The sequence below is a fragment of the Podarcis muralis genome, chromosome Z, assembly GCF_964188315.1.
Source record: "Podarcis muralis chromosome Z, rPodMur119.hap1.1, whole genome shotgun sequence".
Classification (NCBI taxonomy): domain Eukaryota; kingdom Metazoa; phylum Chordata; class Lepidosauria; order Squamata; family Lacertidae; genus Podarcis; species Podarcis muralis.
Window position 1 is genome coordinate 28,783,115 of NC_135673.1, and position 72,089 is coordinate 28,855,203.

The following is a 72,089-nucleotide window of genomic DNA, read 5'->3' on the forward strand; positions in this document are numbered from 1 at the left end:
GATGATGCTTGCTACCTTCATTGGTAACAGTTTTTGAAGCTGGAATGTTGAGGCTGGCATGTTCCCCACCTAGCCCCACCCCCCACCCCCAGCTAGTGGAGAACATGCCAGTGAAGCAAGGAAGCTTGCAACACTCACCTCACTTACTAAAGAGCACATCTATGTATGGGTCTGGAACATGAGCCTTCTTGTGTTTGTTCAGACCCCTTTGAGGACATGAGGGTGACAGTTAGGAATTGGGAAGAGAATGAACATAGTTGTTATTTCCACCTGAGGTCTCCCCTTGATATGCTATAGAGTGCTAGAGGGCTCAGGGTTGTGGTGGTTGAGGAGAGAGAGAGGGTTCCTGGAAAGTGGGAAAGGGAAACGAAATAGGTGGCTTTACCCCTTCCTTTCTCCTGAAACATCCCTGAACGGGGCACAAATTGCGAGGTCCTTTTTTCATCTTCTGCCTAACACAGAGGTCCCAACTTGAATAAAATATTGCGGGCAGCATGGACAGGTAAGCCCTGCTCTGGATAATCAACCACAAGATAAACACACCATTTGAATGGCAATATCCATCAACTTGGGGGGCGGGAACTGGGCCCCTCAAATGTTTTATTGAGCGGGCCAAAAGGACTCCTTTTATTGGGTGGGCCCAGTTGACACCTATAAGAGTCCCCAAATCCTAATTCTCCCATTCAAGATACTTGTCAAAAGCTTGGGCGCGGGTGAAGAGGGCAGCTACTTTCCTCTCCACCCTCCACCCCCTGTCTGCTTTCCCAATGCAGTTTGCAACTCAGTGTCCCATATACCACGGAAGCTCCTACCTCCTTGCCAGGCTAATTGTTTTTTTTAAAAAAAAAAAATTTTACTTATCAACTTCTACCTACCTGGCACGTCGCTCACATATGCAGTCCTTTTATTTTGGGGTGGCCCCATTTTGGTTCTAAATGGATATACACTCAACCACTCAAGTTTGATATTAGAAGGGAACACTGATTCATACTGCTGAGATGCTTCACCAGAAGTAGAGCACAGAAAATTAAAAAAGCCACAGGCTATTGAGAGAATGGGAACATATTTTTTTCCAAAAAACAACCACCAGCAACACAAAGTGCTTTCCACGTTCCAGAGAGTAAAGCAGTCACAAACCATTTGCATAGTAAAATAGATTCAGAGAGACAATGGTGTAGATTTGCCACAGCATGGGAGCAATGACTAAGTCACCTAACCTGGATAAAATTGGGGTTCTGCTGTGCATCATGAATCAGAGGTTGTGTGTGTGTGTTTAGGTTTGTTCAAAAGTCACACTCACCACATTTTTGTGAACTAATTTTGCAGATTCTGATATGTTGTGCCAGATTTCAAGTAAAGTAATCTTGACCCTCGATGCCAGGTGGAGATGGGAACCTTTTCCTGTCAAACAGTAGCATTCCCTTGTAGGCAAACCTTCCAAGCTTCTGGTGGGCAGTACAGTGGTACCTTGGGTTACATATGCTTCAGGTTACAGACTCCACTAACCCAGAAATAGTACCTCGGGTTAAGAACTTTGCTTCAGGATGAGAACAGAAATCAGGCTCCGGCGGCACGGCAGCAGCAGGAGGCCCCATTAGCTAAAGTGGTGCTTCAGGTTAAGAACAGTTTCAGGTTAAGAACGGACATCCGGAATGAATTAAATACTTAACCCGAGGTACCACTGTACCTGTAAGAAAAACACTAGGGCCTAATTTGAATAGTAGAGTGCTTGATATCTGGTGGGTGGGGCTTGTGTGTTCTGCTCTGGAATCAGCCTCTCCCTTCAGTGTGTTCCATTAAGAATGTCAGTTAAGAGGGACCAACGGTCTCTTCCTGTTTCTTGCCTCAGTCTTGACTTATGTTGTTGTATTTAGTTTCTCTCAGTCATTATGTTATTTTGTTACAGTTTTCTCTCAGTTTATTATTAAACATTGTTTACATTTACGTGAGCCACTTACCGTATTTTTCGCTCTATAACACGCACCTGACCATAACACGCACATCGTTTTTAGAGGAGGAAAACAAGGAAAAAAATTCTGAATGAAACAGTGGATGTATCATTTTTGTGCTTCATGCTGTGGCCACAGACATGTGATCTGATGGTGAATTTGGGGTAGCTCAATGCAAAGATCCTGAGGATCCATGTCGATCCATGCTTTTTAACCACATTTTTGCACCATTGCAGCCCCAGGCAACAGTGGGTGTGTGATTTTGGGGGGGCAGGCTGCTATGTGATCTGATGGTGAATTTGGGGTAGCTCAATGCAAAGATCCTGAGGATCCATGTCGATCCATGCTTTTTAACCACATTTTTGCACCATTGCAGCCCCAGGCAACAGTGGGTGTGTGATTTTTGGGGGGCAGGCTGCTATGTGATCTGATGGTGAATTTGGGGTGGCCCAATGCAAAGATCCTGAGGATCCATGTGGATCCATGCTTTTTAACCACATTTTTGCACCATTGCAGCCCCAGGCAACAGTGGGTGTGTGATTTTGGGGGGGCAGGCTGCTATGTGATCTGATGGTGAATTTGGGGTGGCCCAATGCAAAGATCCTGAGGATCCATGTGGATCCATGCTTTTTAACCACATTTTTGCACCATTGCAGCCCCAGGCAACAGTGGGTGTGTGATTTTTGGGGGCAGGCTGCTATGTGATCTGATGGTGAATTTGGGGTGGCCCAATGCAAAGATCCTGAGGATCCATGTGGATCCATGCTTTTTAACCACATTTTTGCACCATTGCAGCCCCAGGCAACAGTGGGTGTGTGATTTTTGGGGGCAGGCTGCTATGTGATCTGATGGTGAATTTGGGGTGGCCCAATGCAAAGATCCTGAGGATCCATGTGGATCCATGCTTTTTAACCACATTTTTGCACCATTGCAGCCCCAGGCAACAGTGGGTGTGTGATTTTGGGGGGGCAGGCTGCTATGTGATCTGATGGTGAATTTGGGGTGGCCCAATGCAAAGATCCTGAGGATCCATGTGGATCCATGCTTTTTAACCACGTTTTTGCACCATTGCAGCCCCAGGCAACAGTGGGTGTGTGATTTTTGGGGGGCAGGCTGCTATGTGATCTGATGGTGAATTTGGGGTGGCCCAATGCAAAGATCCTGAGGATCCATGTGGATCCATGCTTTGTAACTACATTTTAAGTGGGGAGTGAAGGAAAAACACAGAAGGGACAAGAGAGCGGTGTGCAGAGAAGCAGCTGGCTAAGAAAGCAAGAGAGGGATTTAACGGGAGGTAGGGAAAAAAGGCAAAAGTTTCCACAAACCGAAGCCAGCTTTCTCTCTCCTCCTGCATGTTTTCTGGCTGCCTGCGAGGAGCACGGAGAGGAATTAAAAGGAAAGACCTCTGCTTTCCCCTCTGCTTGCCTGGAGGGGAGGGGATTTGCCTGCTCTTTGTTCCGTTTGAGCAAACACAGCAACGAAACAGAGGAGGGTGGGCAGTAAGACCCTGAGGCAGAATGCAGGAAAGCAACCACTTCCTCTTTTCAGGTTTCCCTTCTCCGACACAACGCGCTTTGATTTTTGCTGATTTTTGTTCCTGCGCTCCCCTAATCGGCTCCAGGGACCCCCCCCCCACATTCGCTCCATAACACGCACAGACATTTCCCCTTCCTTTTTAGGAGAAAAAATCTGCGTGTAATAGAGAGAAAAATACGGTAATTTTCTCAAAGAAACTCTGCTCAAAGAATGGTGGAATATCCTAAAGATAAAGGTAAAGGTACCCCTGCCCGTACGGGCCAGTCTTGACAGACTCTGGGGGTTGTGCGCCCATCTCACTCAAGAGGCCAGGGGCCAGCGCTGTCCGGAGACACTTCCGGGTCACGTGGCCAGCGTGACATCGCTGCTCTGGCAAGCCAGAGCCGCACACGGAAACGCCGTTTACCTTCCCGCTAGTAAGCGGTCCCTATTTATCTACTTGCACCCGGGAGTGCGTTCGAACTGCTAGGTTGGCAGGCGCTGGGATCGAACAATGGGAGCGCACCCCGCCGTGGGGATTCGAACCGACGACCTTTCGATCGGCAAGCCCTAGGCACTGAGGCTTTTACCCACAGCGCCACCCGCGTCCCTGTGTAACATTGTTTACATTTACGTGAGCCACTTATTTTTCTCAAAGAAACTCTGCTCAAAGAATGGTGGAATATTCTAAACTTGGGTGCAAAAGCACTCAAAGGCATGGAGCAAGATTTGGGGAGGACATGGCCTCAGGCGAGTCATGGTCTGGGGAGAGCCCTGAAGGCCAGAATAAGAGATCTGGGGGCTGCAGTTGGCTCCAAGGCTCCAGTTTCCCTATCTCTGTCCTGTGGTATGGTCTGCAGGCACATGAGACTACCACCTTTCTGAAGCTAATCAGACCTTGGTCTGGTCAGTGGCTGGACGGGTGTAAGGATGGAAGAATCTCTCATTTCCAGTTGTCCCTATTTCTCATTTTCCCAATCTTAAATGAAGTTCTGTATGATTCTGCAGCAATTTTCAGATTAAAAAACCCAAAACCAAATGAAAATTCTTCAGCATTTCAGTTTGAATTTTTCTCCTGAGAACATTTTTATCTGCAGTTTCGACTAATGTGTACATTTTTGCAAGCAATGTCTCCTTATATAATGCATTTTTATGCTATTTCCATCCACTCATTCATTTTTTGTACACATTTCCCCTAATATGTGCATTTTTGTGTGTGTAAATACAGTTTGGTTGGAGAACTGTATTGTAAAATTTGGATGAGTTCAGATTTTGAAGGATGGATGTGTTTCAGTTTTCATATTGTTCCTTAAAATCTGGATTTGATAAACTCAGCTTTAAATCAATTGAATTTCTCCCACCAGGGAGATCATTTGGGTTCCTTGGTGAAAGAAAGGCAGGGTTATGAAGGACTATCTATTTGCAACCAAAAACAGTTCCTACCAATTTCAAGGTGTACCTGTGAATGAAATTATTTTCCTCTAGATATCATGTATTAATGAAACTTCAGCAGATTCCTCAGGGGATATTTAATGAGGTGGTAGATTGAGCTGTTAAAAATTCAGAATCTGAGACTTTGAAAAATATGGTTGTTGTTTTAAAAAAGTATTCAAATTGTTTACTCTGAAGCCCTCCCCCCTTTAATGTCTAATCAATTTTTGCCCTTTCTAGTTCACAGCTGTTTAGTGAGATACATGATAAAAGCACCAACAAAGGATTCTGCTGCTATTATTCTCCCTGTTACATTTGCCTGCTATTTCCAGAGCCTTGTTTCAGGAGCTCGTATTGATCTTCTCATTGCTCAGAAAGTAAATGATGGGTGTGTGTGTGTATAAACACACTCATTCACTCCTCTGTGCAATCGCTTCTTCACATTTTCCACACATTCTAAACAATGAAGAATCCATTCCTCCACGTTCGCTGCAAAGCAATACACCACCCACATTCTCTCCTGCTGATCTTTGGCTGATCAAACCGAACATTCATTTTACTCTTGGGTTTTCCCCAGGAACAGTGACATTTGTGGCAACATTCAAAAGGAACCACTATTCAGTGTGAAACCTGCTTGCAGTGACAGTGCTCCATTCTGGAGCATGTGACAATGGAGCACTTCTGAGCTCAAGCATAGGCGCCGACTCCATTGGGCCTGAGGGGGCCCGAGCCCCCTCAAAAATTTTATTGGGGGGGCTCTGCCCCCCCAATAACTTAAAAAATTATCGCGCGCCTTGGCTCCCTCGTCGCGCGCCTTGGCTCCCACGGCCGGCGAGGGGAGCCCGGGCCGCGCGCGGCTGCTGCTACGCCTCTCCTGGGGGCGCCGCCTCCCCGGGCGGGAATGCTGCGGGTGCGCGAGGGAGGAGGGCAGCCCCCGGGGGCTGGGAGAGCCGGGCTGCCGTGGCCGAGAGGGCTGCTCTGCCGGGCGCCGCTGACATAATTTAAGCAAATTATCGCGCGCCTTGGCTCCCGCTTGGCTCCTGCTGCTGCCGCCGTTTGTGGTCATGGCGGAGCTGCCGCCTAGGGAGGAGGGGAGAGGGGGCTGGCGGGGGGGCAGGCGGTGAAGGGGGCTTGGCTGCTCTCTCTCTCTCTCGCTCTCTCTCTCTCTCTCTCGGGCTCTCTCTCTCTCTCTCTCTCTCGGGCTCTTCCCGCCCAGGGCTTGTGGGCATCTGCTCTGAGACGAAGATGGAGGTGACTTCCCTTAAAGGTCATGGAATCATAGAGGTGGAAGGGACCCAAAGGTCATCCAGTCCAACCCCCAGCAATTCAGGACTCACAGCTAAAGCATCCCTGGCAGATCCCCCCCCCCCGACCTCTCCCTAAAAGCCCCTTCCCCTGTCTGACTGCTCCCACCACCAGAAAGGCCTTCCTAATGTTTTGTGGGAATCTCATTAAGCCTACAGAGCTATATATGCAAATGGATCTACTTATTATTTCCCTTGAAGATACATTGATTCGTTTGTTACTGTGGTTTCGATCAATACTTTCCAAAGATCTTTACATTTGTCCATGCATGATCTTTGTCTGAAAGCTCATGGGTTGCAGGAGTTGTCATAGGAGGTTATATTTTTGTCCTTCCAACTGTTATGGAAATTACAGGGGGGGGGACATCTTTAAAGTTGTTAAATGTTGCAAATATTATGCCTGAATGTACCCTTTCAACTTGACAGCTCAGGGAAGTTACCTAGATAAAATCCTGTAACACAATGTATCAGCCTTAATCATTTTGCAGATGTTAAGGGGGGGGGCAGAGCCTGCAGCCACCATCCCTTTCCGGTGGGGAGGGGGCAGAGGAAAGACAGGAAGCTTTTCCCTGCAGACTTAGACCCCTTGGCTGCGTGGCCCTCGGGTCCCTTCAAACTCCTGGGCGTTTTGCTGGTGGGGGGCTGTGGGGGGGCCTGGGCGATGTCAGAAGAGGAAGCTTGCAGGCCTGGTTGTCTGTTGGGGGCAGCAGGAAGAGGCGGAGGGCAGGATGTGCAGCCCCTGCCTGGCTTTCCTGTGGGACCAAGGAAGCGGCTGGGGGGGGGGGGGACTTGGCCACTGGCCTTTGTTGCGGAGGCGGCAGTGTGGGAACGCCAGTCCCAAGGGCAGCCTCTGGGGTCTGGGTGCTGCTGCCTGTCTCCTGCCATGGACTTGGCGGGGGGGGCTGTGCTATTGGGCTGGCAGAGACTTAACGGGGGCTGCCTCTCCCAGCCAAAGCTGACCCACAAAATTGCAACCCAGTGTGTGTGTTTGTGGGGGGGGGGACCAGCCTGCACAGGGTAAGCCCCGATGGGGCTCCTGGGCTCCTTCTGATGCATGAAAATTGGAGGTTGTCCTTTACAGCTCAGCTCCCCAAGGGGCTCAAAGCCTCCCAAGTCCATTATCAGTCGGCGACGAATGAGTGGAAGCTGGAAGAAAGGGGGAATCTTTATTTTTCTGTTGAAACAGAGCCCTCCTTCCCACTGACATTTGCAAGGAGGGGAGGACCCCAAACAAAGGTGTGCAGCAGCTTTGAAAGACTTTTCCGGCTCAACATCAGGAAGAGCTTTCTGACAATAAGAGCTGTTCAGACGGTCTCTGCTCCCTGGGAGAGGCTAGGTGGCCATCTGTCAGGGATGCTTGAGCTAAGATTCCTGCATTGCAGGGGGCTGGACTAGATGACCTTGGGGTCCCTTCTGTCTCTATGATTCTATGATTAGCATAATACAAGCATCTCAGGAAGAGGCATCTACCAACAGAAATCCAAGAGTGTGGCTTCTCTCCTGTCTGTCAAGGGACCTGCAGATGCTGATTGCCTTACTTGGCCAGTTCCTTAGGACTGGTACATACAGTCATACCTCGGGTTACAGATGCTTCAGCTTAAGCATTTTCAGGTTATGGATGCACTGAAACCCAGAAGTACCGGAATGGGTTACTTCCAGGTTTCGGCACTTGTGCATGAGCAGAAGCGCTAAATCACAACCTGTGTGTGCGCAGACGCAGCAATGTGAGTTGCGAACACTGCGGGTTGCGAACGTGCCTCCCACATGGATCACGTTCGCAACCCGAGCGTCCACTGTACCTTGGTTCTCGAACAGAATGCGTTCCGGGAGTCCATTCGACTCTCGGAACCATTTGAAAACCAGAGTGCGGCTTCTGCCAGAGGAGCCCCCTGCAGCCAATCGGAAGCCGCACCGGATGTTCGCCCTCCAAAAATCATTTGAAAACCAGAACACTCACTTCCGGGTTTCGATTGTTCAGAAGCCGATTTGTTTGGGAGCCAAGGTGCTCGGCTTCTCAGGTACAACCGAACCTGAGTCCTTGGGGGCGCCGCCTCCCCGGGCGGGAACGCTGCGGGTGCACGAGGGAGGAGGGCGGCCCCCGGGGGCTGGGAGAGCCAGGCTGCCGTGGCCGAGAGGGCTGCTCTGCCGGGCGCCGCTGACATTGGAACTTAGAAAACTTCCCGGGGCAGGACCCCGGTATGGGCCCCCCCAATATTTTTTATAAGTCGGCGCCCCTGAGCTCAAGGCAGAGCATGCCTTTGAGCATCCTTGACACTGTGCAAAACAGGAGCATGGGAAGCTACCTTATACTGAGTCAGACCATTGATCCATCTATCCCAGTGTCCACACTCACTGGCAGTGGCTCGCCAAGCTTTCTGACAGTGGTCTCTCCAGTGTCTCTTCCAGGCAGTGGAGCCTGGTCCTGATAGGGCAAATGGGGCACTGCATTACCAACTTCACCGTCTACTTTCAGCCAGCCCAAACCTATCTGCCATAATGGTCATATTCTACTGTCAGAGGCAACATGCCCAAATAAAAGCTGCTGGAAACTGCAGGGTGGAAGAGTACTGTTGTGCTCTTGTTCTGCTTGCAGGTTTTCCATAGGCATCTGGTTGGCCACTGTGAGAAAGGGATGCTGAGGCAGGTGGGTCATTGATCTGATCCAGCACGGCTCTTATTTTCTTATGCAGGAGCTGTTAAGTGGTCCTTTGTTTTGTTTAATTGCTTTAGTAGCTAGATTTTGCTTTTGTCATCAGAGTTGGCCACAGAACTGCTTGCCTATCAAGCTGAAAAGCCTGTGCTCCTGAAATTGTAGGGTCAGTGTGCCTGTTTCTGAGACCTTTGCTCCAATGCCGCTTCCTGAAAGAGCATGGATGAAAGAGTTCAAGCCCATGGCCCAAAGACACAAATTAGAGCATCACAGAACAACTCATTATCAGAAGAAGGCACAGGAGAGCATACACTCAATGTGATGGCTTCAACACATTTCCCCTTCCATCCGTTTAATTAGTTTACTTCTTTTGGAACAATTGAATTTATGTATTTATTCATGCATTTAACTCATGCCTCGCAGGGCTGGCTCAAGGATTTTGGTACATGATATCAAAAATCCAAATGCTATATTTTTAGGAACCCAACCCAAATTGTTTTAACTGTTTTTAATGTTGTGCTTTAATGTTGTAGCCCACTCTGGAACCTTAGGGTGGAGGGCAGGGAATAATAATAATAATAATAATAATAATAATAATAATAATAATACATATATAAACCCACTGCCAGGGCATGTACCTAGTCCTCCTCAAAAGGTATGGCACACATAAAACCATCCATTGCTCTAGGCACACTTTTCAGAAAATGTCTATGGAGAGATTAAGGTATCATCCCAACCAGCCCAACAACAACTGAAAAGTGAGCTTCAAATTATGTTGGTGCAATATATGGGGGGTGGCGGGAGATAGAATTCTTGGATGCCAACTCAAAGTTTGGGGCAACTACTCTTTGGTGAGAGAACCCCATCACAGATTTTAAAGTCACAAAATATGCAGCAAACGGAAGTGTGGAAATACAGGTTGTTAAACCTTTAAAATACACTCCATAAAGTGAGTTCCAAAATATCTCCTTAAAAAGTTTCTTTCCAAAGTTTCCCTCAGCATAGGAAAAGACCACGTTTGGTAAGTTTGCAAATTGTTTACTTACAAAGTCTCCAAAGTCAGGTTCATGTGCTTCAGAATAGGCTGGTTATCCCACAAAACCAGCATGTATTTACTGATATTTGCAAGGAACCAATTTGACTGCTTGGCTTCACTCAGTAAATGATTCAATTATGCTGATAATACCAATATTCCTTTATTTATTTCAAGTTCTCCTTATCCTCCTACACTCAGAAGTACTCAAAGGATGGCAAACGCAAATAAATTAATAAGTACTACATGGGAAGCACCTTTGATTGGCCATTAAAAACCCTCTGAGTTGAGGTGGGTGGGGATTGCCTAATATAATGCTTCATTATGAGGTGTTTTAGTTGTGACAGCTTTGTTTCGTACTGAAAAAAGTAAATTTAAAAATGGATCACACTCAAATGGGAATTGGACTGTCAAAACGGTGGCAGGGCAGATATTAGGGAAGTTTTTAATATTTAATGCTGTATTGTTTTTAATACTCGATTGGGAGCCGCCCAGAGTGGCTGGGGAAACTCGGCCAGATGGGCGGGGTATAAATAATAAATTATTATTATTATTATTATTATTATTATTATTATTATTATTATTTTCATGAAATCGGCAAAATGTCCAAGAAAACCTAGACCTATGGCATCTAGGGCGATTTTTAAATAAAAATGCTTTTAAAATCCCCCAAAGCCCAAAGACTGGATATGGATATCCTAAACAACCTCTTTGTCAAGACCTCTGGCACATCAAATATTGTACTGCTTCTGCAACCATTGGTTCACAATGTTTGTATATTATGTTTGTTATTTGCACTTCCGATCTTTTTTTAAAAAATAATTTTGTTTATAAGTCACAAGCCTTGGGAAAAAAATCTGTCCCTGATTGACTAAAGCATGGCTTGTGCTGGAAAGTTTCCTTTGTAGTCATGGTGATCTTATTTCTCTCTATGTTTTGTTACTTGTTTTTTCTGTCACCGGCAGATTGCATTAAAGCAAAGTTTAATTGAAAGGTTGAACTTGTAGGCTAAGCTTTATGCATTAAGCTAGTTGTTTAACAGTGTTCACAAATATAATCCCTGCTTGACATTTAAAAACCATTCAGGCAAAGATGTTCTTTCTTCCCCCCAGCCTTTCCCTCCCAAGAATCAGATGTTATGGCAAAAACCCATCCCAATCATATTGCAGCATAAATAATGTAGACACCTAGTTAGTCTCTCAAGCGCTAATTAAAGTAACACGTATTTAAAGAGAGCAGCAGAAGATCAATGGGAGTGAATTAAAAGGTTCCAAATGACGTCTTGAATGAGAGTGTGTTGAGTTGGCAACCTCTAACCCCAAAGAATCCATTGGTTCTTAATGCCAGTCATAGAGGATTACTGCCCTCACATCCTGCGTTGTACTTGTTGTGGCTAGAGGAAAAATCTGTTTCAAAAGGGATTGTACTTGAAATTTGGTGCTTCTGATCCAATTGAATGATTGCTTGCATCAGACCACCTACCTATTGTATCAAACAAAAGTCTCCTAGATCCTAATGTAAGCAGGACAATCCCTTACCACTCATTCATTGACTACTGAGAGCCCCGACCTCTTATGCAACCTTTCAGCTAGCACCAGCAAACATCAAGTGCACTTCTATTTAAAAAAAGTACCTTCCATTCACCTCCTTTCGTTCACCTGGGGGGAAAACAAAACCCTTTCAGTTACCACACATTTTGGGATTCTATAACTGACCAGTTCACTCTCAAAGGCAGTGTTCTTCATAGCTGCTCTCTCTGTGCTGCTGTTGTACTCTCCCCTCCTGTGGGGGAGCCATGCATAGTTGTCATGGTACTACCCACTGATAACCTTATTCTTCATGAGGGGTAATGCGGGGTGCCTCCGCCTAGTGCATATTGCTCCTGACACACTGTGATATGGTTGACAATGGAACTGATCTGTGTGATGCACAGAGGTTTTGGAGTATGGGAAGTGCAGTCTAGTGCATGCTCATCCTTTGAGGGTTGCAGTAGCAAGTGAGGATTGCCATGTAAATCAACATAGAGATTATCATTTATATCATGTCCTGTCATCTCAATGGATTGTCAGCCCACATGCACAGCAAACTGCCCCCAGAATATCTATTTTGGGGTGGGATTCAATAGCATACCAGCAAGTTAAAGTTGTGCAATTAAAATAGATTTGGAATTCTTGAGCAATGAACCTGCTTTCACTCCCCACCCCCAAACAAAAAAGCCAGAGCATTTGTCTGACGCAACATCATCTAACCTCCCTGCAAACAGATCAGTATGAATACTCAATGAACAGGTCATCTGGAAGCCATCGGTAAAGCCCCCTCATTGTAGATTCCAATGTCTTCTTAGTGTATTTTTTAACACCACAACTTCAGTTGCATCCGGATTGCACCGGTCCAAAGGATGCAAACGATCTTTTCCCTGGTGTTTTCTTTTCATAAGCTAGTGTGCTTTAAAAAAAATTTCAAATTACTTGAGGAGATAGGATGTGTAGCTTGATTTGTCTCCACTGATGGGGTGAGCTTCCTGCAGGTAACAGGTAACAACTGCAGTATGTCTTCTGACGTTTCACCGCAACCATTAAAAAAATAAAATGGGTGCCTATTGCTTTCCCTAAACTTCCACATTGCAAAACTGCTCATCCCATTAAAAAAAAAAAAAAAATTAGATCAAGCTGAGTCTTTTGTACCTGAATGGGTACAAAAATGATAGTAAGGATAGGACTCTGCATTTAGAGGATCTACTTTCTGTTATGACATTATGTTCTGTGTTACACCAACATAGGCTGCAAAGAACATTTCACTGAAAACAGTGTCCTCCTTCTGTTTTCCAACCCACATTAATAGTCATATGCATACACAAATAGCATCAGATAAGGGCTGCCAACAGGATTTTCTGTATAATAAATTCTCAAATGTCTTTTTAGCCATATGGCACTCTAAGCAACATACGGGTCTATTCCTGTCCATCACCAAAAACAAATCTAAAGCATGGGGACAAAATGCTCTCTAGCATCTGAAGTAATAGGTGGCAGTCCCCCCCCCCACCCACAATAACCCCAAGTTCCTTTTTTAAAAAGCAAGTTTCTAGTATTTGTAGAAACTGAGATATGAGGCCAAATGTGCAGGTTCTATTCTCATCACTTGTTTTGTAAGGAACTAGCCTGCTCCATATTTCCCATGTTTTTAACCAATGAATGAACTCATAACAACGCCTGACATTTAGGAAAGCAGATCTAGCCAATTAGACAAAGAGAAGACTAGAGGGTAACATCAGTCTAGACTCTTTGTTTGATTTAAAGCCTTTACGCTTGTCTTCCCTGTGGATGAGGGGTGGTGAGTGATTAGTTATTATATCAGAGATCAGAGATCCAGAGTGCATATTTTGATTTAATAATTTTTCAAATATTAACGGCATTTTACCTTCAGAAAGATAGAGTGCATCACTGAATAGTTTTTATGCTGTGCTTAAATTTTATAATATTTTATAACCCCTGTGTTCTCTAGGACATAAACAAGAAATTCTATCTAACCCTGAAAGTGGTACAATGGTCATTAAGGATGTTATTTTAGTTAACATCAGAGTGTAAATCCAAAAATCTCCTTGAAGCTTCCTGAGAAGGCTCAGGGATGGAGGGAAGTGACATAGGAACAGGAATATCAACAACCCTGTCAAAGGCCTGGTTGATAAGGAAACAATGAAACCCAAATGGCCTAGGCAGTTAGCGGAACCCCAAGGTAATTGTGAGGGTGAAGTTACCAGTATGGAGCCATGCGTGTTTTACTTCTCATGGCCTGTAACCTTTCTTGATGTATGTAGGAGGACATTCAGGCATGTTTTGATGTTTTATAACTCTTTGTGTTTGAGCTACTATGTAAGCTTTGTTCTTATTTTCCTCTGGGCAGACCTTCTTCTTAATTGGCAGTTCAGCTAGAACAACCATATTGAATTGAGCTCTGTCCTATTGCAATAGTATCTCATAAACTCTGGGTCCCTAACTGGGCAACAGGACTTGTTTTACTTCCTTGGTTCTGCATTTTATTTAAAAGGTGGTCCCTCACTTGGGTAGAACAAGATAGTATAGAAGTAAATTCTTACTACAGTTGCTCACTGAATGATCTCAACTGTGCACTTCCAACAAATAATAAAACCAGGGAAGAGAAGGCATGGATTATGCACAGTTCCAAGAGTCAAATAGAGAGGTCCACTTTCATCCCTGGGCCTGAGGTTCCCCATGCCAAGTAGGAAGAAATTCAGATGATTTTCTGACCCTTGGCTCTGCGCACACCTATCCCACTGAGCTCCAAACTAATCTTCAGAATGGTTGCCTCTGCCCCCTTTTGCTATGTAAGAAGGCAGAGATGTCTAACCTGCATTCATCACAATCAGCACTGTTTCCATTCTACTGCAGTCTGATTTCCACCAAATACCAATTCATTTGCATCACTGTCTGCTATGTAACATAATTTGCATGTGTTGTGCAACTTTTTACATAACTTTCATAACTTACATTCATTTCCATGTAAAGAAAACATTAAAGCAATGTAAAAAAAATACTTATGTTTCATTTGTGGACTTAAAAAAAGCAATTAAATGAACCAATGCTGATTGAATTCACATGAATTATTTCCATTCTTGACCACAGGTAAGTGTGCGGAGTGCAGTGATTTCCTCTTCCTTTTTCATTGCTGTTGCAGTTCTCCAACATCTCTGACACCTAGTCTGTAACCTTGGAATGGGTCAGAAACTCTCTCGGTGCTGTGTGTGTTTGGTTAAAAAGCCTCCATCTGGGAGCTATTAATTTCTCCCCAAGGCTCAATTCCCCCATGAAGGTAGCCTAGCAGCCTTCATATGCTCTTAAAATTAATTAGCCTTTAAAAATCCACCTAATCATAAACCAGGGCAGAAACTGATATTGCTGAGACATCATTTCCATGGCAAACGGCTTCCTTCTGCAAGGGATCCCAAAGCTTTTTGTTTTTTTCTACAACAGGGGTATTTAATTGCTAATCAATGCAAAAGTCATCTGCCTTGGTTTAAATCCATAGTTGTAAAACTATTACAAGTTAGATAATGGATTATAGAACAGCAGAGTCTAATTTAATAGACTTGAGTAAGGAAAGGGGCCAGTCATTCTCAGAGAGAAGGAGAGAGAGGTGCTGTCTCAGAGGAAGAGATCCCATATATTATGGTCTGTACATGGTCTCCAGCTAAGAGGGGGGTGCCTACAGTGGGAAATATATGCAGCACCAATGGCCAGTTGAAAAGCAGTCCATAGAGGTAGGCAAATCTGTCAATTTTCGTTTCTCTCAGTTTCCCATTTTTTTTCAGTCTTAAATTTAGTTTCTATACCACCTTGTGTGTGTGTTTTTAAAAGAACTCATCATGAAAAGTCATCAGCATATTTGTGTGAATTTCACCTAATAATGATATTTTTAGAAAGCAATTTTCCTAGTATAATGCATTTGTTTACATTAATGCCAGTCACACATGCATTTATATGCAGACTTTACCTTATCGTATGCATTTTTGTACACACAACTTGGCTGGACAACTGCACTGCAAAATTCAGAGAAGTGTGAATTTTGAAGGATGGCTGCATTTCAGTTCATGTACAGTTGCAGAAAGTGTGAATTCATTAGGTTTGCAAGTTGAATTGAACTTCTCTCCCATCACTAGCAGAGCAACACAACACACCCACCCCATGGTGAAAAGTGAAAAACAATCATGTCTCACCTGTGAACAGCAAAGAGTAAAATGGCTTTTATATTAAGCATAAATTAGCATTTGGAATTAGCACTTAAAGATAAAGATATGTACCAGAATGCATATAGTAGGGCAATGGGTGTGTGTATAAATGCATATATTAGTAAAAGTACCACAAAAAAATGCATATTAGGAAAAAGTGTTTTGTAAAGGCCCTGTGGTCTAAACCACTAAGCCTCTTGAGCTTGCTGATTGGAAGGTTGGCGGTTCGAATCTGTGCAACAGGGTGAGCTCCTGTTGCTCTGTCCCGGCTTCTGCCAACCTAGCAGAAGCAACAGAAGCGGTTTAGCCATGCTGGCCACATGACCCAGAAAGCTGTCTGTGGACAAACACCAGCTCCCTCAGCCTGAAAAGCGAGATGAGCACCACATCTCATAGTCAAAATTGACTGGACTTAACCATCCAGGTAGGGACGCGGGTGGCGCTGTGGGTTAAACCACAGAGCCTAGGACTTGCTGATCAGAAGGTTGGCGGTTCGAATCCCCGCCACGGGGTGAGCTCCCGTTGCTCGGTCTCTGCTCCTGCCAACCTAGCAGTTCAAAAGCACGTCAAAGTGCAAGTAGATAAATAGGTACCGCTCCAGCGGGAAGGTAAAGGGCGTTTCCGTGCGCTGCTCTTGTTCACCAGAAGCGGCTTAGTCGTGCTGGCCACATGACCTGGAAGCTGTACGCCGGCTCCCTCGGCCAATAAAGCGAGATGAGCACCGCAACCCCAGAGTCGGCCACGACTGGACCTAATGGTCAGGGGTCCCTTTACCTTTACCTTTTTAACCATCCAGGTGTCCTTTACCTTTAACTTATCTTCAAGACAAAATTGTATTAAAAAAAATAAAATGCTGATGAATGTTAACAAAGCTTTTTTTAATGGGGAAAGCATCACTGATTCAGAAATGTGAAGAACAGGACATAAGGCTGAAAAAATGAGAACATGAGTGAAAACAGAATTGGCAGGATTCACTGATCCCCTAATGATAGGTAGTGGGAGACCCTGGCTAGTACTTTGACAACAGTCTTCCTGACTCAGGGCCAGGGGGTCACTCTAATTCCATGGCATTCCTCTTGACTTTGTTCCACGCTGTCTCCTGGAATTCTACTGATGGCTTGCAATATGTCAGGCTTGTAAATGTGGATGATTCTAATCCTGCAGAAGAAGCCTAGTTCCTGTTATCTGGGGGCTTAACTCATTCCAAAAGCCCTGGAGCCAAAGACATGCTACAGTCATGTTTCAGTTTTGCTTGAAGAGCCCAGATTCAAACCAGTTTTGCAATAACTTTCCCTATTTGGAATCTCATTCCCTACCCTTAAATATATATATATATACATATTCATCTCTACAATCTAATACTTTATAATTGTGTTATTCTGCCACCGAGAATTGGATAAAGAGGTAAGGAATGTCAAGGAGTTGCATCATTATGAATAATAACACATATATCATAAACAGGAGTGACAAGATTAGACAATATGCAATTTGGTTTGGAGTGGTTTTTGCATGCATAAATAATATATAAGATGAATTCATCATACTTTGTTCAACAAGCATCAGATTTTTAAAAAGGGTTCTGCCAGGGACTTCATCTGAAAAATAATATGAAGAATTGAAGTTTGCATTTATCCCTGAGGGAGGTAGTGGGCAGAATACTGAGCCAATAACAGTTTCCCAGCACCAATTTGCATTCTCAGGACTGGGGTGAGAAAAACATTTGCATTTTTGTGCAGTAATTCAGAAAACACAGTGTTGGGTTAGGGCTGGAGAAGGGGAAGGTTGAACTCCCCACTCAGCCTTCAATCCTATATACTTACCTGGGTGTAAGTCCCATTCAGTTTCTGAGTAGACATGCATTTATTTATTTATTTATTTATTTATTTCATGAATCTCTTCCCATGAAGCATTTTGAAGCAATTTCAGAATAAGGACAGTAAAAACATATCTACAATAAAATAATTTCCTATTTAAAAATGATGTCAAATCCAATACAGATACCATCTAGAATAAAATCTCTGCTTAGAAGGCTTGTTGAAAGAGAAAGGCCTTCAACAGGTGCCAAAAAGAAACAGAGACATTACCTGTCTGATAGAGAACCACAGAATTGTAGAGTTGGAAGGGACCCTGAGGATCACCCAACCCCCTGCAATGCAGAAATATGCAATTGTCCCATATGGGAATTGAACCTGCAACCTTGGCATTATGAGCACCAAGCTCTAGCCAACTGAGCTATCCAGACTGTAATGGGAGGGAGTTCCAAGGGTAGATGCCATTACACTAAAGGCTCGATTTCAACACAGTGCAAAACATACCACCTGATAGGGTGGTATCTGCAAAAGGCCTATTCTGCGTAGTGTTGGAATCCTGTAGGCCACCAGTTTCCAACTGGTTGGTCAGGACCCACAAGTAGGTTGCAGCCTGATCCAAGGTGGATCATGACAGGAGCACTACCAATGTAATACAATGTTGTTGGCATCCGTCTGTCTCAGGAGATGATGGAGCAGTGCGCCTTTGAGGGTGAGGTCACGATGTTGGAAGGTTGCAGCTCCTGCTGTGGCTGTAGAGACTGATACAGGAGAGACTGTTTTGTTGCAGCTGGGACAGTTGAAGGTGTCCAGTTGGGCTGCTGCAGATGCACAATGATGCTGCTTCTCACTACGTTCCACAATGCAGTCATCTGCAAGAGATTCCCACATGTCAGGGTTGACGTTGCCAGCCTTCATGTCACAATTGCAGACACAGAGTTGGCCTGGTGCCGGAAGCCAGCTGCCTGTAGAGCACTACCACCTTTCAAATATAAGGTAAAAGATTAGGACATGGGTCCCCAGATACATATTTGGGTTAAAATTGGATCCTGGGTCTGAAAAGGTTGAAGATACTTCCACAGACATGTAAATGGTGGGGTATCTTTTTCAGTTCAAGAGCCACATCCCCTCATGGGCAACTTCAGACACTCCAAGAGTCCCTATTTCCAGGGACAGTCCCGGAGTTACAGAAGCTGTCCTGGTTTCTGATTTGATCCCAGAATGTCCCACTTTTCCTTAGGACATCCCTATGTTCATCAGAGGGTATGAAGTTATGTGATCCTCGAGCCAAGGAAATAAGTAACTATACAACCTTTAGAAGACATATGGAGGCAGCCCTGTGTAGGGAAGTTTTATAAATGTTTTTTAAAATGTTTAATGTTTTATTATGTTTTTATATATCTTAGAAGCTGCCCAGAGTGGCTGGGGCAACCCAATCAGATGGGTGGTGTGTGTGTGTGTGTGAATAAGATGTCCCTTTTTTCACTGGGACGCAGGTGGCACTGTGATCTAAACCACTGAGCCTCTTGGGCTTGCTGATCACGGTTCAAATCCCCGTGACGGGGTGATTTCTCATTACTTGGTCCCAGCTCCCGCCAACCTAGCAGTTCGAAAGCACACCAAAAAGTGCAAGTAGATAAATAGGTACTGCTCCAGTGGGAAGGTAAATGGCATTTCCATGGGCTGCTCTGGTTTTGCCAGAAGTGGCTCAGTCATGCTGTCCACAAAAACTGTCTTTGGACAAACGGCGGCTCCGTCAGCCTGTAAAGCAAGATGAGCACCACAACCCCAGAGTCTTCTGCAACTGGACTTAATCGTCAGGGGTCCTTTACCTTTTATTTTCGTTGGAGAAATGTTGTAGGGTATGCAACTTTCCAAAAGTGGGTGTGGCCAGAGGCAAAAAGCAGGAAGAGGCAGGCAGCGCAATGGACGTAATTCTTTCCTTTGCCTCCATGCACAGTTCAGATGTTCTTTCACACACCTCTTTCTACTCAGCCAAGAAAGAGACATCATCCCTGTTCCAGCACAGCTTCCAGCCTGGCAAAAGCGGCATTCAACAAATGGGTGAAGCAAAGTGAGTGGGGAGATGTACACCCTAGGGAGAGTCCTGAGGGCTGTATAGAGATGCTGGAGAACCAGTTGTTGTTGTTGTTCGTTTATATACCACCTTTATCTTCCAAGGAGCTCAAGGTGGTGTACATGGTTCTCTCTCCCCTCCCCCCAAAATTTCATCCTTACAACAACCCTGTGAGGTAGATTAGGCTAAGAGATGGTGTCTGGCCCAAGGTCACTCAGTGAACTTCATGGCTCAGTGAGGATTCAAACCCTGGTCTCCCAGGTCATCTAACCATGATGCCACACTTTGCCCCTGGGCTTGAGGTTCCCCACCCCTGGATTAGACACCCAGTTCACTTACGGACAGTAACTACCTATCGGTTTAACCGACCTCATGGTTTATTGTGAGGGTAAAATGGAAAAGCGGTATCAGGAACCTTGAGGTAAGATGTGAATCTAATTTTTAAAATATGTATAATCTAAGAGGCACAGCCTGGGTAGAGTCCCGACTTTCTAAATATGGTTGTGTTTATAGTTTCCAAATAAAACCTTAACTGAACCAGTGGCTTAATTGCGGCTCAACCCAAACAATTCCAAGAATAAAGAGTGCAGTGCATTCAACAGATTCGAGGTAATTATGTTTTCATCAGCCATGCGTAATCCTCTTTCCAATGTTCAAATGTCACATTGACCTGATGTATGCATCTGTTAGAGTGCTGCGCTGTGGTCATTTGACTCACCCACCTAACAAGCTCACCCCCCCCACCCCATTCCATGGATGTTTTCTTTTCTCTCCTAATATTATGATGATGAGGCTATTAATGGCTGCTAACTATGATGGCTTTGCTCTGCCTTCATGGTCAGAAGCCATAATGCTTCTGAATACCAGTTGCTGGAAACCACAGGGGAGCAGAGTGCTCTTGTGAAGAGGCCATAGTTCAGTGGTAGAGCATCCATGTTGCATGCAAGGGGCCCCAGTTTCAGTCTCTGGCTTCTCTAGGAAGGGCTGGCAGGCATCCCTATTTGAAACCCCACGGTCAGTCAGTATAGACAATACTGAGCAAGACAGACCAATCATATGACTCCTATCCTTCCTATCAGAGGCAGATCTACCATGAACCGAATTGAAACTTAAGCTTCAGGGCCGCTACTCCCAGAGGGATCCCAGAAACATGACCAAATTGATTTATTTTTGTTGCATATATTTCAACAATCCCAAAGTTTGAGAGTCAATAGCACAACTCTTGTGAAAGTGTTGTGATCTGTCATGGAACAACTCCACTAAAGAGGATAATAGCAGTTACCCAGACCTCATTGCTGGCTACAAAGGGGCCTCCATAACAGTTCAACCCCCCCAAAATGTAGGACTGCCACTGCTTCCTATGCTTTGTACTGTCCCAACCAAGGAAGAGTGGCAAGCAAAATTAATGGAATACACAGAAATTTAAATAATCATTGTAAATAACTAAATGCATTAGCAGGATTAATATAAAAGCAAGCAGTTAAAAGGTGAACATGGGGAGAAAGTAGATAGAATTAAAAAAAAGAAACGTATCTAACTAAACCCTACATTCTAGCCTTATAAAACAGCAGGACAACACAATTACTTCTCTAATGTATTATTTATCTTTTTAAAATTTCATGATGGATTTATGAGAAAGAACACAGGGGCTTCTTGGTTTTATTAAGTAAGCTTTCAGTAATTTAACACAGTAGCATTTCATGTTTATGATGTGTCTTTAATCCTGCATAATCTTGTGTTGTTGGGCCATAGCTGGATGAAGCTGCAGTTCCATAGCACAGGTAGACAAGGTGCAGCCCTCCAGATGGACTACAACTTCCATAATCCATGACCACTGGCTAGATTGGCTGCGGTTGATGGGAACTGTAGTCCACAACTTCTGGACAGACCATGTTGGCTATCCCTGTTCTATAGAGGAAACTAGAATTGGTCCAAGCAGGGGTGCCCAAACTTTTTTCTTTCTTTTTTTAAAATATTTTTTATTACATTTTCAAATACACAAATAAGAATATATAGTTCACATAGCAAGCATAAGATAAACAAATAAAGAAAAAAGAAAATTCCACTTTCAGAAATATTTTTACATAACCAATCGGACTTCCTCACATCTCCCATACCATGCATTCTTTACCATAAAGATGTCAGCAAATTATTACCTTTTTTCACATCTTAATTTATACCTTACAAATGTCTTAAATTTAAAATACTCTTTGTCAGTTACTTGTACCTTTAATCACCTTTAGTAATACTTTAAATCTCATCCTTTCCTTACTTTTAACTTAATTTTCTATTTCAAAGATCTAATCGCTGAAGCTAAAACTTCCAAATCGTGCAGTTTTTAACATTCATACAACTTATAGTATTTTTGTAAATAGTCCTTAAATTTTTTCAGTCCTCCTCCATCACCTCTTCTCCCAAGTCTCGGATTCTGCCAGTCATTTCAGCCAGTTCCATGTAGTCCATCAGTTGCATCTGCCACTCTTCCAGTGTAGGTAGATCTTGTGTCTTCCAGTGTTTTGCAATAAGTATTCTTGCTGCTGTAGTTGCATACATAAAAAATGTTCTATCCTTCTTTAACACCTTCTGGCCGACAATGCCCAGGAGGAAGGCCTCTGGTTTCTTGGGAAAGGTATACCTAAATACCTTTTTTAACTCATTATATATCATTTCCCAGAAGGCCTTCACTTTTGGACAGGTCCACCAGAGGTGAAAGAATGTCCCTTCAGCCTCCTTACATTTCCAACAGGTGCCCAAACTTTTTTCAAAGAGGGCCAGATTTGATGAAGTGAACATGCGTGAGGGCCAACTGAAGATGTTGAGCTTTTTTTAGGATTTTACCCCCAGGGCATATACCGCCATGCTGGCCGGATTAGGCCCCTGAAATGGACTTTGGACTTGCCTGGTAGTGCATCAAGCTTGATCAATCTAGAGAGGGGATGAACAAGAAATTCAGTGCAGTGTGCACTTAAAATGAAATTATGCGTAAACAAAAAACATGTAAACTAGTGAAATTAAAACAGAAAAATGTATCACATTAGGGGAAACTGCTTTGCAAAAATAGGTATATTAGCCAAAATTACATATTTTGACATAATTAAGAGAAGTTCACATTAAAACACTGATGGCTTTTTATGAGCACTTAAAAATAATAATAATCACAAACTGGCATGGAGATGTGGAGAACCGAAGATGGGTGGAGGGGGGATGTGAATCTGAAAGAAACCAAAATTCACACATTTTTAATATAGACGTGAGCAATTTCACTTGATTGGCCTCATTTTTTACTTCCAGTTGCCTCAGCTGTGTGTTCCAACTTCACTAAAGATTATGGCACAGTAAAAGAAATGCCCAGATGGAAAAACATCTGTCAGTGGTAGCATTTGGTACAAAGGATCACAGTTTTTTTCTCAAGAGCATAAGAATAGTCCAGCCTGATACTTACAGGAAGACCACAAGCAGGACATGAGTCCACCACTCATGTTCCCTAGGCACTGGTATTCAGTGGCATGCATGCAATCTCTGATCATGGAGGTAACATGTAGCAATTGCCCACCCTGCTTTCTCCCAGGCAAAGGTGGTAGAACTGCTGTCACTGGTAATGGCATAGGGTTGGAGCATGTTGATGATGCAAGCTCAGAGCTTTACAGAGAGGAGCAGGGGAGAAAGCTATTAATTTTCTGGAAATGTGGAAAAGGGGGAGAAGCAAGATTTCCACTGAGAGTGGTGAGTAATTTTAAAGAATCCGCTTGCCTTGAAAAGTGGGAGGAGTGATGACTTGATATCTGATACACACTTTTAGCTGAAGATCCCTGAGATTGAGGCTGGACCTCCTGCATCTACCAGTAAATCATGTGGTGTACCACTGAGCTTTGGCTACGTCTCTACCAAAAAGAAAATAAGGTTATAGGGTTCAATGGTGCAGACTCTAGGCTGAAGTATCCTGTGGGCAGTCCCTCTTTCAATAATATGCATTCACTTATTTCAAAATATGGCAATCAAGCCCTGCTGCGTTTGGGAGCCCTCCTTCTCATTCAGCTGAGTGGAGGCATGGACACCACTGATGGCACCACTGGTTGGGTTTAACAAAAGCAGGATGCTGCACCAGACAGAACTCTGGTCAGATCCAGCATGGCAATTATTGTGTTCGTCTGGACATAGTGTTCCATCCCTAATCAAAGGCCCATCCTGGCAATTGGTTGGAGAAGGGAACAGTTTGGTTACAATTCTTTTTGTTAACTCAATTTTCCTTCATTTAACATTGACTCATTCGCCATTGTTCTGACTCAGATGCTGCATTGGCAGATGTGCTGGGGCCATCACTGTACTGCTGCTTTGCAAAGTGCAATGGATTGGCAACATCTGAGATTGGTATGCAGGAGAAAAAAGAAAGAAAGAAAGAAAGAAAGAAAGAAAGAAAGAAAGAAAGAAAGAAAGAAAGAAAGAAAGAAAGACATGTTGTGCTGCAAACAAAAGCATTATGAGGACATTCTAAAGAGCAGGTATTACATTTTACAGCATTTACCACGCAGTGGCAAATGGCTAAGACATAAAATCACAAGCTTGGCATAAACTTCACACTATGCTAATAGCTAAAACAAGAAAAAGAGCTCAACACACAGAAGGGACAGTTACTGCAAGGTGCACAGAAAGAGCCTGCTTATTTCAATGGGAGCGCCATTAGCTTCCAAGAAAGTCAGCATCTTTCATGGCTTTGTGTAAACTGCTTGTGGAGATGGTGTAGTTTGTAGGAAAAGGGATTGCTGAAGTGATCAGACCAAGCTCTGTTAAGTTAATGGCCCTGGCTGGGCCTGGAGTTAGTTAAGAACAGGTGTGTTGCCATAGACACAACTGGCTGGTGAAGCTCTTTCAGGAGCTGTGCAGGTCTCTTTCCCCGCTCACCTGGCTGGATGCCATGTCATCCCTTGGGTGGGAGAACAATAGGCCTGGAAACTAGGCTTTGTTTTAGTCTGGGCAAAAGCTGGGAATTGGAAAGGAGACATAGAAACCTGTCTTGCTCTGTGCTGAATCCCAAGCAACAACTTTGGGAACCCCCTAGAAAGCTAATGGAGAGGCAAGATCTGTTGGAATGCTGGTGCTGTTTGATGTTCAGGTTGTATATGTGTGTAACTAAAACCAAATACAGTGGTACCTCGGGTTACAGACACTTCAGGTTACAGACTCCGCTAACCCAGAAATAGTACCTCAGGTTAAGAACTTTGCTTCAAGATGAGAACAGAAATAGTGCAGTGGTGGCGCAGCGGCAGCAGGAGGCCCCGTTAGCTAAAGTGGTACCTCAGATTAAGAACAGTTTCAGGTTAAGAACGGACCTTCAGAATGAATTAAGTTCTTAACCTGAGGTACAACTGTATCCTAAAGGCAGTCTTCAATGATCTTCATTCCAGAAAAACTGAGCCTCCAGTAAGTGCTGGAGCCCCAGGACATTCTCACCACTTGGAGACTGGGGTGCACACAACACTGTTTTGAATTAAGAGATATGCATTGCCACCTAAAGAAGGGGACCTCCATAATACTATTCAGTGCTCAGATTAAGATTATGCTACTGCCACCATGGGACGCGGGTGGCGCTGTGGGTTAAAGCCTCAGCGCCTAGGACTTGCCGATCGAAAGGTTGGCGGTTCGAATCCCCGCGGCGGGGTGCGCTCCCGTTGCTCGGTCCCAGCGCCTGCCAACCTAGCAGTTCAAAAGCACCCCTGGGTGCAAGTAGATAAATAGGGACCGCTTACTAGCGGGAAGGTAAACGGCGTTCCGTGTGCTGCGCTGGCTCACCAGATGCAGCTTTGTCACGCTGGCCACGTGACCCGGAAGTGTCTGCGGACAGCGCTGGCCCCCGGCCTATAGAGTGAGATGGGCGCACAACCCTAGAGTCTGTCAAGACTGGCCCGTATGGGCAGGGGTACCTTTACCTTTACTGCCACCAGAGAGCACTTTGCCAAGCTCACAAGCACCACCACTAAAATGGAACCAGTCCTGGAAAATGCCTAATGCATCTGTTAGGGTACCTTTTCCCATTGCCAAGTAAAATCTAGTAAGCATGATTATTTATCCAGAAACTGTTGTGCAAACAATATTTTTCCATTAGATAAATGATGAAAATCATCCCTACATCAGTTCTGCTGAGACTTATTCCTATTGTGATCATTCATTCTGAAAAACCAATCCGTTTCTTGTATTATAGGTTTGGTTTAGGTGCTGCTGTTTTTATCCTAGTAACATTTTAATATATCTGGTTTTTTAAAACTACTGCAGCAACATGCAGCCCTGGAATGGATTTGCTCTCCTTCTTAGCTATTGTCACTGTATATACCAGTTTACCATTGGCCTAGCATTTGTCACGGAGCCACCGACACACTTGAATCAAGTTCAGAATCAATCAAACAGTTTATTACAGTCATAGATCAGCAGTCAGAGAATAGAATATTAAGTGCATAAAAAACAAAACTGATAATTAAAACAATGTACAGCAATAAATTTAGGCACACTGTGCAATAATAGACTATCCCAGGGAGTTGACTCAGAGTCACCCATGGAACCGGGTTTGAGGATTTTCATGCCGGACTATTTTGAGTTGGGCGATGGTCTGCGTCTACAGATTTGCACACAGAATCTGGCGACCATCCAGGTCTTCTTTTGGTCTTTGCCTAACAGCAAAAGGTCAAGTTTTTTCTTTTGCGGGAGGTTGGCGAGCCTCACCAGTAGGGGATCAATGAACTTACTGCGTGCCTCTTTGTAAAAGGGACATTTAAAGAATAAGTGTTCTGGGCTTCCTATCTCTCCCAATGGACAGGTGCAAAGTCTCTGGGCATAGGGGACTTTTCTAAAGGCTCCATCCAGGACCGGCGAGGGAAGAGCCGAGCTTCTGGCAAGTGTAAAGGCCCTTCTTGCATTTCTAGATACGAGAAAGGAGAGATATGCTGCCGGTGCGGCTATATCTCTCTCGATTTCTCCAATTTTATAGTCGGGGCACCTTGCGCAGTCCTGTTGTCTCTTGGTGTCTAATATTCTTTGCCTGACTGTAGCTTTTGCCTGGCCCAAGCCCAGACTTAGAAGGGCTTGAGGGGCAAAACCCAGTTTCTGGAGGGTGTTCAGGACTGCAGTCTGCCAGCCTGACTAGAATTGGTCACAGAGGATCAATGGGGCTATCCCTCGGGGGAGCAGATTCAGTGTCAGCCATTTGTATATTCATGTTAAGCAAATGCTTGCCTCCACTCTCATCATCCCCGTTTCCAATCTCACCCATGCGTTTGAGACACATCTGGGGATTTGGAGGAGAGCTCTAAGAAGTCTAGATTGAACTCTCTCAAGGGGGGTAGAAAGCAGAGGAAGGCAGACCCAAAAAGGAACCATACAGGAGTTGTGCCAAAGTTTTGGCCTTGTATAATTTTAGAGCTGCGGGGACAAAGAAGCCCCCTTGTGCTCTGAAAAATTTAAGAATACAATTTGCGGTTTTTTCCGCTGAACTCCCGATGGAGTTTATGTGTAGTTTGTTGGTTCCTGAGGCCTGTACCACCATTCCTAAATACATATAGTTTGTGACTTGTTCTAATTTATGGCCCTGGAGTTCCCAGCTTCTAAGCTTTGGTTTTTCCCCAAAAGCGAGTATCTTGGTCTTTTGATAGTTGATTTTGAGACATTCAGATTCACAGTATGCTGTGAGCTTTCTTAGTGCTCTTTTGAGTCCAATGGGGGTTCTAGATAGGATTACCGCATCATCAGCATATAGCAGGACCGAAATATGCCGATTTGCAAGCTTCGGCGGGTGGAGTTCTGAGTCATTGAGTGCAGATACTAAGTTATTTAGATAGAAATTAAATAGTGGAGGGGCCAATAGGCACCCTTAAGTTCAGATTGAAAAAATGCTTGAAAGTTCAGATTGAAAAAAATCATTTTTCCCCCCAAGTTCAGATTGAAAAATGCTTCCCACAAAACCACATATGAAGTAATTGCCAGGCTATGGAGTAAAACAATTGGGCTCAGTAGTGACATTAAACTATCGTATATACACTTAATGCTTAAGGACAAGCGTTCCTTCTACTGGAAGAAAAATGAAATCACAGACACCCTGACAGATTTTCTGAAACCTGCAGGCGGAAAGAACCCCATACAGTCACCATCTTGCTCTTGATAAAAAGGAAATTTGACTGCTTCATCAGCCTCATTGTCAATCAACTCCTTTGTCCAAATTCAAAAAGCCAACTAAGTAATGGATAAATTATAGGAGGTTCTGATCTTACCTCTCTGCAGAGGAATATATAGTTGCACTGTGCAGTGCCAAGCTTCCTGAGCATGTAAGTACCAACAACACGCTGTGTTTGGAAGCCAGAAGAGCGCCACCACCTCACAGCTCTTATTGCCAATAATAATAATAATGGTTGAATCAGAACATAGGAACCAACACAGGAATCTTTGCCCCGCACAAGAAAATATTTAAGGGGCCCAGCCCCCCCCCAAGTTAATGGACATTGCCTTTCAAATTGTGTGTATGTATGTGCTGCATCATATGATCAGTTATGCGGGGTGGGGCTTACCTGCCCCCTCCATATTTTATTCACCCTGTATCAGAACTGTGTAAAGCAGAATGCTTCCTGCTTGCCTGGATGGAGGATAGAGCATGGGTGGGTGTGTAGGTGTGTGGGTGGGTGTGTAAATCAGCCTACTGCACAAAGGTAAAACTCACATTCATTGATCTGCCCACATTTTACTTCTGGCACGTTGTTTGTCCTGAAGGGAATGTGGTTCTTGGGCTGAAAAACGTTCCACAGCCTTAAGTAAACAAAAGTCCAAATATTCCTAAAAATAATCACAGAACAACAGGTTCAAAACTCAACCCCAACCCAGGGAGGGGCGGTCACATTACAACAGATGCAGAATGGTTAAGATAGCCTTTACCACCATCCCCCTGCAGGGAAGAGTTCAGAGGCTTGGTGGGCTCCAGAAGATGTCCCTGGCCCAGAGAGATGGGGCAAGACAGGCTGGAGCTGCTCCAGTCACTGCTTGCTCTACTGAGAAAGGAAAGGTGAGCAGGCAGCAGTAGCAAGAAGAAAGACATAGCAAAGTCAGGCGGTTCTGAAGGTTGGCAATGCACCCCGAGCTTAGAATGTGGACCTCCCAGTTAGTTTACAATGCCAGCCATTGCTGTCTTCATCACTCTTAGAAAAGTCAGTTTTAAAAGTGCAGATGGACTCAAGAGTAAAAAAATCCTGATAACCCCTTTCTGAGGAAAGCAAGCAAAAGCAGTGCATAACTGAGGAGAGAGGAACAGAGATTTTTCTACAGAGCAGGAAGAACGACAACTAAAAAGTACAGAAGAGCACTCCCTCAGAACAACAGCGCCAACCAGAGCATGTGTTACCTCAGTGAACATCTTCACACCCTTGCCTGGTTGCTAAGCTATATCTCCACCATCACCCTCTTTTTTAGGTGATTTACTAACAACAGGATTAACCTTTAAGTCACCCACAGAAGGACCTTTGCTGATGAACTTCCAGTAACCATATGGAGTGGAAAAACTGAAATGAAGATTTAATGCTAACCTCAAATGCCTCTGTGTCTGTATCAGATGGACCTTGTACAAATCCATATGCAGATAATACTTCTCTGCTTGCGTCCCTCTGAGTCAGGAAACATATCCTCTTGTTTTCCCTATGGCAGATGGCCCAGAGAAGTCTAAAACAGCAACAGTTTGGTTGGTGCCAAATTATTTGTCATCTCCTGCCTGAAACGAGCCCACATCTCAGCATCAATTCTCGCACATTTCAAGAGAAATTACTACAATGGCTGTTCATAGCAAGGGGAATTCTCATTATGTTTTTTGCCCCTGTTTTGTCCCCCCAGATTAACGTGAACACAAATCTCACCTCAAAGAAGACGTTGTTTCAGTAAACCAGCTCATTATGATAGTTGATAAGGTTTTGCAAAGTGTGGAGGCAGCAGAGAGAGACAAGTATTTCCTTCTCCCCAGACTCTCTCATGAGGCTAGAATTCATTAGTGTTTACTTATTTAATTGTAGTTGTAGTAGTAGTAGTAGTAGTAGTAGTAGTAGTAGTAGTAGTTTAAAATGTTTTGCTGTGCTTCAGGCAAAACAATTTTCCAGAGCAGTTTATAGTCCTTGCCCTGAGAATGCAATTTAAAATAGCACAGCACAAAATAAAAATGAATTGGGATGGAGGAGGAAATAAGAAAAGTCAGGCACCTGTTGTAAGGTACCAGTACTTAGTTACAACAAGTCATATATCCGCATAAGATCGGGATTAGGAAAGACCCTTGCCTGAAACTCTGGAAGGTTGCTGGCCAGTCTGTGTACAGCAAGGTGACTAAACATTTTGGAATTGGGAGTCACATTGACAGTGGACCAACTCTCTAGTTATTGTGGATATGCTTAGAGGGAGTTTGGCTTTCTCCCTCCACAGACAGACACACACATAGTACACAGACTTGCCATATGCACACATCCCATACACACATACGCAGAGCATGCACAAATGCACACATTTCCCCCTGTTTTCCAGCCATATACCCAACTCATCCATTTTCCAGTCACTCAAGAAACAGGGGCAGTAAAGCATGTGACAAAGTGGTATGTGCTGCTTTACCAGGTGTGAAGCCTTTCTGCCATGTGCAGTGGTTGAGGGTGTAGCCACAGCACCGATCAGTAAGAGTGTGGCGACAGCTGTGGCATGCTCCTTGAAGGCTGGATCTGCCAGCTACTTGGCAGCCCCCCTGCCCATGCCACTTCTACAGTGGCCTCTTGTTGAATAGGAGGCCCTACTGGTCTCCACCTACACTCATTCCCAATGTAGATCTTTATTCAACCCTTGTTCCTGTTAGAAATCTTCACTTTCCCCTTCTTCCCTGGTGCGGAGGTGGCACCATTTTGAAGTTCGCCTCAGGTGTCAAAATGTCTTTGCTAACAAGAAATGTCTGATTCCATTCAGATGTAGCTAAGCCCAGAGTCATCTAGTGGCTTAACTGTATGACACTATCTACACAGTGAGTTGTTATCTAGATTTTGACTTCTGCAGAATCAGGTAACAATAGGGGTGCTCAGCTGTTTGATTTGCTTCAGAACTTTCTGCATTCAGATTTAGATCTTTAAAATGCTAGCAATTGTGACACTGTGCTAGCATGATTGTCTTTTCCAGGAGACACAGGAACCAGCCAGGCAGATGGCAAACATTGCTATAAACTACAATAGATCTGGAGTGCAGTAGCTCTCAATAGCTCCTTCTGACGCATTCCAGTAGCTTTTCCTGATCCTTTGGTGCTCTGTGTGGGAGTCACGATGAATTCATTCTGAACATTGGGAAAGTTTCTCAGGCGGAGGGAGAGATCTATTTCTGGCCTTTTCCTAAGTTACACACTTCAAAACCTAAACTTAAGAAGTCATGGGTTTAAGAGAAACACTTTGTAGTGCAAGAACTGGCCCAGTGCAATTTCAACTAAATTGGATATACAGTGGTACCTCAGGTTAGGAACTTAATTCGTTCTGGAGGTCCGTTTTTAACCTGAGACTGTTCTTAACCTGAAGCACCACTTTAGCTAATGGGGCCTCCCGCTGTGGCTGCGCCGCCGGAGCACAATTTCTGTTCTCATCCTGAAACAAAGTTCTTAACCCGAGGTACTATTTTTGGTTTAGTGGAGTCTGTAACCTGAAGCATATATAACCCGAGGTACCACAGCAAATATTTATTCCCAAAACTGAGTTATGCAATCCTTCAAAATGCTAAAGAAAATACCTCCAGATTCTTGGACAGAATACAAAGCTCATTACCTGGGATATTTAAAAAAAATACTATTTACATTCTGTGCACCTGCTGTTACTTATTTTTCCACTCTCTGTATTTTGCTCTTTCCTGTGTTTTCCTTGTGCCTGGCATCTTCATTGTTCAACTCTCACCATCTGCTGAAGCTACAACTCTTTTTATTGGCCTTTGACAGTCAAGGTATTTTGTTCTGTGTGGCCACATCTCTTTTTGCTAAATGTATACTGTTGTCACATGAACAGTTTTACTCATTTACCTTTTTTCAATAACTCTACCTATTTTCAGTTTTATAGCACCTAGTGTCTCTCTACTGGACTCCAAGGTCAGCTGACCACTTTCAGGCTATGACATCAGCTGGCAGATGATGATGATGATGATGATTAGGGCCATGTCAGAGGCCTAGGAAGTGTTCTTGCCTTATGCAATTATATCTCAACATGAATTGTGGCAATTGTATATTCTACTTCCCCAGTGTTTACTAAAATATCACTTTATGAAATCCATTTCCTACTTTTCCTGTGTGGTAGGGATAACTATGCTACAGACCTGCCTTAATTGTGCTCTCTTTGTAGGTACAGGCAAACCTGTCCATTTCAAATTATCTCCAGTTCTCATTTTTCCAGTCTTTCTTTTTTCCCCCAGGGGAAAACGTGAACACAGTCCCCCACTAGCAGAAATTATCCCATTGAGTTTCCTGCATTTATGGAAATCACAGGGGTCAGCACACCTGCAGTGCAATGGATGAGCCTCAACCTGGGAAAACCTCCTTCATGATAAAGGTGTCTCCCGTGCCAGGTAAGTATTCAGTTTTCATTTTGTGATATTTTTTTTAAGTCCTCAAGAAAATTCATCTGCAGTTTAGTATGAATTTCTCCTAATATACATATTTATAATGCATTTTCCCCCTAATATACCCATTATTGCAAGGAGTTTCCCTTAATATGATACATTTTAATTTCATCAATGTATGCACTTACGTGTACACTTTACCCTAGCAAACTGCATTGGAAAAAAATCAGAGAAGTGCAGATTTCATAAGGACGACTTTGCTCACATATTGTTTTCAGAAGTGCAGATTAGGTGGGCTCATATTTAAGTGTAATCTGAACCAAATTTCTTCCTTATCTCTAGTCTTTAATGGTTTGTGGAAAGGCTAGGGCCACCTGCTGAATGCTGTTGTTGTCTTTTAATTCAAAGCAGCTCAGCTGTATTCTTCTCTGAAAGAAAGGAAAAAAATATTGAGGTTGCCTGCATGTATTTTTCCTGTACGTGCAAAACTCTTAGCAGAATTTCAAGCATAGCTGTATAAAAAGAACATGCAGTCTTCAGAATTCACTTTGAGTAGGCTTTTGGGGGAACACTACAGCATGGCCCAGATTTATCCAAACTGTGACTTCCAAATAGTTTCACTGAAGTTACATTTGAGGCACAGCCCATTATTCAGGTAATTCAAAAGGCAGGGCCTGTACCTCCACGAGGAACATACACGCTGGCTCCATCAAAGAGCATGATTATTGTATTATTCTTCACACGTGGACACACACACACACACACACACACACACACACACACACACACGGCAGCGCAGGGACTTCAGCAGTGAGTCAGAATGAATCAGGCTTTCCTGGCAGTGAATGGTAGCTGTCGCTGATTATAAATGGGAAAGGACCTAGTCGAACAGAAAGCCATTTTGCAAAATGCGGAGCACTAAATAGTGTGTGCTGTTCTAATTGCACACATCATATTCATCATCAACAGCTGCATACAGAATTGCTAATACTGAAATAGCTCCCCTTTTGCTTCCTTGACATTTGACTTTATCGGGAGTTTGAAAAAGCAATCTTCAGAGGCACCTCTTGCAGCAAAGGGGGGTTTTCCACTTGCTTCTCCTGGTCCCAGCTCTTGGGGAAAGTTTGCTACCAAGATTCCCATCTGCTTCAGACAATATGACTAAGGAACAGGAATGATGAGATGTAATCCAACAACTTCTAGTGTGCATCAGGTTTCCTTTCCCTGAGTTAAATCCTCATTCTGCTAGTTAGGGTCACAATCTGGATCAGGCTGCTTGCACCTGCTATTTACTTTTTAGAAATTTACTTTTTAGTTATTTAACTTTTAGTGCAGCTTTCCTCAGCTCACCCTCAGATCATTTGACAAAGGATGAGTTTAAAATGCTATAAATAAATTCCCTGTTGCCTTGCAGAAGTTGTTGGACTACAGCTCCCATAATGCCTGATCATTATCCACCCTGGCTGCAGCTGATGCAAGCTGGCATCATGTTGAGGACATTAGGTTGGTAGAAGGAAGGCTCTTCTGTAGATACTGGGGAGGGAGTTGAACCAGGGCTGGCCCAGGATATTCTCCTCCCTGAAGCAGAGGGCAAGATGTTGATTGGGTTGGCCCAGAAATCTTGATATAAGACTGGCAATGGGGCAATTCCTCCATTGCACTAGGATAGTGTACACAACAGGCCATGTGCCAACACACAGCTCTGATCTGAAGAGGAGAATTAATAGGAAGCTTAGGAGGAATGGTTGGAAGGCTGCCACTACAGCCACAAAGCATCTGCTGCCTGAGGCGGATGCCACAGTTTGTCTAATGGTAGAGCCGACTCAGAGTCAAACATTGAATAATGACAACTCCATTGAGTTGTATCTAACAAAATTTTAAGGAGACATGTCTCCAACAGGGAGAAAATAGGAATAAGATGTATCAGGAACAAATGACAGAAAACAGGAGGTATCCCTCACAAGTAGGTTGTAGCCTTGTTTCCAAATTCCAAAAAGAAAAGGTTTTATTGCTAACATTATATCAGGGATGTTTCAGCTTGATGCAAAAGATCATAATCTATTTCGCTAAGTGACATTTTCCACTCCAAAATGTCATATTATTTGGATTTAATCAGAGGCCACTTGATCCGGTGCTTATTGAACAATACATTTTGGAGGAATATATATGAATTCAGTCATTTCTCCAGTTGTGTTCCAGTGTCAAGGTTAAAAACAGCTTTGTCAAGGCTGTGCCTGATTGGAAAGGCCTGGAAAGCATTCTTGGAGAGTGGCATTATACTTAATGAAAATTTCTAATTAATTGTTTCCAGTCCTCTATACACACACACACATACATACATACACACACACACATGCAGTTTCAGCAAATATATTTACAGGTGAAACTCAAAAAATTAGAATATTGTGGAAAAGTTCATTTTCCTATTGGAAAATGAAATCAGCATCCCCATAAAGCTCGTCTGCAGAAGGAAGCATGAAGTGCTCCAAAATCTCCTGGTTGATGGCTATGTTGACCCTGGACTTAATGAAGCACAGTGGATGACATGGCTCCCCAAATCAACACAGACTGTGGAAACTTCACATTGGACTTCAAGCATCTGGCATTGTGTGCCTCCCCATTCTTCCTCCAGACTCTGGGTCCTTCATTTCCAAGTGAGATGCAAAAGCTGCTCTCATCAGAAAAGAGATTTGGGGAGCCATGTCATCAGCTGGTGTTGGTCCACTGTGCTTCATTAAGTCTAGGGTCAACGTAGCCATCAACCAGGAGATTTTGGAGCACTTCATGCTTCCTTCCACAGACGAGCTTTATGGGAATGCTGATTTCATTTTCCAATAGGACTTTGTCACCTGCCCACACTGCCAAAAGTACCAAAACCTGGTTCAATGCCCATGGGATTACTGTGCTTGATTGGCCAGCAAACCCACCTGACCTGAACCCCATAGAGAATCTATGGGGCATTGCCAAGAGAAAGATGAGAGACATGAGACCGAGCAATGTAGAAGAGCTAAAGGCTGCTATTGAAGCTTCCTGGTCTTCCATAACACCTCAGCAGTGCCACAAGCTGATAGCATCCATGCCACGCCGCATTGAGGCAGTAATTGATGCAAAAGGGGCCCAAACCAAGTACTGAGTACATGTGCATGCTTCTACTTCTCAGAGGTCCTATATTGCTCTATTTGCAGTCCTTGTTTTGCTGATTTCATTTAATATTCTAATATTCTAATTTTCTGAGATTGTTAATTTGGGGTTTTCATCAGCTGTACGTCATAGACATCACAATTATAATAAATAAAGGCTTGACATATCTCGCTTTGCCTGTCATGAGTCTATCTCATATATTAGTTTCACCTTTTAAGTTGCATTACTGAAATAAATGAACTTTTCCACAATATTCTAATTTTTTGAGTTTCACCTGTATTTGAAAATGAGAAGTGTAGTTGAGATAATTAGAACCCACATTCAGATCTCAACTGAGCAATGAACTTGTTGCTCCTGTAACTTTAGGTAAAGGTAAAGGTACCCCTGCCCATACGGGCCAGTCTTGACAGACTCTAGGGTTGTGCGCCCATCTCACTCTATAGGCCGGGGGCCAGCGCTGTCCGCAGACACTTCCGGGTCACATGGCCAGCGTGACAAGCTGCATCTGGTGAGCCAGCGCAGCACACGGAAACGCCGTTTACCTTCCCGCTAGTAAGCGGTCCCTATTTATCTACTTGCACCCGGGGGTGCTTTCGAACTGCTAGGTTGGCAGGCGCTGGGACCGAACGACGGGAGCGCACCCTGCCGCGGGGATTCGAACCGCCGACCTTTCGATCGGCAAGTCCTAGGCGCTGAGGCTTTAACCCACAGCGCCACCCGCGTCCCATTGTAACTTTAGCTGTGGCTAAAAAGTGGGTTGGGGTGACACAGCCCCTCCACAAGTTAAAAGAAAGGTGAGGCAGTAGCAGAGCAAGGTGGGTGTGGTGGGTGCGGGCCGCCCCATGTGCCTTCCCTGAGGGGGGGGGGGTGATATCACTGCGAGCTCTGCCCCCCAGGACACTTCCCGCCACCGGCGCACCCCACTGGGACGTGTGCCAACAGGACACTTCCTGCAGCTAATGCACCCCCCTGGGACACAAGCCGATGCTGACGCACCCCCGTGGGCGGCTAGCCCCACCCTGTGGGCCATACCGGGTGTTGGAGCAGGTTTTTTTGGGGGGGATATATATGGAGTGGTGTATAATTGGAGACCACAAGGTTTTAATGAAACAAAGTGAAAATTTTCTAAAGGGAAAGAAAATAGTTCTTAGGGATATGCTTTTTGCATAGGAAAATTACAGAAAACCAACATATCCCACCAATGGAGCAGGGGGGGGGGGGACCAGTCAAATAAACATAGAGCTAAATGCAATCTGCTCTCCCTCTCCAGCACAGTCTGCAATGCTAACGACAAAGGTCCAATTAGCCATATCATACACCCTCCAGCATGTGTTTCCTTTGTTTCTTGAGACCATGTGTTGATCTGACTTTCAAAGCAAGCCCCATATAGATAAAGCATCAGCCTCGGTGGCCCCTGTGCTTCCCAACCCACAAAACCTCAATGAAGAACTGGGGCTTCTCCTCCAACAAGCAGCTATGCCTGCATGTTCTGTTTGCTGTCCTGTTCCAGTCCTGAAGAGGCACACATGAGGCAGGAAGAGCTCTGAGCGACCAACTTGCTCAGATAATGCCTGGCACCAGACTGCAGCCTTTTACAACACATGCCCCTTTCCCCCACCTCCAATCCTGGTCTGCTTCCCAATCTGGGCCTGCTTCCCTCCAGTGACACCTGCCTCTCCTTCCTGCCTGTTGCCTCAACCTAGTATCAGTGCAGAAATCTTGTGGGGTACAAGATGCTCGTTGGCAAGCAGCTTCTCCACAGGAGCATCCAGCAAAATGAAAACACTACCTCCCCATGCTTTATCAGAAATGGGGGAAAGATATGTAATGTCTCACCCCCACCCTCACCCCAGCCATATGTTTTTAACCCTAATTAAACATAAGCCGCACTCTCCAAATTAATTTGGGACTGGATCTGAGGCAGGTTGAGTGGTCCACAGATTGGGTAAAAGCAGGTTGGCCTGACTGGGGGTCCCTGGGTTGGAGCCATGGGGTGGATTGAGGAGGGTTGTGCTGAGCCCTACTCTCTTCCAGGCTTACCTGCAAGTTGAGCCCGGGGCCTTCCACATAAGTAGTAGTTGGTCTACCACTGAGCTATGGCCTGGATCTTGCTTCCTTATATCTCTTGACGTAAAAGTGGATTCTACTTCTTCTTTTGTAATAAAAACTGAAAATTCAGGAAAGGGGCTTGGAGAATCCTGGGGGAGGTCAAGCTTTTGAGTCCTCCCATGCCACACTTCCACAATGGCGCTTGTGTATGTGTTGTTTGTAGTTCTTGGCATCCAATTGCACTCTGAATCTGAATAACAGCAAAAGGACTTCTCCCCAAAGTGCCAAAGAAGTCTCAATCCAATAACACAGTCTGTTAAACAGATTAAATTGTGTTTTTCCTTTCATTGCCCTAAAAGCATGCAGTGCCCAGAATACCACCAGCATTTATTTATTATTATTATTATTCTGTAGTACAACCACAGGCCTTTTATGAAATTTAATTTGGGATTAAGTGGTTGAATGAAACAAAGCCCTGTTCTGCTGTGAAGTCCTGCTAGCCACTTGTCTGTGACTCTTGTCCTTCTATATTTCTCCTTTGTAACCTTTTTATAGCAGGAATGGGGAAATGTGGCCCGCCAAAGGTTGGGCTTCAACTCCCATCAGCCTCCCATGGCCAATGATAAGAGGTTCTGTAATATTGCCACAGTGGACAGTGAGAAGAATAACAGTTTTTGGCAGATGGCGAAATGCAGCGGGACAGAAACAGTGCTGCATGCAATTAATAGAGAGAGCTGAATGGGAAATGATGCCTTCTTCCACCCTTAGGCCTCCCTCAGTGCCTGTCTAGAAAAGACATGTCCACAAATGAAACTCTCTTTCAGGATGTGTTGATGTGGAAGAAAGGAATTAATCTCATCCATGCTTTGTTAATATTTGCAGCTGTTGCCCATCTGCCTCATGAGCAAGTTTTTCATCATTTTAGAAATCCTGAATGGAAGTCATTGTCCCCCACTTTGCAGCCTTTCCTGTTAGCATCACCTTATGGGCAGTGGAGATAATAGCTTCTCCTGGGATAACTTGGTTTCTTAGATTTCCTTTCTTCTCCTTCTTCTTTAGTCTTCAAGGCAATTCCAAAGGACAGTTGGATATCATCTCCTAACGAGCTGAATTATTAAAGGATCTGCTAGTCTATGTGGAATGACTCACCAAGACAGGCTGGACAGAGGAGATAATGTAACAAAGGCTAATGACATCCAAGCAGGGCTTTGAATGAAAGTGAAAGAATCATACCAAAAATATTGCGGCTCTCACAGACTTCAGCATGGAGTTATTAAAACGAGTCCTCCAGTACAGTCAGAATGAAAGTTCTTGGCTCTTTGATCACATCAGATGTTGTAGTGTGAGACCCATAGCTGAAAGAGAAGGCAGGCATCTTGGGCAAGGAGGCTAACAGAGCTCCATAACTGGTGGATATACACCAAATTGGATGGCCACCATGCGCTCCACAGAAGGCTGCCCTTGAAAAAGGTTCAGCTAGTACAGAATTGCCATAATGTGCCTTTGAACAGTTTTCTTTTATATCTTTTCTTTTATATCATGAAGCAATTGAGCAATCAAAATGATCAAGAGGCTAGAGCATAAGAACATAAGACTTTCCTGCATAAGACTAGCCCAGGGGCCACTGCTATTTTTCTAGAAAAAGAAGTGTGGGACTCCCTTGTTCTCTTAGAATGGCAATGGCATTCACCTGAGAGGTACCGGAACTGAGTTCCAGCAAGTTCCCCATCTGGAAAGTTTACAACTTCTGGGACTTATTTTTTATGGGGGGGGGGGGGAGTTGAGGATGATGATGATGATGATGATGATTTTATACCATGCCCATCTGGCTGGGTTTCCCCAGCCACTCTGGGCAGCTCCTAACAGATATTAAAAACATGATAAAATATCAAACATTAAAAACTTCCCTATACAGAGCTGCCTTCAGATGTCTTCTAGAAGTCAGATAGTTGCTTATTTCCTTGACATCTGAAGGGAGGGTGTTTCACAGGGCAGGCGCCACTACCAAGAAGGCCCTCTGCTTGGTTCCCTGTAGCTTCACTTCTCACAGTGAAGGAACCGCCAGAAGGCCCTCAGAGCTGGACCTTAGTGTCCAGGCTGAATGATGGGGGTGGAGACCCTTCTTCAGGTGCACTGGGCTAAGGCCATTTAGGGTTTTATAAGTCAGCACCAACACTTTGAACTGCGCTCGGAAACGTACTGGGAGCCAAGGTAGGTTTTTCAGGACCGGTGTTATGTGGTCTTTGATACTGGGCGATAGTTGGCCATATTGGCCAGGTCCAAAGATGGTTTTTTAAGAAGTGGTTTAATAACCACCTCTTTCAGCAGATCTGGGAAAGCTCCCACACAGAGGGAAGCATTTACCACCCCGCAGAGCCCATTGCCCATCCCTTCTCAGATTACTTTTATGAGCCAGGATGGGCAAGGATCAAGGAGACATGTGGTTGGTTTCACTCATCCAAGCAGCCTGTCAACATCCTCGGAGGTAGGAGATTAGAATTGATCCCATGCAACTTGACTAGACAGGACTTGAGCACTCTCCCACCCCACCCCTGCTCCCATGGTGCAGTCTACCTCATTCCAAATCTGAGTGACTTTATCTGCAAAAATCTTTGCAAAATCATTGCAGGAGATCTTGGGGCCTGATGGTGGAGGTGATTCCATTAGATTGCAAACCACCTGAAAGAGTCACCTGCTACTTTTTTCTGTAGATGTAATAGAGGCGATGAAGAAAGTCCGTCGTCACTTCTTTTGCTTCACTTTTACTTAGTGTCAGATCACCAACGTCCATAGAGGTGAACACCAGGTCTAAGGCATGTCTGTGACTATGAGTTGGGCCAAACTTATTCAGGGACAGCCCCATGGAGGCCATGCTTTCCACGAAGTCCTGAGCAGCCCCTTGTAGGGTCACGTTGACATGGATGTTAAAGTCCCCTAGGACAACCAAACTAGGTATCTCCAGGAGAACATCCGCCACGACCTGCAGCAGCTCAGGCAGGGAATCCTTGGTGCAGTGGGGAGGCCCATCTGCTTCATCCAACCAAGTCTCTGTCACACATGCCAGATCAATTCTTCCACCTGCGATCAAATCATGGATGACAGTGGTCTTGTGGATCATTGACTTGGCATTGCAAGCAGCACCTTACAGTCATGTGGGTCTCCCTTGTTGATTCCAGTATCCTTCTGGTCAAGACCAGACCCGGAGGCAGGGATTGTGTTCAAACAACGACTAAATCTGCCTCCTTGGTAATGACATGGACTGGTCTTAGCGTAACTCCTCCTCCTACCCATGATCACTGAGATTGGGTGTCTCAGTGCATCCCAAACTGTGGAACCTACGCCAGCCATTCTGTTGGCTGAGGCCCACTCCCAGGCAGCCCTGACCCTTACCCCTTCAGAACAGAATATGTTCTACAGACTATACAATAAACCAATAAAACAGTAGAAACTAATAAAAAAAAACCCCACACAATTTACGGTTATACTAAAATTAAAATAATCCCCAGCCTTAACTAAACATTTACCCCATCCCCAAAAACAAAACAAAAAAATAAAATGCCACAGATTAAAAACTATTTTAAAACATTTAAAACTTTTAAAAACACTTTCAACAGTTGCCCCAATCCCAGAGTTTGTTCCAGTGAGTCTGGGCTCTTCAGCACTTGCAGCAGGCAATGTCCCTCCCTCCCAGGAGTCTCTTATGTTGAGCAGGGTGAGTCTGGACCCCACCCCCTAGGCCAGGTGGAAAGGGCCTTGCAGGGAGCAGTCTTCAGCATTCACAGCAGGACAATGATAGAAGTGTGTAAAATTATGCATGGTATGCAGAATGTGGGTTTTCCCCTCTTTTCTCATCACACTAGACTGCAACAGGATCATCTAATGCAGTTGAATGGAGAGAGATTATGGACAAACAACAGGTAGCACTTACAGTGGTACCTTGGTATGCGAACGGGATCCGTTCCGGAGCCCTGTTCGCATCCTGAAGCAAATGCAACCCGCATCCGCGCATGCGCAGGTCGCGTTTCGCCACTTCCGTGCATGCGCGTGACGTCATTTTGACTGTCCGTGCATGAGCGTGCGGTGAAACCCAGAAGTAACGCATTCCGTTACTTCTGGGTCTCCGTGGAGCACAACCCAAAAATATTTAACTTGAAGCACATTTATCCCAAGGTATGACTGTATTCACACTGTGCATACTTAAATTTGCTCCACCAAGAAGTAGTGATGGCTACCAACCTGGATGGCTTTAAGAAGGATTAGGCAAATTGGTGGAGGATAAGGCTATCAGTGGCTAAATTCCCCCACCACTTCCTCCAGGATACAAAGATGTCCCTAGGGTCAACAATGACATTGCCTCCTCCCTGAGTCATATCTAAAACCCTAAGGTGGAACGGGATGACTGCTGCTGTTTAATTTTTGTTTGCTTCTTTCTTTTAGGGCTACACACTGATTAAAGGAATGTCTCAATGAATCATCTCCCTTTTAATTAATACTGGTTTGCTGATTAAATTAAAGCAGATGAATTAATTAAATTATTCAGAGGTCAAGTAGGAAAAGGACAAAAGATTCCCCCAAGAGCTAAGTGGACAAATATCCAGGTCTGTGGTTAGAGTGAGAAATTATACACATCAAAGCCTGTTGACAAAGCAAAGCACAAGGGAAAGTAGTAACAAAAGCATTTTTCAGACATTCTGAAACTAAGTTGATATTTTTCTAGGTTTGATTGGGTACTTTCTGGCATTATTTTATAACTTCAAGAGTGAGGAATGTTGTTCAGGGGCCACATTCCCTTCTGGGCAACCTTCCAGGGGCCACATGCCAGTGGTGGGCAGGGCCACAGGCAAAAGTGGGTGGAGCAATGAATTCGCAAAACTTGGCTCATTCTGCAAAAACATAGCAGTCAATGTGAGAGAACTCTGCCTGAGACTCTGGGGAAGAACTGCTACCCATTGGAGTAGGCAAAACTCCACTGGATGGTCAAGCAGTATATTCCTGCTCCAGAGTATATTCCCATGTTCCTTTACATGCACAGAAAACTAGTGTATTACCAGCAGATTGATTTGTATATGCTTTGCTTTGTTTTTAACATGGAAACGCTCAAAGCTATGCTCCTCCAGCTACAGTTTGATGCAGAAGTGTTCAGTGTGGCTGGCCGAGGTAGCACATTCTCAGGAGAGGCAAAAGGACAGGGGCAGTATATGCGACCTGGCCTACCCTGCATTCATCACTGAGAAAAGAGCCAACTGCTTTGGGTCAAGTTGGCTATGATACATGGAATTTGGGGAGCAGGGACCAGCTTGTCCTCTTCGTCAAGCAGCAAAATGGTTTAGACAGCCCTGCAAGAACTGTGTCATTTGATTCTCCAGGGATCACCAGGGAGTTTGATCCAGAATTGCATATGCATTTTCTGCCTTTTATACCCTGCCTTTCTTTCACTGTGGAAACCAAGCCAGTGTGCAGGTGGTTCTCAGGCACTGACCAGATTCAGTACTGCCTAGCTTCAGCCTTAGACTATATCCTGGCACCAGATACAATGATGTGGGCAAGCTCTTTCACACAACTGTAACAAAAGACCAAGCTGCAGCATTTAAGATGGTGTTCTTCATTCCTAGATCTGTTTCAGATCAGGTGACTGGACCTGAGCTTCCCAGATAATTTAGCAAAGGACTGTAGCTCAGTGGCAGAGCATTGCATGCAGAAGGTCCCAGGTTAAATCTCTGGCATCTCCAGGTAGGGCGGGGAGATAACATTTCCTGAAAGCCTGGACAGCCACCGCGAGTCAATGTAGATGATGCACAGCATAATAATACAAAAAAGCACAGATAAAATCAAAACAAAACCATGCAAAACTGTACAGATGCTGTACAGTACAAAAAGCATAGATAGATTATTGGTATTGTTGCAAACCACCCCAGTCTCTGAGCAGTGTGAGGTTCCAGGGGTTGGCTTCCTCAGAATGAGGGACAGCAGAGACCGCAGTGTCTTTCAGATATGTGGTTTATTTACACATATATACAAGCTGAACCTTCGATGGAGGGGCTCGCAGCTTTAACATCCTAAGAGTGTCTTGTTTCTTCCATTGCCACAACCTTGGATTCTGGCAGAGATGCAGCATGGCTCTGTCTCTCAGTTGCCCAGCCTGCTTCTTGCTTCTACTACACACACACCAACTCAACCCTGGGCTTTGCCCTTCTAATTACCTAATTACCAGCAAGTTGAGGGAGTTGAGGGCCAACCATGTGAGGCACTTCATTTGTGACCTTAATGACCCATACATAGGCCATTACCTCACTAGGAAGCAAGCTATTCCAGGAATTAAATTCATGTTTGATCCAGGAAGGAGGCTCAGGCACACACGCTACACCCCACCCACCCAAAAAAGCCACCTCACAACAGTATTATAGGGAGAGAGAAATCGTGGTGCCTCTCATTTTACAAATCAGATTCTATCCTTGAACTGCAGCAAGAATTGTCAAGCAGAACTCCCCATTCCACATTTGTTAAGTGAGTTAGGCAAATTTATTTCCCTTGGAGGTGTCTCTGTCGGAAGATTACATTACCAAATCATGATATGCTGTTCTAAATGTCAAGAAAGGATTTGAGAGTCTCCTGTAAAAAAAAAAACAACCACCCACCTTTCTAATAGTATTTATTCAGCTGAGAAGGCTGTCTCAATGAAATATACCCAGGGCTGCCAAGCCGGTTATAAATTCCCTGGACTGTTGAGCTTAATCCTTTTTAATATGGCTTCCTCCAGTGTGCCGAATTGTGTGTGTCCAATTTGTAAACAAGTTAATTTATATAGAAAAGCATTTCCACAGCATGAAGCTGCCTTTACAAAGTATGGAGTATTCACAGCTCTGTGGCCGCTACTCTCCTTCTGATAATGAGCCATTCCAAAGCCTTGTGGGCTACTTTTTATTACAATGAATAGTGCCTAGCGGGGAGAGAAAAAGGGGAAAGTAACATAATCAGGAGAAATACATTTCACTCTGGTACAGTTGTGTGGGTTTTCCCCCATACAAGGCAAACAGCCTGCTATGGAGGGAAAGGCTGTAAGCATGGATATGTGAGCATGATGGACATGCACTTGATACCTCCAATGCATGGGCCCATCTTTGCCCGCCAGGGAGCCAACTTTGGCCCACAAGTCCATTTTCCACCAACCACATCCACCTGTCCATCAGCAAACATCACTCAATAATGCCATCTGCTGAGGCAGATTTAGGGCAGTGCAACTGGTTTCCCCAGAAAGGGCGCAGGGGCCAAGTCTCCTTCCCAAAGGAGTGTATGTGTTTGCTTCAGAAAGGAGATATGAGAGCTCTGACAAGGTCCTAGAGAGGACCTTCCTCCTTCCCAAACCCTAGTAGCACTTGCCCAGCTTTGGGAAGGAGGAAGGAAGACTCTTAGGACCCTGCCAGAGCTTCATGCCACCCTTCCCAAAGGGTGCCTCCCTTATGCGCCTTTGGAAAGGTGGCATGAGGGCTGGGTGTCAAATTTTGGCCTCACACAGGATGCCATATTACCAAGGTCTGCCCCTGCCAATTGATGGGCAGGGGGTGGGAATCAATTCCGCATTGGCTGTGTAGGCCACATGGACTGTCATGAGAAACTATACAGTAGCAGGCTTCAACAGATACACATACTTGTCAGCTGATGAGAGGCTAAATCCTGCTCAGTTTGGCTGCATGAGCAGGTTCCCTGCATGCAGTAGGATTGGACATGCATACTCTGATTCAGTTCATCAGGATTCAATGAATCAGGAAAGGGTTTGCATTGAAACTGCTGCTAAAACAAGTGGTTCCCCCCCCCCCTTTGCTATAGCAGCACCTTGCTGCCTGTGAGATGTTTTGGGGACTTTGAAGCAGCAAATCACCTGATGCTGTTGGGACATTAGATTTGGTCCTTGGGGCTGATCCGGGTAAGGATCTGGTCCTTGGAGCGAACAAGGTTGTCTACCCCTGACATACACCAATGTGGTGAAGAGATGGTCAGGTCTTTGCAGGCATCAGGTCATGCAGATCGGGTTGGATTCAAGCAGCAATTCTCAGCTTAAGAATAGCAGTATTGCAAGATTTTCATTATTTTCACTTGTGAAATGTCAGAGGGTATGAAAGGAACTGTGCCTATCTGCAGCAAAACGAAAACAAAAAGCCTGAATCCTACAGCAAGGCAGCCTCAAATTCTGCACCAAAGGTAAGAGAATACTACGTGCTGAATATATTTTGCAAAACAGGTATATTTGACTATTTCAGCTCTAACTCTGCTTGGACATGGTGCTGTGGAGGAGTCTGAGGTGCCAATCACAGGCTGTCTTGCATAACAGCTGCACTCCAACAACCCCCGCCCCCGCAATCATTGCTTCTGTGATTTTACTAGGCTTCCCATTGCAGACATGAGGACTAGAATTTGGGGCCAGGCCAGGGAGTAAATGAAAGCTGATATTCTCCCCAGCTTGCTGAATGCATATCCAGTTCTTATGTTCTGTTCTTGCAGATCTGAGTTCGCAGCGGCTTACACATACATACTAATTAAAACATCTCTGCATCCAAAGCAGAATCTGTTTATATTTATCAGGCACACGAACCCACCTACCATCTGTATTAGTATTATTATTAATACTGGGAGTTTAGCCTTGAGTGTCATATTAACATAGTGGACAGTGAAACACAGAAAAATTGCCTCTGGCTCTTTGCAGCTGTACTTCTCTGTCTTCATGATAGCAGTGCTGTTTGAACCCTGTGCTTTGTAACAAACCTGTTTAAAAAAAGACATACTGGCATTCACTTGTCCAAACCTCAGTTTCCACTCAGTCACCTTTTTCATATTTCCATTTGATTTCAGAGAGTTAGCATTAAGTGCTTGCATCTGAGGAAAACAATCATCTTTTTCATAACCTAAAACAATTTTGTTCGTTTTAAAAAAACAAATGGGCAAAATAAAAGTGAAATTGTTGGTATCTGTCTGTCTTCCTACATTCCTACATTCCACTTCACTGCGTGTCCTTGAGTTCTAGTGTTAAGAGAGCGATAAAAAACTTTCCTCCAATCACTTTCTCAAGGCCATGCATAATTTTATAAACTTCTATCATGTCTCCTCTCAGACACCTTTTCTGTAAACTAAAAATTCCCAAACATTATGGGATGCTGTTTTGTAAAACAGTATGGTCAGCTTCTGCATGCTGAATGAGGATGTCATCTCAGACAGCAAAATGTCTCTGGTTGGCCCAGGCTGCAGAACACGCTCTCCTCTTATTAAGCCTCCCCTCCCCAACCCTCCTGTTTACAGAGAGGGGCAATGCTGTGCAATGGTTAAAGTGACCTTGCCATGAAGCTCACTGGGTGACTTTGGGCTAGTCACCTTTTCTCGGCCTAACCTACCTCACAGGGTTGTTAAGAGGATAAAATGGAGAGGAGGAGCACTCTGTATGCCACCTTGAGCTCCTTGGAGGAGAAGCTGGATATTAAGTGCAATAATAAATTCATTAAAATATATGAATGTGCACCAACCGCAAAATTCTGTTCAGACCCCAATATGGCCCCTTGGGGGGGGTGGCTCTTTTTCATCCTGAAGTTCATTGGAAGCTGACCATCAGGACTGGGTCTGAATCTGAATCCCAGTTCAGAAAAACAAAACTTCATATCTCACCTATTCACTATTGTGCAGAAATACAAGAAAGGATTCTAAGTTCACCTTTCCTCCCCACCCCCTTTTAAAGCAACAAATTTGTAGACTATTGAGTTGAATTATATTTTGGGGAAAGCCCTAGGATTGCTGACATTATGAAGGGTGGTGCATAAAACTGGTTAATAAGGAGGATAATAAATTTGCCGCTTCAGACTGCAGGTGGAGAAAACTATTTTAGACTCCTGGCAAGCACATAGGAAGCTGCCTTAAGACAGACCATTTGTCTGGTATTGTTTACACTGGCTGACAGCAGCTCTTCAGCATCTCAGGCAGAGAGAAAGGTCTTTTTCCACCACACACTGCTTGCTCATTTTTTAATTGGAGATGGCATGGAATGAACCAGGGACCTTCTGCAAGCAAGGCTTGTGCCCTGCCACTACCTATGGCTTTTCCTCTAAGCCCCCCCTCCCCCCACACCTTATGAAAGTATGAAGACCTGCGTAATTGTGTAAGATGATTTTATACAAATTTATATACACATGCATATTAATACATATGTAATGTGCATGTATACAAGTACATAGATATATATATATAGATATATTACATGCATGCACACATTGCCTTCTTATGTAAACATTAACACCCTTAATTCATACTGTAGGTTATTCCAAATTACACCAACCAGAAGCCATTTGAAATCATAACTGAATGGAGCCAGGATGTAAAACACATGATCAATTTAAGCATCTAGGAAATAAAGCCAGTAAACCAAACGATGTTTTTGGTTTTCTTCTTTGTTCCAAATGGTGCAATGACCTCGTCTTACAGGTGGGGCGGGGGGGGGGATCCCTTACTTTCTTTTTATGGGGATCAGGGCCAGTACCATGGGTCACACACCCTAGCAGCAGGGCCCACTGAGAAGACCCTCCTGGTGAGGAGGGAGTCACTTGTCCAAGGGGCATCCACTGATGGTAATGCATTCTAACCATGGACACATCAGGAGAATTTGTGGCAACTCTGTTATGCAAAAAATGAGGAAGGAAGATGTCGTGGGGGGGGTGAATTATGGCAGTCTACAACTTTCTTTTGAACTATACATATTTCAGTAATCTCCAGTTTCACTGAAGCTAGACTTCAGCAGAGTTGAGAGACGCCACAGAACCTGTTTTCACAGTGCCAGCCCAAGAAAAGCGGAGCAAACTGCAAATGTGCAACCTCCACCAACCCCCACCCCAAGATAGGGCTAATACTCTTGATGCACTGATTCCTGCCTTCCTCTAATCCCCCTTCCTGGCAGGTCACTTAAGCCTCCTGCTGCATTACTGGGCTAGCCCTACATTTCCAAAGTCTCCATTTGGAACACAGAAAACATGGAAAAGAAGAGAGTGTTATGAGGATATGCAGAAGTACCTTCCTTTCAGATGCATTTGGGATTATGATTCAAGTGTTGTTCATCAGAAGATTTGGCCTCTGGGCTGGTTTGACCTCTACTGCCTTTCTGGGCTTTAACTCCTCTTAACTGGGAGACAGTAGAGCTGTTTGCGAAAGGACTGCGGCTTAGTGGTAGAGCACCTGCTTTGCATGCAGAAGGTCCCATCTTCAATCCCCAGCATCTCCAGATAGGACTGGGAAGGTACCCTGCCTGGAATCCTGGAGAGCCCCTGCCAGTCAACATAGACACTATGAAGCTAGATGGACCCATGGTCAAACTCAGTAGAAGACAGGTTTCTATGTTCCTACAGACATAGTTGAAGAAATGAACACCTTTTCATTGTTGTTGCATCAGCTTCACGTGATGCCTGTCTGCTTCCCTGAAGCATTCAGCTGTGCGGGGCTGGAGACAGGATGCTGGCCAGAAAAAGCATCCACAGCAGGCCTCTTTCCATGCTCTTAAGAACAGAACAAAAAAACTTGGCAGAATCCATAAGCAAAGGGGGGTGAAGATGCATTTAGTTGCCTTGCAAATGCTTCCATCCACCCCAAGCAACTATCCAGGACTGACCTGCAATGACATACACATCCAATGTTCCAGAGTGCTATCATTAGTCACCAGTGGTAGCCGTTAAGTCTAGGAAAAAATGTCTGCGTGCCCACACTTCTTTATTCAGCTCATCACACTCGGAGTCGCCATACACGATAGGCATGTGCAGCAAGCGCAGAGGCCCAGCACCGCAGATAACGCAGCAGATAACCGTGACTGCCGCTCATATTTGAGGGCTTTCTTGACCTCCTCGTTCGACTGAGAGATGTAATCAAGGGTATGCAGGACATTGTACTCGATGCTGTTGATGGTCTCCTGCTGCTCTGCAACCAGGATCTCCAGGTGCAGGAAGAGAGCGTGCAACTCGCCAATCTGCACTTCCAAGTCCAGCAGCTGCTGGTGGCGCACCTGCGCCAAGGCCAGATGCTGCTTGGCTCTGAGCACTTCCAAGTCTTGGCCAACGATGCGCGGCACCACAGGACTCTCCACCATCCGCTTGATGTCCTCTTCCTGAAGATCCAAGCCAGCCAGTTCCGTTTGCCTCCTGATCTGCTCCTTCAGCTTCTCCACATATTGTGTCTCCTTGGCGTAGTGGTGGGCAATGATGTCACGGTAGCGGCCAACAAGTGCTGAGAGCTGGATGTGGCGTATGCGGCTAATGGCCAGCCACTGCTTGCTGTCCCTGGCGAGAGCCTCTTGGATGCTGTTGAGCCTCGGCTGCAGGGTTTTGGCCTCCTGGGTGAAAGAGTCTTTGATTGCACTCAGCTCTTTTTTCTCCCTGCAAATGCTTTCCTCGGTAGTGCAGCAAAGCACCTGCTGCTGCTTCTTGTCGATGTTCTCAGATAACTCTTCCAGCTTATTCAGTGCCAAGGAGAGACTGGTTATCTCCTGGAAAACCTTGTTCATGGGATTGCCCTCTTCCTCTTGGAAAATAGGGTTGTCGAAGGAGAGAGTGTCATCTAGATCCAGAGAGTCCCCGTCTTCGTTCACTCTGTTCCTGAGCTCCTCTAACCTGTCCTTCATTTTCAGCTCTTCTCGAAGCCGGAAACATCTGTGGAAGAGGAGGTGAGTGAGGCACACCCATCAGCATTTACGGAGATTTTGAGGGGGCTTGGGGACTTTTGCGTCAGTCAAAGCTGTTTTAAAGAGAGAGAGATAGAGAGAGTAAAAGAAAACTTCCCTCCCTAAAGCGATTGCAAATATTGACTGAGGCAATAAGCTTCTAAACCAGAGTTTACTCTACATCACATGGCTAATGCAAACCGGCTAGACTAGATTCCATGCCAGGGGTGGGTGGCACATAGCCCAATGATACAGCGTCAGCTGTAGAAATGAACATTGCTGAGTGCAGTCATGGGGAAATGTGAAAGGGGGCAGGCAGGCAGGGGGAATGTTTCAAGCCAGACTCAGCTGACTTTGAAGGTGACCCTGCATCAACTTTCAAACTACTGAGTCAAAACCAGATGCAAAGTGGACCAGAATTCAAATGAGTGCCATTAAAGAATGGAGGTTGTGCATGCATTCCATGGTTCTGCATTCTGCAGTCACAGAATCCTTCCTTCCTTCCTTCCTTCCTTCCTTCCTTCCTTCCTTCCTTCCTTCCTTCCTTCCTTCCTTCCCTGTTTCTTCTTCTGGCTACTAATCCTACTGGCTATGTTCTGCCTCCACTGTCGGGGGCAGTATGCCTCTGAATACCAGTTCCTGTAAACCCCAGAAGGGGAGAGTGCTGTTGTGCTCAGGTCATTGCTTGTGGGAGTCCCAGAGGCCACTGTGAGAACAGGATGGTGGACAAGGTGGGCTACTGGCCCAAGCCAGCAAGCTCTTTTGTTCTTACAACTTTCTGTTCATAAATAAATTTGAAGGATTTTTTGTCATGCATAATAACAGCATAATTTGAGCAGTAGCAAAAAATTAACAATAAACAAAAATCCAAAGCCTGAAGGTGCTTTTATAGGCCCCATCCCTGCTTTTCCCCTTCCAATCCTGCCCCCCATCTAGTGTAGAGGCATCTCCCTGTTTATATGGGGTTTGCATTCCAAGGCACCATGTATTTACATGAAATTGTGTATATTTGAAACACCATTGAAAAAGCCTGCAAACACCCCATTCTGCTCCTGTCCCTTTTTGTGATGTTTTGGGTGCAGTTGTACACACACCTAAAACAGTCATTTGCTGTACTTTCTCCCCCAATTTTGGGGGACATGCTGGGAGAATGGGAAGGCTTTGGAGATTGGAAGGGGGTTGGACTACATGATACTCAGGGTCCCTGCCAACTCTACCATTTTATGATCTAAAACCTCCCTCAGTCCATGCCCCCCCCCCTTCATAACATCCCTTTTTCCTGTTGGCACCATCAGATCACAGACAGGGAAATGGCAAGTGCAGTCCAGATTTTTGCACTCACAGGGCGTAGGTCAACTAGGGGAACAGGACACTGCCCCACCAACCTCAGTCTGCCCTTAGCCGGCTCCCACCAGCCTAGAACTGCCTGTCAACCTCCTCTGTGTAGAACTTGTAGAACTCAGCAGGGAGGAGAATGAGCGGGAAAGATAGAATGAGTTGACTCCACCTGTCACCGGCTCTGGCTCAATCTACTCTTGACCTCCCTGCCTTCCACCCTACCAGTTCCAGTGGGCATCAGTCAGCCCTGCTCTCTGCATTCAGAGGAAGGTCCAGTATATCCTATTGCCCCTCAGATGCCCTTCCAATGACAGTAGGATTGTGTCCAACAAAATACCCTCTTTTAACACACAATCAGGAGGGGAAGGAGGAGATGCTGCACCTCCTTTTCCTCCCCTCCTAAAAAGAGTACACATGAAATGAGCAGCAACCAGCAACTGGAAACATGCATGATCAGAGATACCCAACTGGTAAGTGGGAGGATCTGATCTTGCACAGTTCTGCTTCAGGGGTGGGGAAGAAAAAGGAGGAAAAAGGAGAGTTTGGAAGGTGAAGGTATCCACCTATACCTACATCTATCTTCTCTATGGGTGTATATTGTATTTAATTATGGAGTATCAGAGTTTTTAGGGGGCTAACCAGGCTGGGATGGCTGGGATAGCAGGCTTGTTGGCTTTTGAATGTCTGGTGTAGATTTTTTCAATTTCATTGTTCTGCATGGGACAATGACAATAAAGATTATCGTATCGTATGTGGCCACCAGGTAGATCCCTCCTTTTCTGGTTTCTCCTTCTTCATGCTTGACACCACACCTCCTGACTATCCCCAGATCGTTCTGAGCTACCCCAGCCCAACTCAACTGCAACCCACATTCCTCCAAAGGAACCCAATATGTCCAGGATTTGGACCTCATTTGAATCCAGTGCACAACCCAAATACATATACCATTTCTATTCTCCAAGCTTTGCAACTGATCTTTCAAGATCTCAGGAATACTCAATGAATGGACGGCAGGTAAAGAAGAACAGCCTCTGATAATAATGTGTGTAATCATACACATAAAAATGTGTGTGATAATGCACATGATATCCAATAATTGTTTCCAGTCTTAGTAGAACTGGAACAAAAAGTATTTGCTTCTTGCTGAGTTCAAGCAGCGAGAGAGAAATTAAAAAAGACCTGTAAAGAAAAGCTTGGAATTGAGATTTTCATAAGATTTGATTCCTCATTATAAAATGAGCTTCATGTGGTGGATCTGATCCTGACAGACATGGACTCAAGTGCCACCTCTACCTGGTGATGTTGGGCAAGTCAGCTTAGGGAACAGCTGGAGTTCAGTAGTCAAGCACCTGCTTTGCAGGCAAAAGGATCCAGATTCAATACCTGGTCTTGAAAGACTTGCTCCGAAAGCTTGGGGAGCCACTACTATTCAGTGTAGATGAGGGATGGGGAACATGTGGCACCCCATGTGTTGTTGGACTACAACTCCTATCATCCCTTATCACTGGCCATGCTGAGAGAGGCTGATGGGAACTGTAGTCCAGCATCATCTGAAAGGCCACAGGTTGCCATCCCTGCTTATAGGCAATACCAGGTTAGACAGGCCAATGGTCTGACTCAGTTTAAAGCAGCTTCCTGTGTCTGAGTTTCCCACTGTAGCTTGATGCCAAGGCTACTTTCAGAGGTGTACCAGGGAGTAAGAACTAAGAAATGCCCCCAAACACAGAAGAGCCAGCTAGTGTTGCTCCAAATCCCAGCCCATACAAGAAGAACTTTAGAGCTCCTACATGGGGAGGGCTGTAGGTCAGTGGCAGAGCATCTGCTTTGAATGCAGAAGGTCATGAATAAATAAAAAAAACCAGCCCTCACAAAAATTCATTGGCCATGTGCAAGAAGATACATTAAAACACATAAAGCCCTGAGTCCAGCCAGAGAGCCAACTTACCTTTTCCATCTGAAATCATTCCATGTGGCAGGAGTTAAGTTATTCTTTTGAATATTTTGCATTTACCTATCTAAAAGTACACAATGGTCCCTCCCAAGTAACAATCAACACTCATGCATTTCCAGAGTACACACAAAAGCCCCAGAACAGAACGTTGGCGGATTTCCTGGTGCTTACTCTTTAACCAAGGAACTGCATTTTCTGTGGTCTACAGTTTATTTTCTTAAGCATTGTTGATGCTCAATTATCACAGCGCAAGATGTCATTTTCCTCCTCAGGTTGTTGTTGTTAGGAAAGCATGTTGGGGTCATCACAAAGCACTATGGAGGTCAAAACTGAACTCAGTTGCATTGTATTCCAGATTTACCTCACTTCAGCAGATAATCGCTGAAACATACAGTTGCATTCAACTGAGAGCTGTGCAGAGTAGACCCATTGAAATCAACGGGCAAATTAGTTGCAGCCATTGATTTCAGTGGGTCAATGCGTCGTAGGACTTAGTTGGATAAAACCAAGTGTTATGAGGTGGGGGGGGGATAAATTGTTTTTTAAATTCTGGGTAAGAAGCAGCAGAACTCCCACTACTTTTGTAATCGGATTTTAGCAGCGGTAACAAAACTGTAATTTGAAATAAAAACCTATTGATGCTAAATTATTGATATGATTATTTAAATGGTTCTAATGATAGCTGGAAGTTTTTTTTTTTAACAGTGAAAGATGATGAATTTATACAAAGGAAGAGTCTGAGTGCTTCAGATGAAACTGTAATGAGTACAGCCAAGATCCTTTTATAATGCTACCTCCTCCGTTGAAATACTCTTCTCAGAGCTGCTAATGCATCTTGGAAAAACAGCTCCCAATAACCAGGTGATCACTCAGGAGTGACAGGGGATGAAATTACTATGTCATTTTTTAGGGGGGGAGGATCAGGTGTGGGCAGAATTGTTTGCTTAAAACCAGCGCTTTTTTCTAAAAAAAAATGTTTAGGGGTACTCTCATTTTCCTACTCATATTGAAATACTGCCCCTCAATGAGGCCAAACTTAGATTCACAAAATGTTTAGGGGTATGCGTACCCCTGCATTCCCCCAGAAAAAAGGCACTGCTTAAAACTATGGAAAAGATGAAGAGAGCAAATGGATGGTGAGATGAGAGTTGGCGATTTCGGGCAGAGTCAAACTGATCTTCCAGGTGAGAATGCACGTAGACACTCCACACCCACACGCCTTCTACTCTAAACTGGGTATATTAGCAATACATATACGGTGCTATGTAAATTCCACATAGCCTTTGTACAGAAAGGATGCAGCTCAGTGGCAGAAGGTCCTAAACTCCATCTCAAGGTAGAGCTAGGAAAGACCTTTGCCCAAAATCATGGACAGCCACTGCCCATCACTGTAGACAATAGTGACCTAGATGGTCCAGTGGGCTGACTTGGCATAAATCACCTTCCTACATCCTACTCTGCAAGTGCAAAATCAGACAACAAATGTGAATTCTACAAGCCCTTACAATAGCCAAGAGCCTTACTGTATATTGCAAGGCTGCATGTTGGTATATCCACCAACTACTACTCAAAGATCTGGGGACAAAACTGCCCTTTCTGTGACTTATTAGCATCAATCTCATTTAAAATACATATTTGGCATATGGGAATGTACACTTCCCTCGATAAAGATCTCTTTGTTACTCAAATGTAAGAGCTTCTGTGAGTGTTTTGAGTGGGAGCCAGGATACTTTCAAATAGAGGACCGTCTTCTGCAAAGTAGGATACATGGCTCTGTCCTCCAACACCTCACTGCCACCACCCAGCACCTGCCACCTGATGCAGCTGCCTCACTCTGCCTAATGTTAGGGCCAGCTGCAATTTCTGTCCACTACATAACTGTTAAAGGCAAATGAACCCTCCATTCACCAAAGAAGGCAGCAATCCTAACTTAGCTTACCTTAGTTTTATCTTTTCGTGCCTTGCCTCTGATTCATGCATTCAAGCATTTGGGAGAAAACAAAGCTGGCAGTTCAAGTTCTACATCTGGAGTGAGAGCCAGGACAGCTGAGCTCACTCTTCTGAGGGATATTTTATACTTTGGTTTTGCTATGGCCATTTCCTTCTCACTAGCTTTCACTGCAACCTTTCATTGGACTTTTCTCTTGATCCTCATTTGTGCCCTGTAAGATCTGAAAGCAATTAAAATGGAATTGAGTCACCTGTGCCCAGGGAGGTACAGGTAAATCATTGACAGGTACCACAGAGCGGCTTTGCTGGCCACGCATTGACATCACTGGGGAACCCATTGATCCGGAACTGAAGGAATCATTCCCACCTCTTCTGGAACATGTTAAAAGGAAAATGAACACCAAGGCACTCATTCATTGAACAGTAAAGTCCCTTCATTAACTCAGAGTTCATTCACGTGGACTGTATGTTCTAATTTTTATTGTTTCCAAAAGGCATATAAATTACTTTCAGCCCAGATACCCAATGCATGGCCAGAATGTCTCTGGCAATGGAATTAGGTTATTATTTACCAGCCATGGTAGGTAACTATCAGAAGCAGTTTGCTGGATGTGGCAGAGGGTGGTAGCAGTAAACCTAGGATTCATTTCACTTAAAATAACCCATGATTAAGTCAAAGTAAAAGACTGGAATGCTGTTAAAATTAGTCTGGTCATTTCTCCCGAGGGGCTGTGCTTCTGTCTGAGCAACATACGAGTTGTGAATCAGGGCATTATCCTGTAGGAGGCAGACACCTTTGGTCAGCATACCACACCTCTCAATTCTTATGGCCTTCCGCAATTTCTGCAGCAGTGAAACATAGTATGTCCTGGTAATTGTGGTACCCTTTGCCAGGAAAGCCAACATCACTACTCCGCAATGGTCCCAAAAGACCATGAACATGACCTTGCAGGCTGAAGTGCCTACTTTGGAGGTGGTGAGGCAGAGTGCTTCCATTGTTTGGACTGAGATTTAGTCTCTGAGTCATAATGATGGACCCATATTTCCTCCTGAGTAATTAGTCTGGCGAAGAAGTTATCATGGTTTTCATGACACATGGCCAAAAGAGCATGTGACTCGTTCCTGCTTCTGGAAAGGTGTCAGCAGCTGGGGAGCCCACCATGCGGACACCTTTCCCATGTGCAAATGGTCATGGATGATTTTTTTCTACAGAGCCCACACTGATCTTGACATCTGCAGCTAGTTGGTGAACGGTTATGCAGCGATCCTCTAAAATGGCGGCCTCCACTTGCTGAATGGTGTCTTCATCAATAGTGGACTGTGGTCACTCAGGAATGGGAGCTATTCCACCGAAGTCTGACCACACTTTAAGTGATGATGCCAGTGCTTGACAACGTCATACGATGGGGCATCCTCCCTATAAATCCCTTTCATCTCATTGAACGTCTCCCATGGTGTGCACCCTTTCAAGTACAGGAACTTAATGACCGCTCTGCATTCAACTGGTTCCATTATCAGACATTACTCCACGTTAGCACCCGTAGCAGAGAAAGCGTTAGGAGTTCAGGGCTACAAATTACCACGTTACCCATGGAGAGATGTATCATTACACAAGAGCAATTTCATCCTCCTATGATAACCGGAAGTGGGTCAGGAGAAATCTTTAATGAACGACCCTCGTAATCACCTCAAGCTTTTGAAGGTGAGCATGCCCTTTTTTTAGTGCACTCACTCTCACATTCTAGGTGTCTCCAATTGCTCATTTCTGTGGTAATATATTGCTCTAAGCTTACATTACAAAGTGGATAACAGACCTGTTCATGACTATTAACAAAGGAAGTTGGTATAGTCATTTTAACAGTCCTCTTCTTCTTCAAAGCTCAATCTCATGACTATAACAGTGTTTCTCAAACTTGGGTCGGCAGCTGTTGTTGGTCTACAACTCCCATCATCCCTATGTCGCAGGACCAATGGTCAGGGATGATGAGAGCTGTAGTCCAACAACAGCTGGAGATTCAATTGTGAGAAACTGTGCATAGAATCACAAGGTTTACGCACGCGTACTGGATTAAATCACAGCCATCTCCAGGTAGATCTGGGAAAGTCTTCTAGATGAATCCCTGTAGTAAGAAGAATAATTTTATTATTTATACCCTGCCCATCTGGATGGGTTTCCCCAGGCACTCTGTAGAGGTGCCGCCACTCACTGTAAAAACAACACTGAATTAGATGGACCAAATGGCCTAACTTTGCATCCTATGTTATTGCAAACAGTTAATCACTGCATATGCAACAGCATAAAAATAACTACTGTACTTACACAACTGCCATCTCAAATTATGCTCCTTTAAGAAACTCTGCCAAATCTTCCTGAGACTCCACTCTACTTCCTAATTCATGAATTCCTCATAAGGGCACGCAGAAGGATTTATAAATATTCAGAAAGCAATCATTTCTTTAGTGGTTAATCAAACAGAGCAGTTCATAGCTACCAAGACTATGTGTAATAATCTTTAAGACTCATTTACTGAATTTGCTGAAACCAAATGGTCATAATATCCATCTACCAATTTATTTACTTAATTAGACTTATAGCCTGCCTTTTTTCAAGGACTAGGGATGAGCAATGGTTCTAATGGCATTTTTTTCTGCCATGACCTGGTTTAATCTTGTTTGGTTCTCCCACATGCAGTTCCCAACTGTGGCCAGACATTTTAAGAATACCAAGACTTCCAGACCATAACAACGGTAAGGGAAGGGCCATAGCTCAGTGGTAACACATCTGGCTTGCATGTAGAAGGTCTTAGGTTCAATCCTCGAAGCAGAGATTGGAAAAACTCCTGGACAGCCGCTGCCAGTTAGTGTACACAGTTCTGAGCTAGATGATTCAATGGTATACGGCAGCTTCCTATGTTATGCCAAATTCAGGTGACAAAAGAGAAATGGGTACCATCAACAGAGTGCTACATATCTACACAATTTTCCCCAGTGGTTTTATATATTGATTGATAGTTGGTTGAAGAACCACGGCTCAACAGTGGAGTGCATACTCAACTTACAGAAAGTTCCAAGTTCAATCCCCAGCATCTCTTGTTTTAAAGGACCAGGGAGCAGGTGATTTGAAAAACCTCTGCCTGAGGGCATGGAGAGAAGTTGTCAATCAGAACAGATAACACTCAGCCAGGAAAGCTTTAAGGAAGCTTCCTATGTTCCTGTGTAATATAGCGGGGCTGACCTTCTTAGAAACACTAGTAGCCCAAGATCATTTGTTACTTGAGCCCAAGCCAAAATTATTATTAATTGCACTTATTAGGTGCCTTGCCTTGCCTTGCCTTGCCTTGCCTTGCCTTGCCTTGCCTTGCCTTGCCTTGCCTTGCCTTTCTTCCTTCCTTTCTTTCTTTCTTTGCATGATTTTTTATTAAAGCATTTTTGAGACAACAAAATTAAAGGGGTGGTGGTGGAAAAAAGAAAGAAAAGAAGAAAAGAGGGCTTCCAATTCTCCATCTGTCAGTTACATAAAAAGAATTATTCAAAACTTTTGCTCCACGACAACATCCTATTATTCCACTTTCCACAAATCAGTATTTTTTCCAATCTTCAAACCCAAATATCATATGTCCATCTTCCTTTTTACACAGAAAGTCCAATTAATAATATTGTTAAATGTCAGCAATAGCTGACATTCTCCAATTAATTGTACCAGTGTTGCCTCCAGCCATTTCAGCAATCATGTCTCCATATTAAATAATGGCAAATCTTCCCCTTTCTGCATATATAGACAACTCCACATTTGTGCGCGTTTGGCATGTGCGCAACCACCGATGCACGTGTCATTTTTGGCCTTGTAAGGGGGTGGGGCAGAATGGGGTGGGCTTCCACATGCTTCGCCAATGCATGTAGTGCTTCAGAACAGAACTCCCACGCAAACAGGGAGTTGCCTGTATAAGAGTCTTTTTCTTTTCTTTACAAAAAAAAAATTAACTCAAATTGACTTACAATATAATACAAATTTTAAAACCAATATAAAACTAAAATGAAATAAAAACTAAATAAGATTTGCATACATCAAAGGCATCTGAACACATCCCATGAACCAAAGAAGGCCTCGATATCCAAAACAGTCAAAATTGAAGGCCAAAGGTATGGGTGGGAGAAAAATACACTTTTGCCTGGTGCCTAAAAGTATTATTATTACATTTCTATATCGCCCTTCATCTGAGGATCACAGGGCAGTTTACAATATAAAAACTTGAAAATACATAACATACTAAGAAACAAAAATAATCTCCACCCCCACACTCCATTTCAAAGGCCACGTTGTTGTTGTTTAGTCGTTTAGTCATGTCCGACTCTTCGTGACCCCATGGACCAGAGCATGCCAGGCACTTCTGTCTTCCACTGCCTCCCGCAGTTTGGTCAAACTCATGCTGGTAGCTTCGAGAACACTATCCAACCATCTCGTCCTCTGTCGTCCCCTTCTCCTTGTGCCCTCCATCTTTCTCAACATCAGGGTCTTTTCCAGGGAGTCTTCTCTTCTCATGAGGTGGCCAAAGTATTGGAGCCTCAGCTTCAGGATCTGTCCTTCCAGTGAGCACTCAGGGCTGATTTGCTTCAGAATGGAGAGGTTTGATCTTCTTGCAGTCCAAGGGACTCTCAAGAGTCTCCTCCAGCACCATAATTCAAAAGCATCAATTCTTTGGCGATCAGCCTTCTTTATGGTCCAGCTATCACTTCCATACAAGGCCTGGTTGAAGAGGAATGGTTTTGCCTGTTGCCTAAAGATGTGTAATGAATGATCCTCCCTGGGGAGAGCATTCCATTAAATGTGGAGCCACTGCAGGAAAGGCTTGTTCTTGTGTTGCCATGAGAGATGTTGCTTCTCAACATCTCATGGAGGGGGCACATGAAGACAGTGATGATTCTCCCCCCACCCCAGCAACTGCTCCCATTCTACATACAGAAACTAACCAGTATAGACGGGGCAGAAATTCAGTTCAGTAGACATTTAAAGTCACATCAAAAAAACCAAGACAGACTTTCAGCAAAGTAAGCGGCTCACATCTATGCCAAACAACAAAGCTTTAATAATAAAGGAAATTGTAGCACAATATCATACTATTGGAGAGAAACTAAAACAACATGAGGCAAGAAGCAAGAATGACAGTTGGTCTTTTTAACTGAACCGAACTAAACGCCTGAAGGGAAGGGCCGATTCTGGAGCACAGCACAAAAGCCCCACCAGATGCCAGACATTCTACTGCTCGAATTAGGCTCCAGTGTTTTTCTAACAAAACAAACTGGCGGCCAATGTAGGAAGGGCTGGGAAAGACTCCTTGGTCTGAAACCCTGGAGTGCTGCTGCCAGCATGTATAGACAATACAAGATAGAACAAGAGTGAGTCCGCATAAAGCAGCTTCCCATGTGAAGTGTAGTTGGGTTTGAATATATGGCACTATGTACCAGGGTTGCCAGGTCAGAAGCATTCCAGACCCTAAGATTTCAGGGGCCAAACTCAAGACCTTATTTGCAAATGTGGACCTGAGTGAAAACTATCTACAGTATCCCCCTGCTGGCCCAGGGTGAGAACTTCAGTACATAACATTGAGTGTTTGTGGAAACTAACACTTTGCCTCACAGATAAAGTCAGGGCCAGATGTAAGATACAGAATGCAGAATATACCTGAAAACATCTGTGCTGTTTGTTCAGAAGGGCTCAAACTCTAGAGCAAAGCCTTGAGAGTGAATCATATTCAACAGACAGCTTCAGAAAAGAATATCCAATATAGACAAAACATTTAGACAAGCTAAAGTGAAATTGCTGAGTCCCTGGAGTCAGTACACAGACAAGAGTAAATAAAAAGCCACACAGATAGAGTGAATAAAAAGTGCCGGTACTCACCATGAAGTTGTTACAGTAAGTGCCACACTCTTAACCAGGGCTTTTCTTTTATGAAAAAAGAAGTGCCAGTACTGTGTACCCCTAAGTACTCCCCAGAAAAGAAAAGAAAAAGCACTGCAGGCAAGCAATAAGCATTAGTATCATCTGAGGACACATTCCAGGCAGGCAAAATTTAGGGAGGGTGACAGCAGGGCTGGTGAGGGGGTGTGACCTGGGGAGCATCTTGAGGGCCAGATACAGAGACGTGAAGGATTGCATTTGGTCCCCAGACCTGAGCTTCCCATCCCTGTCTTACAGAATAGTGATATAAGTGACACCTGCCACAAAATGTTGCAGGGCATTCCTGGCCCCCATTATAGACCAAGAAGAGCAGGAGGCAGAAGTCATCTTATTCCAAATTAAAGCCTCGGTCCATACAGTATTGTTTACTGTCTATTTCTATCCTGGACCTGTTGTTGTTCAATGTCTTTATAAATGACTTGAACAAAGGAGGGGACACTCATCAAATTTGCAGATGATACCAAACTGAGAGGGGTAGCTAATGCTGTAGAAGACAGAATCAGAATTCAAAATGACCTTAACAGATTGGAGAACGAGGCCCAAACTAATGAATTTCAATATAGACAAATGTAAAGTTCCTGCACTTGGGCAGGAAGAACCAGATGCACAAATATAGGATGGGGAAAACGTGGCTTACTAGCAGTACATGTGAAAACGATCTAGGAGTATGTAAAGGTAAAGGGACGCTGACCCCCCGGACTCTCCTGTCTCCTTGCGCCGGGCTTTAGGACCCGGCTCTCTTTCCGGGCTGCCTACTGCGCCTCCTTCCTGTGCATTTGAACTTGGCGCGCGCGCCCAACCTTCCACCTTCCGTCTAACCGTTTCTTCGCTCCCAGATGGAGGTGTGGCCACCCCTGACTCGTGCCCTCCCTCCTGCTGTGAGCTGCCAGCGCTTGCCCCCTGGCTCCTTTCCTCTTCCCTGCTCTCTGGCGGTGACGCTGGACCCGATCTCCAACTGCTCTCCTCTGATTCCCCTCTGGCTCTATCTCCCTGGGGTGCCCCCCTAAACTCCCCCCTTGCCTTGGCCACTGGTGCTCCTTTCTGTGAATCCTCCGACTCACTGGAGAGACTCGGAGATCTCGGGTCGTCGTCATCGCTCATCCTTTCTTCTGCCTCCTCCCCTTCGCTCTCTGTTTCCTCCCTTGCCCTTGCCTCTGCTCCTGAACCCCTGACAGTACCCCTGCCCGTACGGGCCAGTCTTGCCAAACTCTGGGGTTGTGCGCCCATCTCACTCAAGAGGCCGGGGGCCAGCGCTGTCCGGAGACACTTCCGGGTCACATGGCCAGTGTGACACCGCTGCTCTGGCGAGCCAGAGCCGCACACGGAAACGCCGTTTACCTTCCTGCTAGTAAGCAGTTCCTATTTATCTTCTTGCACCCGGGAGTGCTTTTGAACTGCTAGGTTGGCAGGCACTTGGACCAAACGACGGGAGCGCACCCCGCAGCGGGGATTCGAACCGCCGACCATGTGATTGACAAGTCCTAGGCGCTGAGGTTTTTACCCACAGCGCCACCCGCGTCCCTTAAAAATTCCCCAGTAGGCCCTCCCAAAAGAGGGCATGTCCGGGATTTCCCAGACATATGGCAACCCTAAAAAAAAGTAGCAGAGGTTTAGGAGAACAGTTTTCCTTCTCCTAGATGGGCCACCTTCCCAGGTTGACGAGCCCCATCTGCCCCTCACTTCCCTCTACAGCACGTGCAGAAGCTGCTTTCTTGAGCGTTGTACCCACTATTGATCTTGTTTGCTCAATCAGCCAGAGCCTGTCTCCACATGCCATAGGAGCCAACTCCTAGGGGCCATGGGGGCTTTGGCCCCCACAATAAAATATTTGTGGTGGCTGGGCCCCCACAAAGTTGATGGGCATTCCCATTCAATTGGTGTGCATATGTACTGCATCATGTGATTGATTTTGCAGAGCGGGGCTTACTTAGGCCTCCACAATATTTTATTCAAGTTGGCACTCCTGCCACATGCAGGGGAATTCCCTAACTCACCAAGGGATTGAGACCCACCAGCTACCCTCATCTGGCTTAGCACAACATGTCCCCCATCAGAGGTACTACCCATCCCCTAACACCCCATGCACCCCAAATCCTTCAATTATCAGGTTGTTATAATTTTTGTCTGTTTGTTTTTTCAAAAAAGTCATAAGATCCACAGCTTTGTCACTCTGGCTGAGGCCAATCCTTCAGAAAAACAAATCAATATTCCAATTATCACTGAGGTTAATCTGCACTCTGCAGGAAATTGGACTTACCGGTTGGTGACTAAGGATGGCTATAATGGCTCCAAGTACGCAAGACACTTCTGTGGTATCGTGGTTATGCATAATCTCAAAGCATCAGAAAACCTGAAAGAACAGAAATGGAACTGAAGTCTCTGTTGATTAAGATACGCACAGAGGCAGTGGGGGCTGCTGCATTTGGGACAGCGGTTCTCAACCTGTGGGTCCCCAGATGTTGTTGGACTACAACTCCCATCATCCCTGAGCTCTGGCCTTGCTAGCTAGGGGTGATGGGAGTTGTAGTTCAACAACATCTGGGGACCCACAGGTTGAGAAAGGCTGGTTTGGGAGAACCGGGCACTGCCCCACCAACCTCATCTTAGCCCCCACTACAAAAAAAGGGATACTCTTAACCTTATTTGCACAGTGGGTGGTATTTTTGGCAGTATTCTACTCCTTAGTCTCCTTAGTCTTAGTTTCCCTTTGTAAAGAGGAGAATAGGAGCAAACCAATAATTAGCTAGATCTGCCTGTCATTGGCTGTGGCACTACCTACCGTTGGCCTCCATGCCTTCTTCCCTACCAGTCCCAGTGTGCACTAGATCTGGAGTTAGATCTAAGCTGCTGCGCTCGGGGCTTTAGCTACAGGGACCTGTGAAAATCACAGCCCCTTTAAGTATAACCCAGTTTCCCCCTTTCCTCTTAATGTTCAGCTTTAATTGTTGGGGGGGGGACCCACATTACTAGGACATTTGAATGCTCTAAATAATAAATAGATGTTGTTGGGACTTCAGCTTCCATGAATCCCAGTCAACATGGCCAGTGGTGAGGGATGATGAGAGTCGGGTTGCAGCAAATCCTTGGAAGGTCACAGGTTTCCCTGTCCTTGTGCTAAAACATAAATTAAATGCTAAGTAAAATAATAACCGAAAGGTCGGCGGTTCGAATCCCCGCGGCGGGGTGTGCTCCCGTCGTTCGGTCCCGCACCTGCCAACCTAGCAGTTGGAAAGCACCTTCAGGTGCAAGTAGATAAATAGGGACCGCTTACCAGCGGAAAGGTAAACGGCGTTCCGTGTGCTGCGCTGGCTCGCCAGATGCAGCTTGTCACGCTGGCCACGTGACCCGGAAGTGTCTGCGGACAGCGCTGGCTCCCGGCCTATAGAGTGAGATGAGCGCACAACCCTAGAGTCTGGCAAGACTGGCCCGAACGGGCAGGGGTACCTTTACCTTTACCTTAAAATAATAACAGCACCAGGCAACGTTTTGAAAGGCTGTCACATGACCCAAGTTCATCTAATGGTCTACAAGCATTAAAGTCAGTAAACAGAAAAAAAAACTTGGACAGACAGCCTCCATCAAGTTGATCAGGTATAATCCAACAGAAAATGCATTGCAGAACAGTAGTAAACATGACGTACATTGTCTATTTCCAGACACATTTATGAGATTTTGTTTTAAAGGTGAGATTGCTTTGCTGCCCTTTGGGTACACAATGAGCTACCCAGAGCTGCTCTATTCAACCAGTTGCGTGGGCTGAAACCAAGGAGACAGGGAATGCTCCATTACTACTGCTGATGACATAGTCAAGTGCAACAGAAAACAGCTAGGGGGAAATATGGATAATTAATAAAATCAGCAACGCCTACGAGCACTTAGGCCAAACTTTTCCAGAGTCAAGCAGCTAGACAGTATAGCTGTGGACCTCAGAAGCATCCACCCTCCATAGTCAGGGAGAACTGGCTGTGGCTCTACCCACCAGGAAGCCAAAAAACAAACTTCACATACTATTCTATAGGGGCAGCAAAACATATTGAGAAACCAGGGCCAGGATTAGGGATGGGGGAGAAGTTTTGTAAAGTTTGCATTTAAAACGTGAGCCTACCTAATTTGTTCTTTCTGACACAATAAGCGAATCAAAACATAGCCATCTTTAGGAATTCACAGTTCTCTGATTTTTGCAATGCAGTTGTCCAGCCAAGTAGTGTGCATAATGCATATACTAGGGTAAAAGTGTGCATAAAAGTGCAACAATTCATTTTCTTAGTCCACAAGATCCCCATCAGTACTCAGTTGATTACCGTATTTTTTGCTCTAAAAGACTCACTATTTCCCTCCTAAAAAGTAAGGGGAAATGTGTGTGCGTCTTATGGAGCGAATGCAGGCTGCACAGCTATCCCAGAAGCCAGAACAACAAGAGGGATTGCTGCTTTCGCTGCCCAGCGATCCCTCATGTTGTTCTGGCTTCTGGGATTCAGAGTATTTTTTTTTCTTGTTTTCTTCCACCAAAAACTAGCTGCGTCTTATGGTCTGGTGCGTCATATAAAGCGAAAAATACGGTATATTACTGCTAACAGTAATGAAACCTAACATTTTCAATAGTTTGTGCCCGGAGGCTGCTTTGAAGTGTCCCTAGTTGTCATAAACATCTGTGCTGTAACAAGCATTTTTGTGGATGGGGGCTTTGCTCTGAGGCTCCCCACCCCCGATTGTGGATGCCTTTGCGTTTCATGCTTATGGCAACAAATGAAATTAAACGGTAATTTCATTGCTATTGCTATTGTTATTGCTGTTTCGATCAAAACAACCATCTGAAGGCAATTTGCACTGGAAATAATTCAAAAGCGGCTAAAAACAGACACATCCAAAACAAGAATAAAACCATACAAAGTAGGCATTCATTGTAAAGGGCCCACTTATTCAGCTGACAAAGTCTTTCAGAGCAAACATGTCTTCAATTGTTCCCGAAAAGTGCAAATAGTAGGTCCTGTCATAGCCATCTCCTTTCCACCCCACCTTCAAGATCAAAAGCTCTTTTTAAGAAACGCTTCCTGTAACATGATGAGTTGAAAGCTATTTTGATCCAAGATTACTGCCTGGTGAGTATTTTGATGGAGAAAGATGGATAAGCCTTAGCTTGTTTTTAAAAAGGAGCCCTGGGAAATCTGCAAGCAAGCCTTACATAAGGTTGGCTTACAGATGGGTAGCCGTGTTGGTCTGCCATAGTCAAAACAAAAAAAATTCCTTGCAGTAGCACCTTAAAGACCAACTAAGTTAGTTCTTGGTATGAGCTTTCGTATGCACACGAAAGCTCATACCAAGAACTAACTTAGTTGGTCTTTAAGGTGCTACTGCAAGGAATTTTTTTTGTTTTGAATAAGGTTGGCTTGTCTGCCCCCTCCGAAGCATCTTTGTCTGCCACTTTTTCCACACAGGTCATTCAACAGGCAAGTGTCTTAAGCAGAGATAGTAGAAGGGCCAAAGGCATTGAAATTCTTTTGAGAATAGGGGGAGCACAAGAGGCTACTCTTCGGTCTGGGATGCAGCTAATGCATAACGCTGTGGCTAGACAGATGATTAGAACAGATTGACACCAACACATGACAGTGGTTTTAAAACACCTGTGCCCAGCGCAAAGTTGTTGGGGGATGCAAAATTACAATACCTGCTGCTGCCTCAATACAGCTGCACACTTCCATCGCTGGGCTCCATTGAAAACAGCTTCTCCATGCAGCATGCCCAACCTATGTCTCCATCCTGAAACACCTGCACAAGATGAGTCAAATCCAGTTTCTCAATTTCTATGCAGTGGCAGCCAATTATTATTATTATTTTTTAAAGATATTTATTAAAGTTTCAAACAATAAAACAAGCTTCACAAAACAGGGTACAAAAGAAGAAAAAAACACGCCATCACCTTCTATCCAAAAAACAGAAAAACACAATAAGAAAAAACAAGAAAAAAAGACATAAAAGAAAACACATAGAAAAAAGACCGGTTTCTTAAATATTATTCTCATAATCTTCCTTCCAGACTCCCTCACATCTCCCTTCTCTGTGTTCCCTTTTACACAGTCTTATTCAGCAATACCTCACCTTCTTTCAAATCTTGTTTCATATTATACATTTCAACTATTATGCCTCTAATTTTTCACCATTTTCCCATGTTATTTAAGTGTGACATAATATTATTCTGACTTCACCTTTGTTCTGCAAACCATTTTTTACATACTCCTTTCAGCTATATCACTAATACCATATTATCTTTATATCCTGCATCCTTCTAACATTCATACAATTTACAATACTTTTGCAAGTAATCTTTAAATTTCTTCCAGTCCTCTTCCACTAGCTCTTCTCCCAGGTCTCGGATTCTGCCGCAGTGGCAGCCAATTAAACACCGCCTCCTGCACCAAAATTGCTCCCTTATCCTTCCTTAGGAACCCACCTGTGACACCTCTGTTGCTGCCACCAAGATGTTGCTCCTGAATATCTCAATCAGAGACCACGAAGGCATCTCTAGGAGAGGAGCACCTCAAGCTGGGGCTTGCTGATGAAAAGACATCTCAGAAGTATAGCTGCTCTTCATCTTGTTTCTGGAGGAGATTCTGCTCTTCACAGTTTAGGACCAAGAGGGATTTTTCAGTTGATGGCTGATCCACTGGCTGAGAGTCAAGAGCCCTTTAGCTCTCGACTTCCAGCTCACACCTCTGGGCAGTGGCTTCTAGCTACCCAAGAGCTGGGAGGAGCAAACAAGAAGCTCAGGAAGCATGCAGAAGACTTTTGGGCTGGGGTGCTGTTTGTGGGGTCTTGTGGAGAGGGGGTTGCTGCTGCTGGGTTTTTGTGTCTTTATTTTAGATCTTGTCGCGATATATGTGGAAATTGTTCGGTTTGGTTTGTATTTTTTAATTGTTTAATTATTGTTTATGACTACTTTTGTTGTGTTGCAGTTATGTGCTGCATTTTTATTATTATTAGATTTTCCACAATGATAACACAAACTTATGTGCTGTATTTTTGTTTAAGCCACCTTGAGCATGGTTTGAACTGTGGAAAGGCAGCATACAAATAAAATTATGTATGTATAAATGTATGTATGTACACATGTATGTATTTCCCTGGGCGTTTTACTCTGGGATTTAGTTTCCTGGGAATGAGGTTACTGGAGAATGAATGGCATAGAGCAATATTTCTATTTATTTATCTACAAACATTTAAATTCTGCTTAATGTTTCATAAATCTGCAAGTGGCGTACAGGCAAAAAGCAAATATACCATTAAAAGAAAGGGTTGTAACCAACTAGAGTAAACCTACTGAAACCAATGGAACTACATTAGTCATTCACATTAACTTCAATGGGTCTACTCTGAGTTGGAATAGCATTGGCTGCCACCCAAAAACACAACCTAAAACCCAGTAAACAAGCAATATAAAAATGCATAAAAGCAAATCAACAAGAAATCCAGAGATTCAAATACATACACTTTGTTTTATACAGTTATGCAGGTTGAGTAGAAGTGGAAATGAACAGCATTAGGCCTGCAATGGATGTCTCAAAGTTCTCTCTAAAATAATCCTTTTAGAGAGCCCAATTTGTCTCTCTTTTCAATCAATCAAAAACAGCCACTGGCTGCTTGCTCTGTTCTCTCTAACATTAGTACCATATTTGTTCCCTTTCAATGGCTAATTGGGGGAATAAGGATGAATCATTGCTGCTCATCACATGGGCCTTCCTGGGTCATGTTGGTTTCCATTGACTTTCAAATCAGCTGAAAGTCAAGGGCTGTACAAAATATTTTGTCTGTACTTTAGTGATATATTGCTGCAGGTCACCAAACCCACGCACAGAAATATTAGATTTAAGAACCATTCTGGGAACCGCCCGGACCAAACACTCACACATGCTTCCATTAAATATATATATACATACCAGGAACCGTTCTAGTGCCATTTCATAAACAACAGTCACAAAACAGGAGAAGGCAGAGAAGAGGACAATTAAAATGACCTTCCAAAAAAAGGTTATGATGGCTACCAACTCAGATTGCTTTAAAAGGTTAGACAAATTCATGGAAGATAAAGTTACCAACCACAATAACTACGTCAGAGGCACCATCTTCCGAAGAACATTGAGGGGACCTAACGCGATGTGCTGATGTTATGTACTGATGTTCTCACCCTGGGGCAGCAAGGGGATACTGTAGATAGTTATGCAAACAAGGTATCGAAAGTGACGTTCAGTGATTGGATAGTTTTAGAAAATTATTACCGTTACATTGTACTGGAGCTCTATATAAACAGGCTGACTGAACCCTTCAGTTCAGTTTAGTTCTGGCCTGTGAATAAACAAGAGCTGTTTGAAGAATCGCTGTGTCGTCTGATATGTTCACCCACAATCTAACACTGCCAACGAGGGTGGGATGGATGGACAACAGAGCACAGCCAGATGCAGCCACCCTCTGAGCGGAGTTGAATCACTGAGCTGAAACACCGAGCGAAATCACTGAACAGAACCAATTCAGAGCTGACTGTTCTGGCTAGAGCACTGTGTTCCATCCATTGCATCCACATCGGCATCGGAACCATGGCTTCACTTGTGCCACCTTTTGCGCCAGCCTCTGAATCATGGGACTCCTACCTTGCTCGGTTCGACTGCTACCTCCAAGCCAATGAGCTGACGGAAGTATCACAGGAGCTTAAGCGGGGCCTATTCCTCAGCCTCTGTGGGCCTGAGGTGTTTGAGACGGCCCGAGCATTGGTTGCGCCTGTAGCAGTCCAGGCAGCACCATGGGACACGATTAAAGAGAAGCTCCGCAACCACTACGCACCAAAGCCATCCAAGATTGCTGCCCGCCATGCGTTCTACCACCGGAACCAGGCAGAGGGGGAGTCAATTAACAACTACACTGCCGCCCTCCGACAGGCTGCAATGCACTGCGAGTTCAGAGACTTAGATGATGCCCTGATGGATCGAATCGTCTGCGGGGTCCGGGACATCCATCTGCAACGGCGTCTCCTCGCCAAGCCAGACCTCACACTGCAGAAAGCCATTGAGGAGGCCGTGGCCTCAGAAGCTGCCAAATGCTCCACCCAGGAGATCTGCAAGGCCAGCAGCCTGCATCTTGCTAGGAAGCCAGTTCCAGTGCATCATGAAGAGGCCAGCAGTGATGAGGCATCCTCCAGTGAAGACGATGACGTGCACCAGACAAAGCGGGAGCGCAGGAAGTTCCAAAAGAAGTCCAAGGGCCAATCGGAATGTGCCGGCTGCGGAGGCAGCCATTCCCGTGCCAAGTGTCGATTCAGAGATGTCATCTGTCGGACGTGTTCCAGAAGGGGCCACATCGCTAAGGTCTGCCGATCGGCTCCGTCTGACATGCCCCCTCCAACGACTTGCAAGTCCAAGTCTTCACTCCAGTCCGCCAAGGAAAGCTGTTTCGCTCTCACCAACTGCCACTGCCCGTCTGGAACCACGATTGGCCAAACCGACTTGCCTATGCGATGCAAGTTGAATGTCACTGTGCTCATTGAAGGAGCTCCATGTGACATGGAGATCGACACCGGGTCTGCCCTGTCCATCGTGTCTTGGAGCACCATCAAAAGACTGGTACCCAGAGTGTCCAAAAGGCAACTCGACTCTCACCACATACAACTGAGAGACTACCAGGGAAACGACATTCCTATGGTAGGCGTTGGCCGGTTCCGGATCGCCTTCAAGGATTTTTCGGGCCTGCTCCGACTGGTGGTGGTCGAAGGTCAGCAGCCAAGCCTCCTAGGGCTAGACTGGTTTGATGCCCTCGGCCTGGAAGTCACCGGCATCAACTGCATCTCTAATGCAGAGACTGAGGGTCTGGTCAAAGACTTTGCCGAGGTTTTTGAAGGCACTTTGGGTCAATATACAGGTACGCCCATCTCCTTTAGCCTTGATCCACAAGTCGCCCCCATCAAGCTAAAGCCACACCGGGTTCCCTTTGCTCTCAAGGCTAAGGTGGACGAACAACTGGACAAGCTGATCACCCAAGGAGTTTTGGAGCCAGTTGACCACTCCAAGTGGGAAACCCCCATCGTCACGCCTGTCAAGCCGGACGGTTCAGTGAGAATCTGTGCCGACTACAAGTGCACGATCAATAAGGCACTTCAGCAGCACACTTATCCGGTTCCTGTTGTCCAACACCTGCTGCATTCCCTGGGTGAGGGTGAGGTCTTCGCTAAGCTGAACCTTGCCCAAGCCTATCAACAACTGCCCGTCGATGATGCCACCGCTGAAGCCCAGACAATCATCACCCACCGAGGGGCATTCCGCTGCCGCCGTTTGCAGTTCGGTGTGAGTGTGGCGCCTGGCATCTTCCAAAGCCTTATGGAGTGTCTCCTGCAAGGGCTTTCGGGCGTGGTACCATATTTTGATGATGTCTTGGTGTCCGCAGACTCACACCAGCAGCTGTTCGAGCGCCTTCGCACAGTGCTGACCAGGTTCCAGGAGGCCGGGCTCAAGGTAAAGAGGGAGAAGTGCCAGATTGCCGTTCCACAGGTGGAGTTCCAGGGCTATCTGATTGACGCCTCTGGCCTTTACCCGACCACATCCAAGATCCGCGCTATCCAGCAGGCCCCCATCCCAAAGAACAAGATGGAGTTGCAGGCGTTCCTAGGACTGCTGAACTTTTATAACATGTTCCTGCCCCACAAAGCCACGGTGGCTGAGCCTCTTCACCAACTCCTCAGCACGAAGACACCTTGGTCCTGGGGTCTTCAGGAGATGGCAGCCTTCAACGCAGTCAAGGCTCTCCTTTCATCAGACAGTGTGCTGGTACAGTACAGTGAAGCCAGGCAGCTGGTCCTTGCCTGCGACGCCTCACCTTTTGGCATCGGCGCTGTCCTTAGTCACCGTTTTCCAGACGGAAGAGAAGCACCACTCGCCTACTTTTCCAGGACGCTATCTCCGACGGAACGGAA

The 72,089-nt window shown here is 44.8% G+C and overlaps 1 protein-coding gene and 1 non-coding gene across 8 annotated transcripts; both read right to left on the reverse strand.

Moving 5' to 3' along the window:
- Positions 1-16,484: 16,484 nt before the first annotated feature.
- Positions 16,485-55,381, reverse strand: LOC114589491 (syntaxin-3-like). 7 transcript variants are annotated; one of them, XR_013391277.1, is made up of 4 exons: positions 55,172-55,381; positions 48,311-49,932; positions 19,266-19,470; positions 16,485-18,305 (listed from the first exon to the last, which is right to left on the reverse strand). XR_013391277.1 is itself a non-coding variant. In XM_077922213.1 (3 exons), the coding sequence occupies exon 3, from the start codon at positions 49,902-49,904 to the stop codon at positions 49,005-49,007; it is 900 nt and encodes a 299-aa protein (XP_077778339.1). In that variant the 5' UTR covers positions 49,905-50,017; positions 53,404-53,546; positions 55,172-55,381; the 3' UTR covers positions 43,903-49,004. The 7 variants fall into 7 exon arrangements, 3 of the variants coding, with proteins under 3 accessions (XP_077778339.1, XP_077778337.1, XP_077778338.1); XR_013391276.1 differs by having other exon boundaries at positions 16,485-18,415; XR_013391275.1 differs by having other exon boundaries at positions 16,485-19,470.
- Positions 31,931-32,094, reverse strand: LOC114589598 (U1 spliceosomal RNA). The gene has a single exon (XR_003704705.1). It is a non-coding gene; the product is annotated as a U1 spliceosomal RNA (small nuclear RNA).
- Positions 55,382-72,089: the final 16,708 nt, after the last annotated feature.

What these genes read in the sequence shown, in the direction of transcription:
- LOC114589491 (XM_077922211.1), bottom strand. Translation starts at nt 55,212, where the DNA reads ATGCATGAATCAGAGGCAAGGCACGAAAAGATAAAACTAAG. An exon ending in CACGAAAAGATAAAACTAAG is followed by an intron (nt 49,933 to 55,171) that starts GTAAGCTAAGTT and finishes CCTCTTCCACAG; the next exon opens with ATGTTTCCGGCTTCGAGAAG.